At 44.9% G+C, this 72089-nt stretch overlaps 1 protein-coding gene across 1 annotated transcript; it reads left to right on the top strand.

Moving 5' to 3' along the window:
- Nucleotides 1–12998: 12998 nt before the first annotated feature.
- Nucleotides 12999–64696, top strand: GPR142 (G protein-coupled receptor 142). Its single transcript, XM_082272523.1, has 4 exons — nucleotides 12999–13325; nucleotides 41676–41726; nucleotides 44705–44866; nucleotides 63612–64696. The coding sequence occupies exons 3-4, from the start codon at nucleotides 44728–44730 to the stop codon at nucleotides 64484–64486; spliced, it is 1014 nt and encodes a 337-aa protein (XP_082128649.1). The 5' UTR covers nucleotides 12999–13325; nucleotides 41676–41726; nucleotides 44705–44727; the 3' UTR covers nucleotides 64487–64696.
- The last annotated feature ends 7393 nt before the right edge of the window (nucleotides 64697–72089 follow it).

Genomic DNA, 72089 nt, shown 5'->3' with positions numbered 1-72089 from the left:
AGCACCCCACCCACAGGTGTAACTAGAACCTTCAGAGCCCCAGTGCAAGAAACCATGAAGTGCCCCCCATTCAAAAAAGCATGATTTTGTTACATTTTTTTTTCAATATATTTTTTTTTCAAAGCTCATCATCCCCCCGCACTGAGATGGATCATGCTTGAACATGCATATGCTGTACTCCACCCCGGAGTGACCCATAGAACACGGAGCGGCGTGGGAGAGGGTGTTGCAGTGTGATTAGTCCAGAGCAATTTATTGGTAATAAGCACCTGCGGGGGGGCAGAGACAGGATTTTATTAACATTACGATAAGCGATATTTGTTCCTCTGTCCCTGTACTAAAGGAGCTTATAAATTAATTATAAATACAAATGTCCTCCTGCTATCCGTCCCTCTTATAAGGACACTAAAATCACATGTCTGCTACAGAGCACACCTGGAAACATGTGACAGGCAAAACTAACAGATCCGGCTCTCCTGATAAGCAGAACGAGCCACTTAATACGTTTTCCCAGGGCTTTTTTTCTCAGAGAAAAGGTGCAGGAACTCCTCCTTTCTGAGTCCCCCCTTGTCTCTGCCCCCTATCTCTGAAAACGATCCGTTGGTTCCATACCCTACCCACCTCCCTCTACCACCCCTTTAAGAGAATACAGAACCAAGTATCATTTAGTGCTACTAAATAATTTGTATGGAATTTGATAGACCCCACCCCAGCAACCATAGACCCCCCCAACACAACAACAGAACCCCCCCAGCAACAATAGCCCCCCAGCAGCAACAACAGTTCTCTCAACAGCCAGCATCAATAGACCCTTCATCAACCAGAGACAATATATACTATAATATACTATTTCCCTCAATAGTAGATTTCTCCCAGCAACAACTGACTCCCCAGCAACATCCACCCACTCCAGAAACAATAGATCCCCACACAAAAAATATATTCCCCACCAGCGAACAAAAGATCCTCCATCAGGCAGCATCAATAGACCCTCCAGTACACCCCAGCACTCCTTTCTGTAAAATACATTCAGTGCTGGAGGTGCTGGAACTGCGTTCCGGCACGTTCCCGCTGAAAAAAAGCCCTGCGTTTTCCTAGCACCTACCTAGGAGGGTGCTACACATAACTTATTATTTTTTTTTTTTAACTTTATTGCTATCACATAGGATGGATTGTTAGCCACCTTGTGATAGCAATAAAGTTAAAAAATAAGATAGCATGTGCAGGTGACAAGTTCTCTTTATGGAGACTTCAGAGGTCTGTTAGACCCCCCCCCCCCCCAATGTCTCCCCTGCCATCTACTGCAGCTAATCAAGGACAGATCATGCTTGAATAGCTGCATTCTTGGCTACACCAACCGAGGAACGACAGCTGTAACCCCAGAAGTGGCGTAATACACCTCACTGGGGTCATTAGTCACAGGGGGCATCGGGGCATTGTGTGGCAGCAAGGGGTTAAAGAGGAACAGCGTTTATTTACAAAAAAAAACATGTTTTTGTTTTCCAGAAGGACAATTCTTTGATTTGCGTGTAAGTACTGCCAAAAAAAATGCATGCTAACATGAATGAAGCCTGCAACTGCTATTTGCAGACTTTATTTACAAAGAAACCACTGCTGGGAAAGCCACTCTCCCTGTGTAACTGAGGCTAAGATGACAGCTATTCATCTATGTTTTGTGGCTTTGAGAGATCACATGACCTACCCCATTCCTTGATCAGCTACATCTTCCTTCTGCTGCAAAATGACAGTTTAAAAAAAAAAACAAAGCAGCCCGCCCACACCTGCAGCTTGCTAATAATAGTACGGTTTACTCCACTGTAAAATCCGCCTCCAAACATCTGTTTGCCATAACGTGCTTACATGGCCGACTGCCTCCAGAAAGCCAGCTAATGGAAGCCCAGAGTGGGGAAAGCAGCGATGTGTTTTTTGTGCAGATGGCGAAAGATAATGCTAAGTGCTGGACTTCAGCCATGATCAGACCCAGATATCGCCTCCCAGAGGTCGCTCTACCCTGATCAGCTTCTCCTAATGGTCCTGACCTCACGGCTGACACTGACATGTGACTGTGACTAGTATGTGGTGACAAAGACCGCTGATCATGTGGGGCAATTATTAAAAAAAATAAAACCTCCATTTAATATACACTGCTCAAAAAAATTAAAGGAACGCATTAATCAGAGTACAGCATCAAGTCAATGAAACTCCTGGGATATTAATCTGGTCAGTTAAGTAGCGGAGGTGGTTGTTAATGCTTTAGTGTTAATGAAATTAACAACAGGTGCACTAGATGGGCAACAGTGAGATAACTCCCAAAACAGGAATGGTTTTACAGGTGGAGGCCACTGATATTTTTTCCCCTACTTCTTTTTTGTGACTGTTTTTTACTAGTTTTGCATTTGGCTGGGGTCAGTGTCACTACTGGTAGCCAGAGTTGTATAAAGTACTCGAAACCCATACTTGAGTAAAAGTACAAGTGCTTGATCAAAAAGTGACTTAAGTAGAAGTACTAAAGTATTCAACATTTTTTGTACTTAAGTATTGCAAGTAGTTTTTTTAAAAAATTTTGCTACTCAAGTACTGAAAGTAAAAGTACAAGTACTGTGTTATGTAGTTATTAAAGAAAGAAGTCAAAAGTTTGAACATCATATTGTTTTTTATTATTTCAAATGCAGCTTTTATTTATGCATACAGTACCATTTATTTTCGTATTCGCTGATAATACACATGTTTTGAGCTTCATGAAACCTGCCATCTACTGTTCTGGCAGTGGTAATTTTTATAATAGTAACGAGTAACTATGCAGCACAAAAAAAAAATATCGGAGTAGAAGTATTGAAATCACTGAAAAAATGTAGTGAAGTAAAAGTGGAAGTGGGAGAAAAAAATTCTACTCTAGGAAAGTACAGATACCGCCTTTCCGTACTTAAGTACAGTAGTGAAGTAGTTCTACTTAGTTACTATACATCTCTGCTGGTAGCATAAGGTGATACCTGGACCCTATAGAGCAGGGATAGGCAAACTGTGGCCCTCCAGATGTTGCAGAACTACAACTCCCATGAGGCATAGCAAGACTCTGACAGCCACAAGCATGACACCCAGAGGCAGAGGCATGATGGGATTTGTAGTTCTGCAACAGCTGGAGGGTCACCGTTTGCATATCCCTGTTATAGAGGTTGCACAGGCGGTCCAACTCCTCCAGGATGGCACATCAATACGTGTCACTGCCAGAAGGTGTCAAGAGCATGGAGGAGATTCCAGGAGGCAGGCAGTTACTCTAGGAGAGCTGGACAGGGCTGTAGAAGGTCCTTAACCCATCAGCAGGACCGGTATCTGCTTCTTTGTGCAAGGAGGAACAGGATGAGCACTGCCAGAGCCCTACAAAATGACCTCCAGCAGGACACTGGTGTGAATATCTCTGACCAAACAATCAGAAACAGACTTCATGATGGTGGCCTGAGGGTCCAACGTCCTCTAGTGGGCCCTGTGCTCCCTGCCCGGCACCTTGGAGCTTGATTGGCATTTGCCATTGAACACCAGAATTGGCAGATCCACCACTGGCACCCTGTGCTTCTCACAGATGAGGGCAGATTCACCCTGAGCACATGTGACAGACGTGAAAGGGTCTGGAGAAGCCGTGGAGAACGTTATGCTGCCTGTAACATCGTCCAGCATGACCGGTTTGGTGGTGGGTCAGTGATGGTCTGGGGATGCAAATCCATGGAGGGGCACACAGACCTCTACAGGCTAGACAATGGCACCCTGACTGCCATTAGGTATTGGGATGAAATCCTTGGACCCATTGTCAGACCCTACACTGGTGCAGTGGGTCCTGGGTTCCTCCTGGTGCACAATAATGCTCAGCCCCATGTGGTGAGAGTATGCAGCCAGTTCCTGGAGGATGAAGGAATTGATACCATTGAATGGCCCCCACACTCGTCTGACCTAAATCCAATAGAACACCTCTGGGACATTCCCGCAGGATCCATGGCTGTGTATTAATCCTAGGACAGTCCTGCAGGAACTGGGACTGTATATTAATCCTGTGACTGTCCCAGAACCGGTGCTGTGTATCAATCCTGGGACAGTCCCGCAGAAACTGGGACTGCGTATCAATCCTGGGACAGTCCCGCAGGAACGGGGACTGTGTATCAATTCTGTGACTGTCTTGGAACCAGGGCTGTGTATCAATCCTAGGACAGTCCCGCAGGAACTGGGACTGTGTATCAATCCTGGGACAGTCCCACAGTAACCAGGGCTGTTTATCAATCCTGGGACAGTCCTGCAAGAACTGGGAATGTGTATTAATCTTGCGACTGTCCTGCAGTACACAGGGCTGTGTATCAATCCTGGGACAGTCCAGCAGGAGCTAGGACTGTGTATCAATCCTGGGACAGTCCTGCAGTACACGGGGCTGTGTATAAATCCTGGGACAGTCCTGCAGGAACTGGGACTGTGTATCAATCCTGGGACCGTCCCGCAGGAACTAAGACTGTGTATCTATCCTCGGTCAGTCCCGCAGGAACTGACACTGTGTATCAATCCTGGGACAGTCCCGCAGGAACTGACACTGTGTATCAATCCTGGGACAGTCCCGCAGGAACTGACACTGTATATCAATCCTGGGACAGTCCCGCAGGAACTGACACTGTGTATCAATCCTGGGACAGTCCCGCAGGAACTGACACTGTGTATCAATCCCGGGACAGTCCTGCAGGAACTGGGACTGTGTATCAATCCTGGGACAGTCCCGCAGGAACTGGGACTGTGTATCAATCCCGGGACAGTTCTGCAGGAACTGGGACTGTGTACCATTCCCGGGACAGTCCTGCAGGAACCGGGGCTGTGTACCAATCCCGGGACAGTCCCGCAGGAACTGGGACTGTGTATCAATCCCGGGACAGTCCTGCAGGAACTGGGACTGTGTATCAATCCCAGGACAGTCCTGCAGGAACTGGGACTGTGTATCAATCCTGGGACAGTCCTGCAGGAACTGGGACTGTGTATCAATCCTGGGACAGTACCGCAGGAACTGGGACTGTGTATCAATCCTGGGACAGTACCGCAGGAACCGGGACTGTGTATCAATCATCCAGTGGAGACACCTGTTCCGGTGACAACTGTCTGACTGTTACACTTACAGGAAATCTCCGCAGAACACACAGAATAACTTGAAACTCCAGCCAAAAATAAGATTAAAAATGAATTTTCTGTTAAAACAAAAACAAATAAAACCAGCATTTGCTGCAATATTCATCTTCAAAGAAAGGATTTCCCCACACAACAATTTTTTTTATGCCACTAGATGTCTTCAGTGTGATGACCAACATAGTTCAACCCACTTCTTCTGAGCCCAGGTCCTCCTGGACCGGCCCCCAGCCTCTGACTGGAGAAGCAGCACTGCGATGAGCTCAACTCTCTGTCACTCTGCTTTATCCTAAAAAAGGCTAAAAAGATTATTTTTACTTATTGAATGCACGCTGCCATCGCAGAGTAACCATCAGTGGGAAAAAAATCCGCTGACTGTGTGCCTTTTTATCAGTATTGAATTCTATTTCAGAGAGCAGCATGGATTTTGACCCTGACACATGGGGACTATTTATAAAAGAATATTTGCTGTGCGAATGTCTGAGCATCCACACAGCCATCGCTGTCTAATATGTCTGTAAAGGTCAGCTCCATCTAGTGGCCATAATTGCACTATTTTCCTGAAAAAACACAATAATCCCCATAGTGTGTCTAATATGTATATTTCTATGATCATCAGCTCCATCTAGTGGCCATAATGCAGTATTTTCCTAAAACACCACAATATTCCCCATAGTGTGTCTAATATGTATATTCCCATGATCATCAGCTCCACCTAGTGGCCATAGGGCAGCATTTCCCTTAAACACCACAATAATCCCCATAGTGGGTTTATTATGTATATCTCTATGATCATCAGCTCCATCTAGTGGCCATAATTCAGTATTTTCCTGAAACACAACAATAATCCCCATAGTGTGTCTAATATTTATATTCCTATGATCATAATCTCCATCTAGTGGCAATAATGCTGTATTCTCCTGAAACAGCACAATAATCCCCATAGTTTGTCTAATATGTATATTCCTATGATCATCAGCTCCATCTAGTGGCAAAAATGCAATATTTTTATAAAACACTGCAATACCCGTAATACCCATAGTGTGTCTAATATGTATATTTCCATGATCGTCAGCTCCATCTAGTGGCCATAATGCAATATTTTCCTGAAACACTGCAATAATCCCCATAGTGTGTCTAATATGTATATTCCTATAATCATCACCGCCATCTAGTGGCCATAATGCAATATTTTTCTAAAACACTGCAATACCGGTAATACCCATAGCGTGTCTAATACGTATATTCCTATGATCATCAGCTCCATCTAGTGGCCATAATTGCACTATTTTCCTGAAAAAACACAATAATCCCCATAGTGTGTCTAATATGTATATTTCTATGATCATCAGCTCCACCTAGTGGCCATAGGGCAGCATTTTCCTTAAACACAACAATAATCCCCATAGTGTGTTTAATATGTGTATTTCTATGATCGTCAGCTCCATCTAGTGGCCATAAGGCAGTATTTTCCTTAAACACCACAATAATCCCCATAGTGTGTTTAACTGCTTCCGGACCGCCCGCCGCAGTTTTACTGCGGCAGGCAGCCCCTCCTGCGCGAAACAACGTAGGTCTATGTCGGTCGCACGTCTGCAGCAAGGGTGTTCCCACCCCCATTCGTCAGCGGGGACTCCGATGCACAGGGCAGGTGGCTCCGATTGCTGCCTGACACCCGCGATCGCTCCCCGCTGAGAGAGAAGGACGGTCGGTTGTTGTAAACACAGCTGATCGTTCTTCTCTCTGGAATGATCACAGAGCGCCTGTGATCCTTCTATATAGGATCACAGGTCTCTGTGATCATTTCAAAAGCCCCGCCCCCATACAGTTAGAAACACGCCCCTAGGTACACATTTAACCCCTTGATCACCCACAGTGTTAACCCCTTTCCTGCCAGTGTCATTATTACAGTAACAGAGCATATTTTTAGCACTGATTACTGTAGTAATGTCACTGGTCCCCCCAAAAGTGTCAAAAATGTCAGTTAGGGGTCCGATCTGTCCGCCGCAATGTCGCAGTCCCGCTAAAAATCTCAGATCGCCGCCATTACTAGTACAAAAAATAAAAAATGACACAAATCTTTCCCCGTAGTTAGTAGACGCGATAACTTTTGCGCAATCAAAATACGCTTATAGCGATTTTTTTTTTTTTTTTTTACCAAAAATATGTAGCAGAAAACAAATTAGCCTAAAATGTTAAAAAAATTTAGATTTTTACTTTTTTTTTTTTTTTTTGAGAATGTTATATAGCAGAATGTGAAAAATATTGTTTTTTTTTTTTTCAGAATTGTCGCTCTTTTTTGTTTATAGCGCAAAAAATAAAAATCGCACAGGTGATCAAATACCACCAAAAGAAAGCTCTGTTTGTGGGAAAAAAAGAACATTAATTTTATTTGAGTACAGTGTCTGTTAAAGTATCGCAGTGTCAAATCACAAAAAATGGCCTGGTCATTAAGGGGGAAAATCCTTCCGGTCCAGAAGTGGTTAATATGTATATCTCTATGATCATCAGCTCCATCTAGTGGTCATAATGCAGTATTTTCCTGCAATACCTAAACTAGGAAAATACCACATTATGGTCCCTAGATGGCACCAATGATCATAGGAAATACACACATTACAGGGATTATTCATGACAGCTGTGCGGATAATTGAGACATTCACAGAGCAATTTTTTTTATGAATAAACCCCATGCTTTTTCATGCCTCATTTTTAAGAGTATGGTCGCTTGTTCCCCAAAGGTGGGTGACATAAATCATATTAAAATACATCACATTAATTGTGTTTTTTTAATGGGGAAGTATTACAATTAAAATTAATTAAATGTAAATAATAAATTAAAATAAAATTGTGTTTTTTTTAATGGGGAAGTATTACAATTGAAATTAATTAAATGTAAATAATACATTAAAATAAAATTGTTTTTTTTTTTTAATGGGGAAGTATTACAATTAAAATTAATTAAATGTAAATAATAAATTAAAATAAAATTGTGTTTTTTTTTAATGGGGAAGTATTACAATTAAAATTAATTAAATGTAAATAATAAATTAAAATAAAATTGTGTTTTTTTTAATGGGGAAGTATTACAATTAAAATTAATTAAATGTAAATAATAAATTAAAATAAAATTGTGTTTTTTTAATGGGGAAGTATTACAATTAAAATTAATTAAATGTAAATAATAAATTAAAATAAAATTGTGTTTTTTTTAATGGGGAAGTATTACAATTAAAATTAATTAAATGTAAATAATAAATTAAAATAAAATTGTGTTTTTTTTTTTAATGGGGAAGTATTACAATTAAAATTAATTAAATGTAAATAATAAATTAAAATAAAATTGTGTTTTTTTTAATGGGGAAGTATTACAATTAAAATTAATTAAATGTAAATAATAAATTAAAATAAAATTGTGTTTTTTTTTAATGGGGAAGTATTACAATTAAAATGAATTAAATGTAAATAATAAATTGAAATAAAATTGTGTTTTTTTAATGGGGAAGTATTACAATTAAAATTAATTAAATGTAAATAATAAATTAAAATAAAATTGTGTTTTTTTAATGGGGAAGTATTACAATTAAAATTAATTAAATGTAAATAATAAATTAAAATAAAATTGTGTTTTTTTAATGGGGAAGTATTACAATTAAAATTAATTAAATGTAAATAATAAATTAAAATAAAATTGTGTTTTTTTAATGGGGAAGTATTACAATTAAAATAAATTAAATGTAAATAATAAATTAAAATAAAATTGTGTTTTTTTAATGGGGAAGTATTACAATTAAAATTAATTAAATGTAAATAATAAATTAAAATAAAATTGTGTTTTTTTTAATGGGGAAGTATTACAATTAAAATTAATTAAATGTAAATAATAAATTAAAATAAAATTGTGTTTTTTTAATGGGGAAGTATTACAATTAAAATTAATTAAATGTAAATAATAAATTAAAATAAAATTGTGTTTTTTTAATGGGGAAGAATTACAATTAAAATTAATTAAATGTAAATAATAAATTAAAATAAAATTGTGTTTTTTTAATGGGGAAGTATTACAATTAAAATTAATTAAATGTAAATAATAAATTAAAATAAAATTGTGTTTTTTTAATGGGGAAGTATTACAATTAAAATTAATTAAATGTAAATAATAAATTAAAATAAAATTGTGTTTTTTTAATGGGGAAGTATTACAATTAAAATTAATTAAATGTAAATAATAAATTAAAATAAAAAAATAAAAATGAAAAATTCACAATTACACAATACAGAAAAATTAAGAACAAAATAGAAACAAAACAAAAAAAATCACATTTACACTAAATTGACAAAAAGAAAAAAAAATAAATTCCCCAGTTCACAACGCCTGGAGGAGCCATGATGGAAATCACCAAGGAAATACGCACCATTAATCTGCATCAGGATTATCCTGGTACTTTAAATCACCAGCAACCAGTGGGTGTTAAAAAAAAGATTTTTATTAATTGACTTCCTGTACATCATCAGCAACTGTTACATTGTTACTCCAAGAGGAAGCCATAAAGAGGTATTAAACCCAAAAGCAAACATATTAAATTCATATTAACATATTATATTGCTGCGTTCCAATTCTTAGATGTGATGGCCGCATTTGTTTTCTTTTTTTAGCCCTCGTTCACATTGGAGTGACTTGTCATGCGATCTGCTAGGTCCAAATCGGCAATGGCGCTGTTCAAATTGGTTTTGCAGTGCCGCATCAATCTGAAAAAGTAGTTCCTGTGCTACTTTTTGAGATTTCAGGTGCGACTTGCATAGATATCTGTGCATGTAGCCACACAGATGTCTTCCAAGCTGCACCTGAAGTCGCACTGACATGCGGCTTTGAAATCCTGCGATTTCAGATGAAGTTGCACAATTTCAAAGCCGCATTCGATGTGAACGAGGGCTTAGGCTTTCTTTCTTCTATATTTATCTGATGATCCAGCCAGTAAGTCTGTTGTTTATCAAAAGAATTGCAATAAGAGAAGGGTTTGGGACTCTAAATGAGGCACCTCCTACACTGAGGCTCGGTGCCTCCATCTCTATACATAATAGAAGAGAAGATGGGGGTTGGGACTTTAGATGAGATGTGTAGCAACCGGTGGGTATTTGAATGAGTACCTCGAAATAATTCAAATAGTGTTACTAATTAATATATAGATGGATGAGATGCTGACATAATCCAGTATGAAAGATGATAATGAGAGAAGCTTTATTAACCACTTCTGGACCAGAAGATTACTTTTTTTTACTAGTAATAGATCTGCGATCTGCGATTTTTTGCGGGACTGCGACATTGCGCTGGACAGATCGGAACTGACATTTTTGACACTTTTGGGGGTACCAGTGACATTACTTCAGTAATCAGTGCTAAAAATATGCACTGTCACTGTAATAATGACACTGGCAGGGAAGGGGTTAACACTGTGGATGATCAAGGGGTTAAATGTGAGCCTAGGGGAGTGATTCTAACTGTATGGGGGGCGTGGCTTGTGAAATGATCATAGAGACATGTGTTCCTATATAGGGGCTCTGTGATCATTCCAGAGAGAAGAACGGTCAGCTGTGTTTACAACAGCCGACCGTCCTTCTCTCTCGGCAGGGAACGATCGCGGGTGTCAATCGGAGCCGCCTGCTCCATGCATCAGAGTCCCCACTGCCGAGTGGGGGTGGGAGCACGCCGGCAGCGGCGCTCGCTCGCCCCCTAGCTGCAGGCATGTGACCAACGTAGGTCTATGTCGGTTTGCGCAGGAGGGCCACCCTGCCGCAGTAAATAGGCGGCGGGCGGTTTGGAACAGGTTAAAAAAATCTTCATCCCAGATAAAGTTGTATACATAGAGTGCGACTGGATCCTAGCATACTTAACCTATGTATGCCAATAAACAATAATTACATGACAAACAAAATTACATAAATGCAATAAGATATAGAAACACATAATGATGTAGTAAGTTAGCATAAACAGTCTCGACGCATTTCGTAATGATTGGTCCCTCTCCATTTTTCTCCTTGCTGGGCTACTCTGTACTTTGGACTATGGCTATCCACTTGCTGACCGCCTACTGCAGATATACTGCGGCAGGCTGGCCCGGCCATACGTCGGTTCGTGGGAGCGCTCCTGGGGGCACGCGCATGCTGCTGGAGGCGCGCGCCCGCCCCCAATAGGAAGCAGGGAAACCGATCCACGGGACCGGCGACCGCAATTGCCGCCGGCCACCCGCGATCGCTCCCCGCTGAGAGAGAACGGCGGTCTGCTGTTGTTAACACAGCTGACCGTTCTTCTCCTTGGAATGAACACAAAGCCCCTGTGATCCTTCTATATAGGATCACAGGTCTCTGTGTTCATTTCGCAAGTCCCTCCCCCATACAGTTAGAAAACACCCCCTAGGCTCACACTTAACCCTTTGATCACCCCTGAGTTAACCCCTTCCCTGCCAGTGTCATTATTACAGTAACAGTGCATATTTTTAGCACTGATTACTGTAGTAATGTCACTGGTCCCCCCAAAAGTGTCAAAAATGTCAGTCAGGGGTCCGATCTGTCCACAGCAAAAAATCGCAGATCGCTGCTATTACTAGTAAAAAAAAAAAAAAAAAATACATAAATCTTTCCCGTAGTTAGTAGATGCGATAACTTTTGCGCAAATCAATCAAAATACACTTATTGCAATTTTTACCAAAAATATGTAGCAGAACTGATTACTGTAGTAACGTCACTGGTCCCCCCCAAAAGTGTCAAAAATGTCAGTTAAGGGTCAGATCTGTCCGCCGCAATTTTACAGTCCCACTAAAAATCGCAGATCGCCACCATTACTAGTAAAAAATAAATAATTAAATAAATAAAAATGACATAAATCTTTCCTCTAGTTAGTAGACGTGATAACGTTTGCACAAACCAATCAGAATACGCTTATTGCAATTATTTTTTTTACCAAAAATATGTAGCAGAAAACAAATTGGCCTAAAAGGATGAAAAATTCAGAATTTTAATTGTTTTTTTTGTTGGGAATGTTATATAACAGAATGTGAAAAATACTGTTTTGTTATTTTTTCAGAATTGTCGCCCTTTTTCTGTTTATAGCGCAAAAAATAAAAATCGCACAGGTGATCAAATACCACCAAAAGAAAGCGCTATTTGTGGGGAAAAAAAAAGACATCGATTTTATTTGGGTACAGCGTCGCACGATCGCGCAATTGTCCATTAAAGTAACGCAGTGCCGAATCGCAAAAAATGGCCTGGTCATTAATGCTGGCCATACACTAGCCAAAAGATCGTTCGAAAATCTGTCATTTGGTGCGATCGTTCGTTTCTTGTCCAGGTAATGGGCACAAATAGAAAATAGTTTTTAACTTTTCAGAGCCGAAAAATCCAAGAAACAGTTTTGAAAATCGGCCGAACAATAAACGAACGATAAATTGGAAGGTTAATGGGTTTCTCGGCCGACCTGTTTGCACTGCGCATATGTGACAAACTGAACGAAAAACTGAATAATTTATGTCCATTGAACGATTTATCATTCGAAATTCGGTCATTACATGATGCCACGATCGTCTGCTCTCACGGCCGATTTTTCGTTTTTCGAAAATGAGTTTGCCCGATATTTCGGCTAGTGTATGGCCAGCTTAAGGGGGCAAATCCTTCCGGTCCAGAAGTGGGTAATGTAGATCCCAGAGTTGGACTTTAAAGCTTCCATGAGATTTAAGTGATCGGGTTTACATCTACTTCATTAGACTTCTCTGAGAAATGATTGTGATTTTAGGGCTCCCGTTGGGGTATTAGATTGTAAGCTCTTGTGCTCAGGGGCCAATAAAAAGTGCTGACTATGTAGTACTGTTTTCTGGATGCTGTGCTGCTTTACTGAGCCTCCTTGTCATCAATAAAGATCAGAATAAAGATTGGGATTTCCTACTATCCTGACTATGGATCCCTCTCCCCGGTGAGAGGATTATCAGATCTCTATGGAGTGTGCACTGCGCCCATACATATGCAGAGAGATAAGCGGCACACCTCCCTCGTCAGGCTCTCCGTCCCCTCCTGCTCCTGGCTCTCCTTCACATCTCGCCTGCTCTGCCAGTATCCTTGGAAATGCTCGGCTCGCAGTCCTCCTCCAGGACTGGCACTCACCGATGTGACGCTAGGCAGGACTCGAAGAGGTAAGCTCCTTCTTCCCCTACAATTTTCCTTCCATCTACGCAGAATCACCCAAAAAAACAGCGCCAAAATGCTGCGCCAAGGTCAGCAACCCATCGCTGGCGACGACGGGATAACCGATTTACAAATCAGCCAAACCGACCAATTTTTTTCATAATTCACTGGCAGATCTGTGTAATGGTCTGGGATCCGGATTAGCGCCATCTTCGCAGTGATGGGTTGCTGCGCTTTGCCTTGGCGAATAAGCGCTCAGTTTGGTTTTTGCCGTCTGCCTGCTTTATTCTTGGTCTAAGGCTGGTTTGCAATTTGCAATCGATGAGAATGTCTTAAGGGTTATTCCCGATCGGCCGTTGGACCCAACGATTGGGAGATAGCAAGAGATCGACTGACGCGCTGTTTGCAACATTTTGACGCACGTTTTAAGCTATTAGACCAAAACATATGGGCATGACTCATTACTGAGCTAGAGATTTCCCAGTGTGTTGGGTAATTTGAAGGATTGTTCCCTTTCTGCCATAAGCATGGCAGCTGGAAGACCGCAGCAGTCTTCGGTGGTGCCGCAATCGTCAGGTTGGCAGAAGGGTCCCCATCTGATAATAATAGGCATGCTTAAAGTGTACCGGTCATTGCACGCGACCATGATCTCCTTCTGAAACTGCCATCGGCCCCAAAAAAATGCAGACCCCCTTCAAGTATCGAAGCCAATGGATCAGCATGACAGTCGGGCAGCCAGCAGTATTCGGAGATATCGGCAACCGTTTAGGTTTAGTGTAAGTTTTTAAACCATTTAAAACTGATATTTCAGATTTCGGTGGAGGCTGATGAGTTGGGTCACCCCCACTGGACCACAGGGGGTGATGAGTTCTCAGCTCCGTCCACCTTCAACAGCCATAACCAGGAAGGGGTTGTAGGGTTTACATTGGATTTGTCTTTAAATATGTCTTTTATGGAGAATACAGCAGGAGGAGTGAGGCTCCAAGACATCTAGAGATATGGTGGTAGGTCTCTCCAACAGAGTCCATGGGAGAAATAGAAGAAGACTGTGCTTAGAAGTGTCTTAAATTGAAATATCAGTTAGGTGGGGAGTGACCCATCACAGTCATCGACTATTGACTTTCCTGCACTGTGGTTGGGTTCGTACATCGACGTCCTGACATTAAATTTCCACCAGTAAACGTGATCTCATTCCATCCAGATACAACTATATCTAACACGTACCATGAAGAGTAACAATGGGAGCCACAGCTCAGAGCTCGGGTACAAGGATGGCATCAAGGTTCAGGCTCATAGAATAGATAGATAGATAGATAGATAGATAGATAGATAGATAGATAGATAGATAGATAGATAGATAGATAGATAGATAGATAGATAGATAGATAGATAGATAGATAGATAGATAGATAGATAGATAGATAGATAGATAGATAGATAGAATGATAGATAGATAGATAGATAGATAGATAGATAGATAGATAGATAGATAGATAGATAGATAGATAGATAGATAGATAGATAGATAGATAGATAGATAGATAGATAGATAGATAGATAGATAGATAGATAGAATGAGATAGATAGATAGATAGATAGATAGATAGATAGATAGATAGATAGATAGATAGATAGATAGATAGATAGATAGATAGATAGATAGAATGATATACTGTACATAGATAGATAGATAGATAGATAGATAGATAGATAGATAGATAGATAGATAGATAGATAGATAGATAGATAGATAGATAGATAGATAGATAGATAGATAGATAGAATGGGATAGAATGAGATAGATAGATAGATAGATAGATAGATAGATAGATAGATAGATAGATAGATAGATAGATAGATAGATAGATAGATAGATAGATAGATATATAGATAGATAGAATGGGATAGATAGATAGATAGATAGATAGATAGATAGATAGATAGATAGATAGATAGATAGATAGATAGATAGATAGATAGATAGATAGATAGAATGGGATAAAATGAGATAGATAGATAGATAGATAGATAGATAGATAGATAGATAGATAGATAGATAGATAGATAGATAGATAGATAGATAGATAGATAGATAGATAGATAGATAGATAGATAGATAGATAGATAGATAGATAGATAGATAGAATGGGATAGAATGAGATAGATAGATAGATAGATAGATAGATAGATAGATAGATAGATAGATAGATAGATAGATAGATAGATAGATAGATAGATAGATAGATAGATAGAATGATATACTGTACATAGATAGATAGATAGATAGATAGATAGATAGATAGATAGATAGATAGATAGATAGATAGATAGATAGAATGGGATAAAATGAGATAGATAGATAGATAGATAGATAGATAGATAGATAGATAGATAGATAGATAGATAGATAGATAGATAGATAGATAGATAGATAGATAGATAGATAGATAGATAGATAGATAGATAGATAGATAGATAGAATGATATACTGTACATAGATAGATAGATAGATAGATAGATAGATAGATAGATAGATAGATAGATAGATAGAATGGGATAGAATGAGATAGATAGATAGATAGATAGATAGATAGATAGATAGATAGATAGATAGATAGATAGATAGATAGATAGATAGATAGATAGATAGATAGATAGATAGATAGATAGATAGATAGATAGATAGATAGATAGACTTATCTATATATTTTTTTCATCTGTCTTCATAAATCTGTCTCCTGTCTCTCATTTCCCTTCTCTCTCTCCCATTCTCCTCTCATCCCCTCCTTTACTTATTCACTATCCTATTTTCTCCTCTCTATTTCTTTCTCTCTCTTTTTCTCCTTCACTCTTTCCTCTCTTTCCCTGTTTTGTCTCCCTCTCCCTCTATCACTTTCACTCTCCTTTACTTTCCCTATTTCTCTCCTGCTTTCTTTCTTTTCTCTCTTTTTCTCTTATTTCTCACTTTCCCTCTATTTCTCTTCCTTCTCTCTCACCTTCTTTCACTTCCTTTCTACCTCTTTTTTCTTTTCTCTCTCTCATTCTTCTTTTCCTACATTTTTCTCTCCCACACTCACTTTCTCTCTTTCTCCCACGATGCTTCTCTCTCTTTTACTCTCTTCTCCTTCACTCTTTCTCTCCTTAAGTGCCAGATAACACTATGCAGTGCGGGAACCACATGCGATCCTGTTCAAAATCGCATGTGGATCCCGTGTGATTTCAGACATTATTCTGTATGGTTTAAATCGTGCCGAACCAGCACCAAAATCAGGCAGGACCCTTTTTTGGCCGCACCAAGATCGGCTTGCATGGGTATTCACTTGATTCTGCCAATCGCACTGCGTCTTGTGAACCGATTTATGGGTGTCGTTAACTTAACCTTGACACCTGCAGGCGGTGCATATAGCCAGGGTGCGATTTGGATGCAAAATCTCTTTCTCTCTGCCTCTGTTTTTCCTCTCTCTCTCTCTTTTTTCTTTTTCTCTTTCTCTCTCCTTCCTTTGCTTTTTTCTCTCACACTGACTTTCTCTCTTTTTCTCACCCTCTCTTTTTTCCTTTCTCTTTCCTTCTCTCTCTCTCTCTCTCTCTCTCCCTCTCCCTCTCTCTCTTTCTCTCTCTCTCTCTCCTTAAAGTGGTAGTAAATGCTGGAATAAAAAAAAAAAAGCCTGTCCTCCTGCGAGATAATATCATAATGTGTCTAACTGTGGCCAAAAGTTTTGAGAATGACACAAATAATAATTATTTAAAGTCTGCTGCTTCTGTGTTTTTCGATCTTTTTTTGGGTCCATGGCCAAGAAACTCCCCAAACCTTAATCCCATTGAGAATTTGTGGTCAATCCTCGAGAGGCCATAATCTCTCCATTTTCAGATGATGGATTGAACAGCTCCTCCAGAGTTCCCATGGGCCTCTTGGCTGCTTCTCTGATGAATGCTCTCCTTGCCCGGCCTGTCAGTTTAGGTCATGAGTGGGGAACCTTTTTTCTGCCAAGGGCCATTTGGGTATTTATAAAATCCTTAGGGGGCCGTACAAAATTATCAATTTAAAAATGTGCCTGTTATATTTGGTCAAACATTTAATTAACTCACCCCTAAAGTGATGACTGCAACTGCTTCTGTTTGGTGAGGTGTGTGATGTTAGCTGGTATTGATGATGTTGCTACTTGCAACTGGTTTTCCAGGTTTGCGTCCGTCAGTCGACCCTTTGTGGTGGTAAGTTTTGAAAAGAACTGCTGATGGGTACTGCTGGTTGGTACTGCTGGTGGGTATAGCTGGCTGGTACTGCTGGTGGGTACAGCTGGCTGGCACTGCTGGCTGGTACTGCTGGCTTGTACTGTGCTGTGGGTACTGCTGGCTGGTACTGCTCTGGTTACTGCTGGCTGATACTGCTGTGGGTACTGCTGGCTCAGGCTGGTACTGCTGTGGGTACTACTGACTCAGGCTTGTATTGTGCTGTGGGTACTGCTGGCTGGTACTGCTGGCTCAGGCTTGTACTACTGGCTAGTACTGCTGGCTGGTACTGCTGGCTAAGGCAGGTACTGCTGTGGGTACTGCTGGCTCAGGCTGTTACTGCTGGCTGGTATTGCTGTGGGTACTGCTGGCTCAGGCTGGTACTGCTGGCTTGTACTGTGCTGTGGGTACTGCTGGCTGGTACTGCTCTGGTTACTGCTGGCTGATACTGCTGTGGGTACTGCTGGCTCAGGCTGGTACTGCTGTGGGTACTGCTGACTCAGGCTTGTACTGTGCTGTGGGTACTGCTGGCTGGTACTGCTGGCTCAGGCTGGTACTACTGGCTAGTACTGCTGGCTGGTAAAGCTGTCTCAGGCAGGTACTGCTGTGGGTACTGCTGGCTCAGGCTGGTACTGCTGGCTGGTATTGCTGTGGGTACTGCTGGCTCAGGCTTGTACTGTGCTGTGGGTACTTCTGGCTGGTACTGCTGGCTCAGGCTGGTACTATTGGCTAGTACTGCTGGCTGGTACTGCTGGCTCAGGCAGGTACTGCTGTGGGTACTGCTGGCTCAGGCTGGTATTGCTCTGGGTACTGCTGGCTCAGGCTGGTTCTGTGCTGTGGGTACTGCTGGCTGGTACTGCTGGCTCAGGCTGGTACTACTGGCTAGTACTGCTGACTGGTACTGCTGGCTCAGGCAGGTACTGCTGCGGGTACTGCTGGCTCAGGCTGGTACTGCTGGCTGGTACTGCTGTGTGTACTGCTGGTTCTGCTTTTGATATCACTCCGCCTGTGACTCACTCAGACTGTCAGAATGGAGCCGGAACTATACAGGAAGCATCAGGCTCCGTTCTGACAGATCAGCTGAGACACAGACTCAGCTGCACGGGGGGGGGGGGGGGGGGGGGCGGACCAGATGACTTTGCGGGCCGCATACGGCCCTCGGGCTGTAGGTTCCCCACCCCTGGTTTAGGTGGACGGCTATGTCTTGGTAGGTTTGCAGTTGTGCCATACTCTTTCCATTTTCCGATGATGGATTGAACAGCGCTCCATGAGATGTTCAAAGCTTGGGATATTTTTTTTATGACCTAACCCTGCTTTACACTTCTCCATAACTTTATCCCTGACCTGTCCGGTGTGTTCCTTGGCCTTCATGATGCTGTTTGTTCACTGAGGTTGCCTAAAAAACCTCAGAGGTCTTCACAGAACAGCTTTATTTATACAGAGATTAAATTACACAAAGGTGGATTCTATTTAGTAATCAGGTGACTTCTGAAGGCAATTGGTTCCGCTAGATTTTAGTTAGAGGTATCAGAGTAAAGGTGGGGGGGGGGGGGGTCCCAATCCCAATAAAATACATTTACGTTTTTGGTTGTAACGTGACAAAATGTGGAAAATTTCAAGGGGTGTGAATACTTTTTCAAGGCACTGTAATTACAAGCATTTCAAAAGTGTGAAAGGCTTTTATTGACAATTACATGAAGTTTATGGATAGAGTCAATATTTGCAGTGCTGACCCTTCTTTTTCAAGACCTCTGCAGTTCTCCCTGGCATGCTGTCCATCAACTTCTGGGCCACATCCTTACTGATGGCCACCCATTCTTGCATAATCAATGCTTGGGAGTTTGTCAGAATTTGTGGGGTTTTTTTGTTCACCCGCCTCTTGAGGATTGACCACAAGTTCTCAATGGGATTAAGGTCTGGGGAGTTTCCTGGCCATGGACCCAAAATTTCCATGTTTTGTTCCCCAAGCCACTTAGTTATCTTTTTTGCCTTATGGCAAGGTGGTCCACCATGCTGGAAAAGGCATTTTTCCTCACCAAACTGTTCTTGGATGGTGGGGAGAAGTTGCTCTCGGAGGATGTTTTTGTACCATTCTTTATTCATGGCGGTGTTCTTAGGCAAAATCGTGAGTGAGCCGACTCCCTTGGCTGAGAAGCAACCCCACACATGAACGGTCTCAGGATGCATGACACAGGACTGATGGTAGCACCTCTTCTTCTCCGGGCAAGGTTTTTTCTGGATGCCCCAAACAATCGGAAAGGGGATTCATAACTTTACCCCAGTCCTCAGCAGTCCAATTCCTGTACCTTTTGCAGAATATCAGTCTGTCCAGGGGCATAACAACAGGGGTTGCAATTGCAACCAGGCCCCATGCTCCAGTTGGCCTGTGCGGCTCCCCTGTACACCTGGATAGGAGGGGCGGCGGGGGCAGAATGTCCTCACTGTCCTCCTTTTTCCTCCTGTAGCTGCAGGAGGAAAATGGAGGCGATTGGTTCCTCTGTTTGCTGCCCCCGCCACTCCCCCTATCCAGTTCACTTGTGTTCTGCTGTCTTATGACCCCTGTGTGCTCCCCCGGTCCCGCCCCCCCCCCACTATGCTGCCCCCCCGCACTGTGCTCCCTCCCCTCTCCTGCCGGCTGCTGCAGGTGATGTTTCGCAATAGAGAACCAGGAAGGGGTCGGTAAATATGTAATTTACCAGCTCCTTCCTTTTCTGAATGGACAGAGTCATAGTCAGTGACATTGTACAAAAGTAAAATTAAAATAACAAAAAAATACAATTAAAATACCAAAAAATAAAAACGACTGACACCAGTGGGTGATCTTCCAGGATTGCAAAGGTCACACTTGCGACCGGGCCCTGGCATTCCACCACCATGGGGAGGCCCCAATATGGAAGAAAGGGGGCCCACAGCAGAACTTGTGACATGGTCCATAATAAAGGGCCCCACAATGAGAGTAAAGGGCCCCAGGATCAGTGGGGAAGAGCCTCAGGCTTGAAGGGAAGGGCCCTGACCAGGGGTCCGGGGGGCCCTTCATGGTTTCTTGCACCGGGGGCCTGAAGGTTCTAGTTACGCTCTTTTTTATCAATATCGCAAAAAATGAAATGCGCAGAGGTGATCAAATACCACCAAAAGAAAGCTCTGTTTGTGGGAAAAAAAGGATGTAAATTTAGTTTGGGTACGGCGTTGCATGACCACGCAATTGTCAGTTAAAGTCGCGCAGTGCCAAGTTGCAAAAAGTGGCCTGGACATAAAGCAGGAAAATCCTCAAAGTGGTAAAGTGGTTAAGGGGGAAAATCTTCCGGTACAGAAGTGGTTAATTCTCTTAAGGTGGCACTGCCGCAGATTGCCGTAGAGGTGCGGAGATTCGCGCAGCCAAGCCAGCCTGCCGCAGTATATATGCAGCAGGGGCGATCAGCAAATGGTTAATTACCACTTTAACTCCTTCTCTCTCCCCTTTTCTCTCTATCTCTCTGCTTCTCTCTCTCCCCCAAAAAATACAGAAACGCCATTAATAATAGACCGAAATTCTGGCTCTAATGCCCAATTCCAGAATGTTCCCTACAATTTCTCCCAGCCCTTCAGTCCGCACTCCTCCTGCTACCCTGTGTAGACAGAGGTGTATATATACCCCCCCCCCCCCCCAATGGTTCTGATGATGAATGTTCTATAGATCGCACCCAGCGCATACACCGCCATTAAGATGCAATCACCCCTAAAATAAAACAAGAACTATCCAGCTCTGACTTCCTATAAGGATTCATCAGCACTAAGTCTGTATATTGCGCTGGGCTCCTCGTGGCGGTGATCGCCGTGTCAGCAATATCGTCTGCGAGTATAAAATTTCACGGAACGTCAATTCTCTGAGATACGCGATCCAACATTATCACCCTGTGCTAGGAATTTAATGAGGCCGTATATAACGGAGCTCTGTCACTGGAGGACTATCTGCTTTCCCATCCATGTTCACCAAACACGCTGCGGCACATTTGGGAAGACGAGATTTCCTCCGAAGGGAGAGATCGCTGTATTCCTGACCGGTGTGGCTGAAATATGTCCTGAAAGGCAAGAATACAATTTTTTTTTTTTTTTTTCCCAAAAACATTTTATTGAAATGAAACAGAATACACAGAAAGCATAACAGGTATACAAAGAGAGACCGTGAAATGTACAGACGTGAATCATATCGTACAATTAGAGAATACAATTTTTATTTAAACTATGAGTATTCAGATCACGCAGAGAGTGAACAAGCTGCATGTCATAGGACCCCCATGCAGCTCACCCGCTCTTAGGGCCTTTTAACACCAAAGAAACGCAGTCCGGATGCGTTCCAGATGCTTTTCTGCATGCATGTTTTTGGCGCATTTTTGATGCGTTCCAGTGCATTTTTCCCCCTCTTTTTTCTTAACCCTAATTAAGGACATGTGTGTTCCAGTGCGTTTTAGGTGTGTTCTGGTGCATTCCAGTGCAGTGGCGGCTGGTGCTCCATGGGCCGGGGGGGCGGCAGAGGGACCACACCATACCCCCTCCTCCTCCCGGACCACACCAGCCCGCACACCATACCCCTCCCCCCCCTCCCGGACCACACCAGCCCACACACCATACCTCCCCCTCTCGGACCACACCAGCCCACACACCATACCCCCCCCCCCTCCCGGACCACACCAGCCCGCACACCATACCCCCCCTCCCGGACCACACCAGCCGCCCACACACCATACCCCTCCCGGACCACACTAGCCCACACACCATACCCCCCCCTCCATCCCGGACCACACCAGCCCACACACCATACCCCCCCCCCCCTCCCGGACCACACCAGCCCGCACACCATACCCCTTCCCCCCCTCCCGGACCACACCAGCCCGCACACCATACCCCTCCCGGACCACACCAGCCCACACACCATACCCCTCCCGGACCACACTAGCCCACACACCATACCCCCCCCCCTCCATCCCGGACCACACCAGCCCACACACCATACCCCCCCCCCCTCCCGGACCACACCAGCCCGCACACCATACCCCTTCCCCCCCTCCCGGACCACACCAGCCCGCACACCATACCCCTCCCGGACCACACCAGCCCACACACCATACCCCCCCCCCTCCCGGACCACACCAGCCCACACACCATACCCCCCCCCCGGTCGCCGGCTCACTCACTCTGACTGGACATGTGGAGGGAGGGAGGGAAGGCAGCAGCAGCGGCGGCGGCTTCCTTCCCCTTCAGTCTCCTGCATCTCCTCCCTCCTCCTCCTCCATAGTTGCCAACATTTAAAAAAAAATTTCCAGGGACACTTTGCAGCACAGCTATCACTTACCACACCCACTTCCCTGATGCCCCGCCCACTCTGCATAATTAATCACACCTACTTATGAGATTATAGATTCTACTCAATATAAAGAGAATTACAGGAAATTAAAAAGGGAATTTCAAATTTAAGGCCAAAGTAGCAGAGTTGGAATAAGTCTCCCATTCAGCTGCACTACTTCTGCTTAACATTTATGGGCAGACGGATTAACGGACAATTGCGCGGTCGTGCGACGCTGTACCTAAACGAATTTGGCGTCCTTTTTTTCCCACAAACAGAGCTTTCTTTTGGCGGTATTTGATCACCTGTGCGATTTTTTAATCACGCGCTATAAACAAAAAAAGAGCGTCAATTTTGCAAAAATAGCAATATTTTTCCCTTTTTTTATATGAAATTCCCCCCAAAAAAAATGTAAAAATCAAAATTTTTTAACATTTTCGGCCAATTTGTTTTATGCTACCTATGTTTGGTAAAAAAAATCGCAAAAAGCGTATTTTGATTGGTTTGCGCAAAAGTTATTGCGTTTACTGACTAAGAGAAAGATTTTTGTCATTTTTGTTGTTTTTTTTTTTAACGCTTATTGGCGGCGATCTGCGATTTTTTTTGCGGTACTGCGACATTGGGGCGGACAGATCGGACCCTTGACTGACATTTTTGACACTTTTGGGGTTACCAGTGACATTTCTACAGTAATCAGTGCTATATATATGCACTGTTACTGTAAAAATACACTGGTAGTGAAGGGGTTAACTTTATTTGAGAGGGAGGGGCTGTGTGTGTCCCTAGGGGCGTGATTCTTACTGTGATTGGCTGTGGCTTCAGCTGTATGCAGAGTGATCAACGGATCTACATAGTAGATCCATATGATCAGCTCTCATACAGAGGGGAGAATGACAGGCGGCTTGTTTACACAAGCTGCCTGACTTTCTTCCTCTCCCCCGCCGATCGCAGAGTGGCCGGCGGACATCGGGTCCGCCGGTCACACGCGCGGGGGGGGTCCGTGACCACGCGGGAGCGGGAGCGCGCCTCCGGCGGCGCGCGCTCGCTCCCTAGACCCTCACAAGCTAGTGACGTAGCCCTACGTCACTTTGCCTCTGAGGGGCTGACCGCCGACGTAGATCGGCGTGCGGCGGTCGGCAAGTGGTTAACAGGCTTTTCCAGGGACAATGTAAACTACCCGGGACAGGCTCCTTTTTGCAGGGACTGTCCCAGGAAAAAAGGGACAGTTGTCAAGTATGTCCTCCTCAATGGACAATGGCATGGCTTCTCCTTTAGGCCAATCTGGAAACGGGTCTCCGGACCTGCTTCCTGATTGGCCAGGAGGAGATTCCGTGTGACAATAGGCAATATTCATTCGCCATTGTAACACAACTGGGTGGGCTCGGGGCGCAGTGCCCTGCGCCCCGAGCCCACCCTTTTTTGAAGCCTATTAGAGCCTCTTCAAAAAAAAAAAAAAACCCATTGGAATCCATGCGTCCGACGCCCTGCACGTAGATTAGGGGGCTGGACGCATGGATGGGGGGGCGGCCCCTCGGCGCCCCCAATGGATGGGCCGCCACTGTTCCAGTACAGTTCAGTGCAGGAAAAATGCAGCATGTTCTACTTTTTTTTCTGGAACTGGAACGCAGTGGACTGGTGTGAACTATGCCACTGAAAACCATATAACCTACTTTCCATGTGTGTTTGATACAGAATATAAACGCACTGAACTGCATGTGGTGTGAACTGGCCCTTAGTCGTACAGATAGTAGTAGTTGGTCACATTAAACTGGACTTGTTCTGCAATGCTGAAGACGTTCTGTCGCCTCTCTCCAAGCCACTTCAGTTCATATGAGAGTCTGGAAGATACCCCAATACTTATGATTATTAGCCCCAGTATTATAATGAATATTACCAGTAATTATTGCTGATGTCTTTATTTACTTCAAGTCATCGATAATAATTTGTGTTTAGTTTTAATGAAATCAGCCAAGTGCAGTTCCCTGCGTGCCGCAGTTAACTTCTTCCTCCCCGCTGCCTGGCACACATCGTTTAACCACTTTACCACCGGAGGATTTTGCTGTCTTACGTCCAGGCCACTTTTTGCGATTCGGCGCTGTGCAACTTTAACTGACAATTGCGCGGTCGTGCAAAGCCGTACCCAAACGAAATTTACTTCCTTTTTTCCCCACAAACGGAGCTTTCTTTTGGTGGTATTTGATCACCTGTGCGATTTTTACTTTTTGCGCTATAATCAAAAAAAGCGTTTATTTTGAAAAAATAACAATATTTTTCAAATTTTTTTATATGAAATTCCCCCCCAAAAAAATGTAAAAATCTAATTTTTTTTTACATTTTTGGCCAATTTGTTTTCTGCTACCTATGTTTGGTAAAAAAAAAATCACAATAAGCTTATTTTGATTGGTTTGCGCAAAAGTTATTGCGTTTACTAACTAAGGGAAAGATTTCTGTCATTTTTGGTGTTTTTTTTAACCACTTGCCTTCTGTGACCCTTCCCATCCAGGCCAATTTTCAGCTTTCAGCGCTCTCACACTTTAAATGACAATTGCGCGGTCATGCTACACTGTACCCATATGAAATTTTTATCATTTTTTTCACACAAATAGAGATTTCTTTTGGTGGTATTTAATCATCTCTGGGTTTTTTATTTTTTACAAAAAAAAAAGAAAAAAGACAGAAAATTTTGAAAAAAAAAAAAAAAAGTTTTTCTTATTTTCTGCGAGTAAATTTTGAAAATAAATTTTTCTCCCTCACTGATGTGCGCTGATGAGGCGGCACTGATGGGCACTGATATGCTGCACTTATGGGCACTGATAGGCTGCACTTATGGGCACTGATGAGGTGGCACTTATGGGCACTGATGAGAAGGTACTAATATGCCGCACTGATGAGCACTGATAGGCGGCACTGATAGGCGGCACTGATAGGCGGCACTGCTGGGCACTGAGAGGTGGTACTGCTGGGTACTGAGAGGTGGCACTGCTGGGCACTGAGAGGTGGCACTGACGGGTGGCACTGATGGGCACTGATAGGCGGCACTGATGGACACTAACGGGTGGCACTGATGGACACTGACGGGTGGCACTGATGAGCACTGATGGGCGGCACTGATGAGCACTGATGGGCAGCACCATCAGTGCCCACACTCAGTGCCCATAGTGCTGCCAGTCAGTGCTCATCAGTGCCTAGATGAGCAGGCACTGATGGGCACTGACTGGCAGCACTATGGGCACTGATTATGGGCATTGATGGGGGCACTGATGGCGGGCACTGTGGGCACTAATGGGGGGGCAATGTTTTTTTTTTTTTACCTTCAGTAATCAGGGCACTGGTGATCAGTGCCCTGATTACATGTCTCTGTGTCCCCAGCGGCTGTCGGCTCCCCCTCCTTCCTCACACTGCAGTGTTTACATATGAGATCATCTCTCATTGGACGGCTTGATCACGTGGTGAATGGCCGCTGTGATTGGCCATTCACCACGATCTGTGATCGGCCGTGTCCAAGGGACACGGCCGACACAGATTCTCCCCGCTGCGCGCTCGCAGGAGCGCGCGGGGGGGCGTGTCACTGGAGGCCGTTTAAAAACGGCCTCCCGAAAATTCGAGTCCGCGCTGCAGCCGTATATAGGCTGTAGCGCGGATGTGAGGAGGTTAATGAGTAAATGTGGCGATCTGCGATTTTTTTTTTTGCGGGACTGCGACATTGCGGCAGACAGATCGGACCCTTGACTGACATTTTTGACACTTTTGGGGGTACCAGTGACATTACTGCAGTAATCAGTGCTATATATATGCACTGTTACTGTAATAATGACACTGGCAGGGAAGGGGTTAATTTTATTGGAGAGGGAGGGGTTAATGTATGCCTGGTGCTTACTGACATGTGTGGGGGGAGGTGACTGAGTGACACAGGGACAGATCGCAGGTTCAGCTATGCTGAACCCTGCAATCTGTCACTGCCTGTCAGTTAGGAGATCCGCCCGATCTGTTTACACAAGCAGGCGGATCTCCACACTCGATTCCCCGACGATCGGGGAAGAGCAGCGGCGATCGCCGCCGCTCCTCCCCTGGACCGAGTCCCGCTGTGACTGAAAACAGCGGGAGCGAGCCTCCGGGGGAGGAGTCCAGCGACGTAGTACGTCGCTGGACGATAACGAGCCACATTGCCGCAGTAGCAGCAATGTGAGCAGACGTCAAGTGGTTAATACAAGAACATCATTCACCCAACAGAAGACCTATTTATAACACAATCTGTACACCTGCTGTGTCCATTATTAGAAGTTCCCACCATCCCTGTGCTGAGTTCCCGGGTCTGTATGGCTGTTGTGCCCATTATGAGGGGTTCCCACCATCCCTGTGCTGAGTTCCCGGGTCTGTACACCTGCTGTGCCCATTATGAGGGATTCCCACCATCCCTGTGCTGAGTTCCTGGGTCTGTACACCTGCTGTGCCCATTATGAAGGGTTCCCACCATCCCTGTGCTGAGTTCCCGGGTCTGTACACCTGCTGTGCCCATTATGAGGGGTTCCCACCATCCCTGTGCTGAGTTCCTGGGTCTGTACACCCGCTGTGCCCATTATGAGAGGTTCCCACCATCCCTGTGCTGAGTTCCCGGGTCTGTACACCTGCTGTGCCCATTATGAGGGGTTCCCACCATCCCTGTGCTGAGTTCCTGGGTCTGTACACCCGCTGTGCCCATTATGAGAGGTTCCCACCATCCCTGTGCTGAGTTCCCGGGTCTGTACACCTGCTGTGCCCATTATGAGGGGTTCCCACCATCCCTGTGCTGAGTTCCTGGGTCTGTACACCTGCTGTGCCCATTACGAGGTGCCAATTGTGAGGTATTTTTTTGTGCTTAAAAACAAAAAAGGACCGAAGGTTTGGCCAGAGTTTTCTGTAAGGGGAAGCAGGTGTTGGCGCATTTTGTAGACGGGCCTATCCCCAGGGTCGGGCCAAGGTGTAGGAAGAAGAGGCGGCCAGCTTGGGCGCTTCAGCAGGAAGGGATTGCAAAAAAGCAGAACCTACAACAAATTTGGCTGATAATCCACAGCTCTAGGGGAGAGGGGCTCACTTTAGATTTTCTTTTTTTTTTTGGGTTCTAATTTACCTTGTGCCGGCACTGCCTGACCCCCTTAGTGGTTTACGGCAGTGTTTCCCAACCAGGGTGCCATCTGTGTTTCTTTGGGGTGCCATAAGCACCAGATCCACTTTACCCTGGTTCAACAACATGAGTTGCCATGGTGCTGGCAGGCTGCTAGCACCTTAACAACCAATGATGATTTAGGGCTAGGACGCATAGGGTCGATGGTTGTTGTGGTGAAGGTGGCTGTCTTGCCTGCCCCATGGGGATACATGACTCTGATTAGGGACAGGCATGCAGGCCCACCCCCACAGCATTCAGGAGCAGACAGAAGTCCGCCTATGCCTACTGAAGCAAAAGGGTAGAACTCCGATGTGAAGAGAGGATTTTGTCATTGGGGGCTCTGTGATGGGGGGGGACTTCTGATGTGATGGGGAACCTCTAATGTGATGGGGGGGGGGTGTCTTCGAGGTGATGGGGGACCTCTGATGTGATGGGGGACCTCTGATGTGATGGGGGGGGGGTCTTTGAGGTGATGGGGGACCTCTGATGTGATGGGAGGACCTCTGATGTGATAGGGAGACCTCTAATGTGATGGGGGGGGGGTCTTTGAGGTGATGGAAGGACCTCTGATGTGAGTGGGGGGTCTTTGGGGTGATGGGGGACCTCTGATGTGATGGGGGGGGGTCTTTGAGGTGATGGGGGACCTCTGATGTGATGGGAGGACCTCTGATGTGATGGGGAACCTCTAATGTGATGGGGGGGGGGTCTTTGAGGTGATGGGGGACCTCTGATGTGATGGGAGGACCTTTGAGGTGATGGGGGACCTCTGATGTGATGGGGGGGGGGGTCTTTGAGGTGATGGGGGACCTCTGATGTGATGGGGGGGGGGGTCTTTGAGGTGATGGGGGACCTCTGATTTGATGGGGGAATGGGGGACCTCTAATGTGATGGGGGGGGGGTCTTTGAGGTGATGGGGGACCTCTGATGTGATAGGGGACCTCTGATGTGATGGGGGGGGGGTCTTTGAGGGGACGGGGGACCTCTGATGTGATGGGGGGGGGCATCTGATGTGATGAGGGACCTTTGATGTGATGGGGACCTTTGATGTGATGGGAGGACCTTTGATGTGATGGGGGGGGGGGGACCTTTGATGTGATTAGAAGTCCTTTGATTTGATGGAGGAACTTCTTATGTAATGGGTGGACATCTAATGTGATGGGGGACTCTGATGTGATGGGGGGGGGGGCATCTGATGTGATGGGGACCTCTGATGTGATGATGGACCTTTGATGTGATGAGAGGTACTTTGATTTGATGGAGGAACTTCTTATGTAATGGGTGGACCTCTAACGTGATGGGGGACTCTGATGTGATGTGGGGGGGGGGGTCTTTGAGGTGATGGGGGACCTCTGATGTGATGGGGGGACCTCTGATGTGATGGGGGGGGGGGGTCTTTGAGGGGACGGGGGACCTCTGATGTGATGGGGGGGGGGCATCTGATGTGATGAGGGACCTTTGATGTGATGGGGACCTTTGATGTGATGGGAGGACCTTTGATGTGATGGGGGGGGGACCTTTGATGTGATTAGAAGTCCTTTGATTTGATGGAGGAACTTCTTATGTAATGGGTGGACATCTAATGTGATGGGGGACTCTGATGTGATGGGGGGGGGGCATCTGATGTGATGGGGACCTCTGATGTGATGATGGACCTTTGATGTGATGAGAGGTACTTTGATTTGATGAAGGAACTTCTTATGTAATGGGTGGACCTCTAACGTGATGGGGGACTCTGATGTGATGTGGGGGGGGGGGTCTTTGAGGTGATGGGGGACCTCTGATGTGATGGGGGGACCTCTGATGTGATGGAAGGACCTCTAATTTGATGGGGGGACTTCTGATGTTATGGGTGGACTTCTAATGTGATGGGGGACTGTGATGTCATGGGGGGGCCTCTGATGTGATGGAGGAACCTCTGATGTGATGGGACGACCTTTGATGTGATAGGGGACCTCAGATGTGATAGGGGACCTCTGATGTAATTGGAGGACCTCTGATGTGATATGAGGACCTCTGATGTGATGGAGGGACCTCTGATGTGATATGAGGACCTCTGATGTGATGGGAGCACCTTCGAATATGAAGGGGGGGGGGCTCTGATATGGAGGGGGGCTCTGATGTGATGGGGAGAGGTTCTGATATGAAGTTAATTTCCTCAAGGCAGTTGTGTGCATTTTTCCAGGCTCAGGTTTCCCATTGATATTAGTAACATTTACATTTTAGACCAGGGGGCTGCAACTAAACAAAAAAGGTAAAGAAAGACTACTTTACAGCTTTTTTGATCTCATTATTAGCCTACTCACCAGAGGCGTAACTAGAACCTTCAGGGCCCCGGTGCAAGAAACCATGAAGGGCCCCCCCCCGGACCCCTGGCCGGGGCCCTTCCCTTCAAACCCCGGGCTCTTCCCACTGATCCTGGGGCCCTTTACTCCGCTTGCGGGGCCCTTTATTGCGGTCCCACAGCGGGTCCCTTTCACAAGTTTTGCAATGGGCCCCTTCCTGCCATCTTGGGGCCTCCCCACGGTGGTGGAATGCCAGGGCCCGGTTGCAAGTGTGACCTTTGTGATCCTGAAAGTTCACCCACTGGTGTCAGTAGTTTTTATTTTTTGGTATTTTAATTGTATTATTTTTTATCATTTTATTTTATTTTTTTACAATGTCACTGACAATGACTCTGTCCATTTAGAGAAGCAAGGAGCTGGTAAATTACATATTTACTGACCGCTTCCTGGTTCTCTATTGTTACACATCCCCTGCAGCAGCCGGCAGGAAAGGGGAGGGATCACAGTGGGGGGACCAGGGGAGCACACAGGGGCCCAGAGACAGCAGAACACAAGTCAACTGGATAGGAGGAGTGGCGGGGGTAGCATACAGAGGAACCAATCTCCTCCATTTTCTTTCTGCAGCTACAGGAGGAAAAAGGAGGACAGTGATTTCTCTACATGCTGACCCCGCCTCCCCTCCTATCCAATTCTGGGCCCCCTGGAGCATTGGGCCCGGTTGCAATCGCAACCCCTGCAACCCCTGTAGTTACGCCCCTGCTACTCACTGAGCTCTATCTATAGCCTTTCAATAAAATCTCTCTGAGTGATTTACCCTGTAATTCATTTTTTTGTAACTGCCAGCAAGAATGCTGAGCAGGGTCTACAAAATATGGGCAGAAAAACACAGGCGTTGTAAAGATGTGAAAACCTCATTGAGACAATGTAACACTTTCCCTTTAACAAGATCACAAAGCTGCCGAAAGCTCTTCGCCGTGCAGTAGCTGCGCTCGGCGGCCGAGGGGTTAATGCTTCCCCGAGCTCTGATCACACTTGAAAACATGAAATATATTTAATTTATTTGTCCCCGTGGGCTGCTTCTGGAAGCGGAGAGCCAGAATGCGCACATATTAACAACGTCAATTATTGCTAATGTCTTTATTTACTTCAAGCGATCGATAATAATTTGTGTTTAGTTTTAATGAAATCAGCCAAGTGCAGCTCCCTGCGTGCCGCGGTTAATTGCTTCCTCCCCGCTGCCTGGCACACATCGCTCAGTGCAAGAACATCACTCACCCAACAGAAGACCTTCATAGAACACAATCTGTACACCTGCTGTGCCCAATATGAGGGGTCCCCACCATTCCTGTGCTGAGTTCCCAGGTCTGTACACCTGCTGTGCCCAATATGAGGGGTCCCCACCATTCCTGTGCTGAGTTCCCAGGTCTGTACACCTGCTGTGCCCATTATGAGGGGTTCCCACCATCCCTGTGTTGAGTTTCCGGGTCTGTACACCTGCTGTGCCCATTATGAGGGGTTCCCACCATTCCTGTGTTGAGTTTCCGGGTCTGTACACCTGCTGTGCCCATTATGAGGGGTTCCCACCATCCCTGTGTTGAGTTTCCGGGTCTGTACACCTGCTGTGCCCATTATGAGGGGTTCCCCCCATCCCTGTGCTGAGTTCCCATGTCTGTACACCTGCTGTGCCCATTATGAGGGGTCCCCACCATCCCTGTGCTGAATTCCCAGGTCTGTACACCTTCTGTGCCCATTATGAGGGGTCCCCACCATCCCTGTGCTGAGTTCCCAGGTCTGTACACCTTCTGTGCCCATTATGAGGGGTCTCCACCATCCCTGTGCTGAGTGCCTGGGTCTGTACCCCTGCTGTGCCCATTAGGATGGGTTCCCACAATCCCTGTGCTGAGTTCCTGGGCTTGTACACCTGCTGTGCCCATTATGAGGGGTCCCCACCATTCCTGTGTTGAGTTCCCGGGTCTGTACACCTACTGTGCCCATTATGAGGGGTCCCCACCATCCCTGTGCTGAGTTCCTGGGTCTGTACATCTGCTGTGCCCATTATGAGGATAAGGATGACAGGTCCTCTTTATGGAGAGATCTGGGGTCAAAAAGACCCCAAATGTCTTTTTTACCTTTAAAAGCAAAACATAAAAAAAAAAAAAATGTTTTTGGAGCTTTCGCTTTATTATAAAAAAAAAAAAAAAAACATTTTTAGTTTCAGCCTGGTCTGGAAGTTATGTCATGACGTCGCTCTGGTCCTCCAAGGCCATAGAGGTGATCAAAGAGTATCTACCAGTGCCCATCATTATTCAATATGTGTCTGTTATGGCACTTTAATGGTAATTAATTACTTGCTGATGCTGACTAGGCCTTTTCTGAAACTTTTTGTTTAAAAGATTAGGTCAGTATTGTTTGCTAGAAAATTACTTAGAACCCTCAAACATTATATATATTTTTTTGTTTTAGCAGAGACCCTAGAGAATAAAATGGAGATCGTTGCAATATTTTATGTCACACAGTATTTGCTCAGCGATCTTTCAAATGCAATTTTTTGGGGAAAAAATACACTTTAATGAATTTTAATGCGAAAAAACACCATAGATAACCTAATTTCTTTTGCAAAATATAAAAGATAATTCTACACCGAGTAGGGAGTAATAGGCGCTTTACATTTAATTTTTATTTTTTATTTTATTTTATTTTTTTTTACTTTTTATTTTTACACTGTCCCTTTATTTTTTTATCACTTTTTTTTATGTAAACATCCCTTGTTATAGAAATAAGGATGACAGGTCCATTTTTTTTAGAGATCTGGGATCAAAAAGATCCCAAATCTTTCATTTTCCTTTAAAAGCACAAGATTAAAAGAAATGTTTTTTGAACTTTTGCTTAAAAAAAAAAAAAAAAAAAGATTTACTATGTTCTGGGAACCGGAATTGACGTCATGACGCCATCTGGGCCTCACTCTTCTCCATACCCAGCTACCGCCAGCACCCGGGCTTCACCGATTGGTCAGGTAGGCCCGGGAAGGACTGAGAAGGGGGCACCCCTCCCGCTGCTTCTTAAGGTGATCCTGCGACGAATCTGCCCACTGGACCACTTTTATCTGAAAGAGAATCACCTATAGTAAAGGCACATCAATACGTGTCATTGCCAGAAGGTCTGAAGAGCATGGAGGAGATTCCAGGAGACAGGCAGTTACTCTAGGAGAGCTGGACAGGTCCATAGAAGGTCCTTCACCCATCAGCAGGACCGGTATCTGCTCCTTTGTGCAAGGAGGAACAGGATGAGCACTGCCAGAGCCCTACAAAATGACCTCCAGCAGGGAACTGGTGTGAATGTCTCTGACCAATCAATCAGAAACAGAATTTACGAGAGTGGCCTGAGGGCCCGACATCCTCTAGTGGGCGCTGTGCTCCCTGCCCAGCACTGTGGAGCTCAATTGGCATTTGCCATTGAACACAGAATTGGCAGGTCCACCCCTGGCACCCTGTGCTTTTCACAGATGAGAGCAGGTTCACCCTGAGCACATGTGACAGACGTGAAAGGGTCTGGAGAAGCCGTGGAGAACGTTATGCTGCCTGTAACATCATTTAACATGACCGGTTTGGTGGTGGTCAGTGATGGTCTGGGGAGGAATATCCATGGAGGGAGGCACAGACCTCTACATCCTAGATGATGGCACCCTGACTGCCATTAGGTATCGGTATGAAATCCTTGGACCCATTGTCAGACCCTACGCTGGTGTAGTAGGTCCCGAGTTCCTCCTGGTGCACGACAATGCCCGGCCTCATGTGGTGAGAGTATGCAGCCAGTTCCTGGAGGATGAAGGAATTGATACCATTGAATGGCCTCGCTCTCGCCTGACCTAAATCCAATAGAACATCTCTAGGACATAATGTTTCGGTCCATCCGACGTCGCCAGGTTTCACCTCAGTCTGTTCAGGAGCTCAGTGATGCCCTGGTCCAGATCTGGGAGGAAATACCCCAGGACACCATCCATTATCTCACTAGGAGCATGCCCCAACGTTGTCAGGCATGCATACAAGCATGTGAGGGGACATACAAACTACTGAGTACCATTTTGAGTTGGCCCAATGAAATTTCAGCAGAATGGACTAGCCTGCTGCATCATTTTTTCACTTTGATTTTTGGGGTGTCGTTGAATTCAGCCCTCTGTAGGGTGATAATTTTCATTTCCATCAAATGATGTGGCATCCTTTCCTTCCTAACACATTACCCAGCCCATACCAGTATGAATCCTAACACATTACCCAGTCCATATCAGTATAGATCCTAACACATTACCCAGTCCATACCAGTATAGATCCTAACACATTACCCAGTCCATACCAGTATATATTCTAACACATTACCCAGTCCATACTAGTATAGATCCTAACACATTACCCAGTCCATACCAGTATAGATCCTAACACATTACCCAGTCCATACCAGTATAGATCCTAACACATTACCCAGTCCATACCAGTATAGATTCTAACACATTACCCAGTCCATACCAGTATAGATCCTAACACATTACCCAGTCCACACCAGTATAGATCCTAACACATTACCCAGTCCACACCAGTATAGATCCTAACACATTACCCAGTCCATATTAGTATAGATCCTAACACATTACCCAGTCCATACCAGTATAGATCCTAACACATTACCCAGTCCATACCAGTATAGATCCTAACACATTACCCAGTCCATATCAGTATAGATCCTAACACATTACCCAGTCCATACCAGTATAGATCCTAACACATTACCCAGTCCTTACCAGTATAGATCCTAACACATTACCCAGTCCATACCAGTATAGATCCTAACACATTACCCAGTCCATACCAGTATATATTCTAACACATTACCCAGTCCATACCAGTATAGATCCTAACACATTACCCAGTCCATACCAGTATAGATCCTAACACATTACCCAGTCCATACCAGTATAGATCCTAACACATTACCCAGTCCATACCAGTATAGATTCTAACACATTACCCAGTCCATACCAGTATAGATCCTAACACATTACCCAGTCCACACCAGTATAGATCCTAACACATTACCCAGTCCACACCAGTATAGATCCTAACACATTACCCAGTCCATATCAGTATAGATCCTAACACATTACCCAGTATATACCAGTATAGATCCTAACACATTACCCAGTCCATACCAGTATAGATCCTAACACATTACCCAGTCCATACCAGTATAGATCCTAACACATTACCCAGTCCATACCAGTATAGATCCTAACACATTACCCAGTCCATACCAGTATAGATCCTAACACATTACCCAGTCCATACCAGTATAGATCCTAACACATTACCCAGTCCATACCAGTATAGATCCTAACACTTTACCCAGTCCATACCAGTATAGATCCTAACACATTACCCAGTCCATACCAGTATAGATCCTAACACATTACCCAGTCCATACCAGTTTAGATCCTAGCACATTACCCAGTCCATACCAGTATAGATCCTAACACATTACCCAGTCCATACCAGTATAGATCCTAACACATTACCCAGTCCATACCAGTATAGATCCTAACACATTACCCAGTCCATACCAGTATAGATCCTAACACATTACCCAGTCCATACCAGTATAGCTATCCAGCATGAGATTTTTACCTTTTGAGATCTGATGTGTTTTCAAAGTGTTTCTTTCATTTTTTTGAGCAGTACATTTCCATAAAAAGGCCCACAGAAATCCTCAGCACCAGGCCCATTATGCTCTTAATCTGGCCCTGTGTAGGACAGTCCTAGGATTTGGGACCCGGCTATACCACAGTGTCCACGTCCCACGGAACTCAGGACACTTGGAGTTTGTAGAGTAGTAGAGGGTTGTTGGCTGGGTGCTAAAATGCTATTCGCCTCCACAACATTAACATACTGGTACTGTCAGGAGGAGTGATTCCGGCTCGACAGTATGACTGAAGTCCCTCTGGAGAGAGGCGGCAACGTTACAGAGGGTGTTCAGGTAGGTAAACAATGAACACCAATGCAGAGGGCACTGCCAATGACCATCAGTGCTAGATGGGGGTACATTTCCCTGCCACTGACCACCAATGACGGCAGTTTTTATTGTAGCTGCTGACACCAATGCTGGGGGTAATTACTGCTCTCACTGACAAAATTGTTTGGAGTAATTACTGCTTCCACTGAGACCAATGCTGGGGGTAATTACGGCTTCCACTAACATCAATGCTGGGGGTAATTACTGCTCCCACTAACACCAATGCTGGGGGTAATTACTGCTCCCACTAACACCAATGCTGGGGGTAATTACTGCTCCCACTAACACCAATGCTGGGGTTAATTACTTCTCCCACTGAGACCAATGCTGGGGGTAATTACTGCTTCCACTAACACCAATGCTGGAGGTAATTACTGCTTCCACTAACACCAATGCTGGGGGTAATTACTGCTCCCACTAACACCAATGCTGGGGGTAATTACTGCTTCCACTAACATCAATGCCGGGTGTAATTACTGCTCCCACTGAGACTAATGCTGGGGGTAATTACTGCTTCCACTAACACCAATGCTGGGGGTAATTACTGCTCCCACTAACACCAATGCTGGGGGTAATTACTGCTTCCACTAACACCAATGCTGGGGGTAATTACTGCTTCCACTAACATCAATGCTGGGGGTAATTACTGCTCCCACTGAGACCAATGCTGGAGGTAATTATTGCTCCCACTAATACCAATGCTGGGGGTAATTACTGTTTCCACTAATACCAATGCTGGGGGTAATTATTGCTCCCACTAACACCAATGCTGGAGGTAACTACTGCTTCCACTAACACTGATGCTGGGGGGGGGGGGGGTAATTACTGCACCCACTGAGACCAATGCCGTAGGTAATTACTGCTCCCACTAAATCAATTGCTGGGGATAATTACTGCTCCCACTAACACCAATGCTGGGGGATAATTACTGCTCCCACTATTAACAATGCTGGGGGGTAATTTCTGCTCCCATTAAAACAATTGCTGGGGATAATTACTGCTCCCATTTACACCAATGCTGGGGGATAATTACTGCTCCCACTAACACCAGTGCTGGAGGTAATTACTATTCCTACTCACACCAATGCTGGAGATAATTACTGCTCCCACTGACACCAATGCTGGGGGATAATTACTGGTCCCATTGTCTATTACCAATGCTGGGGGGTAATTTCTGCTCTCATTAAAACAATTGCTGGGGATAATTACTGCTCCCATTAACACCAATCCTGGGGGATAATTACTGCTCCTACTCACACCAATTCTGGAGATAATTACTGCTCCCACTGACACCAATTCTGAGGGTCATTGTTGCTCCCACTGAGACAAATGCTGGGGGTAATTGCTGCTCCCACTGACACAATGATGGGGGGTAATTACTGCTCTCACTAACACCAAAGTTTGGAGTAAATAATGCTTCCACTGAGACAAATTCTGGAGGTAGTTACTGCACCTAGTAACACCAATGCTGGGGGATAATTACTGCTCCCACTGACACCAATGCTGAGGGTAATTTACACTCCAACTGACAACAATGATGGAGGGTAATTAGTCCTCCCACTAACACCAATGCTGGAGGTAATTATTGCTCCAACTGATACCAGTCTTAGAGGTAATTACTGCTCCCACTAACACCAGTGCTGGAGGTAATTAGTGCTCCCACTGACAGCAATGCCTGGGGTAATTAGTGCTCCCACTGACACCAATGCTGGGGGGTAGTTTTACTCCCCCTGAGACCAACAATGGGGCCTATTTAACTCTCACTCCCTCTTCAGTGTACCCCCAGGACCTATTTTGTCTAAAACATAGCAAGGCAAAGGGGGAAAGTTGCATGCATCACTACAAGCCATATGCACTGAAGTGACATGGCGTGCCACATATGTTTCACAAACCCTTTAAGATGTCCATTATTATTTACAAATGTTGGCATCTAACAATTGAGATCCTAATGTGTTCTTGCCTGTCCCCTCTATTGCATCGTTATGATTGACACATTCTGTTTTTTGCCAAAATTTTAGTTAAAGGAAATTTTGCTGATCCTTGGAGTCCATCCAAACCTGCCTGGCCCTCTGCAGTGCAATAACGTGTGTGCAATGTGCAATAATGTGCGTTGTGCCAAAAGTTGATGTGCGCTGTGTGGGGGCTGCCGGTTCATTTGAAGGGCTGCAGTGCCCAGCAAACTACAACAGACCAAAAATTGGGAATGTGGCATTTTCAGCAGCGTAGCGCATTGCGTATCCTCTAGCAAGGCGAATTGCAATGCATGTCGTGTGACGCTGCGTGTTACCCCAATGTGACAGTGTGATCGGATCATTATCACTGGATATATGTTCTGGATTCCCTACAATTTCCAATTTTGTTGCTACAATCACCTCGAGCTACAATTTCCTCTAATATGCACCCCAACCAGTCACACAGCCAGGGACCATCGCAGGGCAGAAGCGTAATGCAATCTATGTAGAAGATAATTGAAAGTCATGTGACAGGAGCCCCAGCGCGTCGTTCTGATCGCTTCCCGCGGGGATGTGTCACATGGTGCAGGATCATGACTCATCAGTGGGGACCCGCTGCTGCTTAATGGTTAATTAGAACCTGGACCTCAGCATAAAGCCTCTTATAGGATGGACACATTCCTCATAACAAGCCATTCTGGCGTGCACAGAAAAGGAATTTTAAGCTTCGGGGGGGCTTATTGTGAGAGGAAGCTAATGACTTGGTGGAATTCTCTAATGATAAGGGTGACAGGGGAAAGTATGTTCATCATTAGGACAAATACTGGGGGTACCGTGTGTGGGCAGGTTGCCTACGGTGTTAATTCTAGTTAGATAACCGAGGTTGCCCAGGTTTGGGAGATGAAGGGTTAACTCTTTAGGTGTGCGCAGCCTATTGCATTACCCCAAAAGCTCAAGCACACATGTGTGTGTGTGTGTGTGTATATATATATACTGTATATATGAGTACACCCCTCACATTTTTGTAAATGTTTTATTCTATCTTTTCATGTGACAACACTGAAGAAATGACACTTTGCTACAATGTAAAGTAGTGAGTGTACAGCTTGTATAACAGTGTAAATTTGCTGTCCCCTCAAAATAACTCAACACACAGCCATTAATGTTTAAACCGCTGGCAACAAAAGTGAGTACACCTATAAGTGAAAATTTCCAAATTGGGCCCAATTAGCCATTTTTCCTCCCCGGTGTCATGTGATTCGTTAGTGTTACAAGGTCTCAGATGTAAATCGGGAGCAGGTGTGTTACATTTGGTGTTATCGCTCTCACTCTCTCATACTGGTCACTGGAAGTTCAACATGGCTCCTCATGGTAAAGAACTCTCTGAGGATCTGAAAAAAAGAATTGTTGCTCTACATAAAGATGGCCTAGGCTATAAGAAGATTGCAAAGACCCTGAAACTGAGCTGCAGCATGATGGCCAAGACCATACAACAGTTTAACAGGACAGGTTCCACTCAGAACAGGCCTTGCCATGGTCGAGCAAACAAGTTGAGTGCACGTGCTCAGCGTCATATCCAGAGGTTGTCTTTGGTAAATAGATGTATGAGTGCAGCCAGCATTGCTGCAGAGATTGAAGGGGTGGGGGGGTCAGCCTGTCAGTGCTCAGACCATGCACCGCACACTGCATCAAATTGGTCTGCATGGCTGTCGTCCCAGAAGGAAACCTCTTCTAAAGATGATGCACAAGAAAGCCCACAAACAGTTTGCTGAAGACAAGCAGACTAAGGACATGGATTACTGGAACCATCTCCTGTGGTCTGATGAGACCAAGATAAACTTATTTGGTTCAGATGGTGGCAAGCGTGTGTGGCGGCAACCAGGTGAGGAGTACAAAGACAAGTGTGTCTTGCCTACAGACAAGCATGGTGGTGGGAGTGTCATGGTCTGGGGCTGCATGAGTGCTGCCGGCACTGGGGAGCTACAGTTCATTGAGGGAACCATGAATGCCAACATGTACTGTGACATACTGAAGCAGAGCATGATCCCCTCCCTTCAGAGACTGGGCCACAGGGCATTATTCCAACATGATAACTACCCCAAGCACACCTCCAAGATGACCACTGCCTTTCTAAAGAAGCCGAGGGTAAAGGAGATGGCCTGGCCAAGCATGTCTCCAGACCTAAACCCTATTGAGCATCTGTGGAGCATCCTCAAACAGAAGGTGGAAGAGAGCAAGGTCTCTAACATCCACCAGCTGTCGTCATGGAGGAGTGGAAGAGGACTCCAGTGGCAACCTGTGAAGCTCTGGTGACCTCCATGCCCAAGAGGGTTAAGGCAGTGCTGGAAAATAATGGTGGCCACACAAAATATTGACACTTTAGGCCCAATTTGGACATTTTCACTTAGGGGTGTACTCACTTTTGTTGCCAGCGGTTTAGGCATTAATGGCTGTGTGTTGAGTTATTTTGAGGGGACAGCAAATTTACACTGTTATACAAGCTGTACACTCACTACTTTACATTGTAGCAAAGTGTCATTTCTTCAGTGTTGTCACATGAAAAGATAGAATAAAATATTTACAAAAATGAGGGGTGTACTCAGTTTTGTGAGATACTGTGTATGTATATATATATATATATATATATATATATATATATATAGATAGATAGATAGATAGATAGATAGATAGATAGATAGATAGATAGATAGATAGATAGATAGATAGATAGATAGATTGTATATAATGTTTGGGGGTTCTAGTAATTTTGTAGCAAAAAATACTGATGTAAACTTTTAAACTAAAAGTTTCAGGAAAGGCCTGGTCAGCAAGTGGTTAAAGAGGGGAACAGGGGGTGGGTTAATCACCACTGACCACCAATGAAAATGGGCACTGTAATATTACTGCCAATGATGGGAGTTACTCTTACTGCTCCTGACACCAGCGGTGGGGCTCATTTTACTCTCACTTTCTCCACCTGGCATTATTTTGCCTAAAAAAGTTGTAAAATAAAAGAGAAAAAGGGCCATAGTACAAGCTATACATTATTAAACGGCAACCACTTTTTGGCCACTCCCACTAGTGGTGGATGTGCAGCGTTCCCTCCGAGGTTTCCCTCGCTAATTATTTTCAAAGGTTGGTCACCAGTCCCCATTAATGGAAGTGTGCCAGTGACCCACTTACTTTCACATAGACTCATCCACGTCTGATGGTTCAACCATTAAGCAATAGAACAGATGGTACGAATAGGAAGAGCAAACACTCCCAGTGCCCTGGTGGAGGGTTTCATCTCAAACGCATTTGGAGAAGCATGAAGAATGGAATACGTATTACGGTAAACCTAAAAACAAATTATTATTATTATTTTTTTTTTTTAGGAAATTTATACCGATCAAGATGTGATTCCATCTTCAAATTTGTTCGCAAAGGTAATGTGAAGTGGAAATTTCAGTTTCTTTACATGAATAAATAAGTATGTGGCAGAGCTGCATAAATTTCAGGTTTGGATGGACAAATTACAAATCTTTTGGCAGGTAAAACAGTTCCCATATATTCCATCTGTGCATTTAGCTTCTTGCCTGGAGTTTAACTTTTGTATCTCAGAGGGTTTCCTCAGTCTCCTCACCCCCAGTCATCACATAGAATCCAACATTGTAACAAATCCCCATTAAATTGGCGGTCAATAGGAAAGGTATCTTCTTTTAATGGTGGAGAAGGATCCTCTTATGTTGGTGATCACTGGGCCCATTTGATTGGTGGTCAGTGGACAGGTGCCCCTTACACTTGTGGTAGTGGCAGAAAGACCCTCTTTTTTTGGTAGTGGGTGGAAAAGGACCCTCTTATATTGGTGGTAGGTGGAGAAGGGTCCTCTTATATTGGTGGTGGGTGGAGAAGGGCCCTCTTATATTGGTAGTAGATGAAGAAGGGCCCTCCTATATTGGTGGTGGGTGGAGAATGACCCTCCTATATTGGTGGTGGATGGAGAAGGGTCCTCTTATATTGGTGGTGGGTGGAAAAAGACCCTCTTATATTGGTGGTGGGTGGAGAAGGGTTCTCTTATATTGGTGGTGGGTGGAGAAGGGCCCTCTTATATTAGTGGTGGTTGAAGAAGGACCCTCTTATATTGGTGGCGGGTGGAGAAGGACCCTCCTATATTGGTGGTAGGTGGAGAAGGGTCCTCTTATATTGATAGTGGGTGGAGATGGGCCCTCTTATATTAGTGGTGGGTGGAGAAGGGTCCTCTTATGTTGGTGGTGGATGGAGAAGGGCCCTCCTATATTGGTGGTGGGTGGAGAAGGGTCCACTTATATTGGTGGCGGGTGGAGAAGGGTCCTCTTATATTGGTGGTGGGTGGAGAAGGACCCTCCTATATTGGTGGTAGGTGGAGAAGGGTCCTCTTATATTGATGGTGGGTGGAGATGGGCCCTCTTATATTAGTGGTGGGTGGGGAATGAACCGCTTATATTGCTGGTGGGTGGAGATGGGCCCTCTTATATTAGTGGTGGGTGGGGAATGAACCGCTTATATTGATGGTGGGAGGAGAAGGACCCTCTTATATTGGTGGCGGGTGGAGAAGGGCCCTCCTATATTGGTGGTGGGGTGGTGGATGGAGAAGGACCCTCTTATATTGGTGGTGGGAGAAGAAGGACCCTCTTATATTGGTGGTGGGAGAAAAAGCACCCACTTATATTGGCGGTGGGTGAAGAAGGGCCATCTTATATTGGTGGTGGGTGTAAAGGATCCTCTTTTATTGGTGGTGGGTGGTGAAGGACCCACTTATATTGATAGTAGGTGGAGAAGGACACTTTTAAATTGGTGGTGGGTACAAAAGGACCATCTTATATTTGTGGTGGTAGAAGGGCCCTTTTATATTGGTGGTGGTAGAAGGGCCCTTTTATATTGGTGGTGGTAGAAGAATGACCATCTTATATTGGTGGTGGATGGAGAAGGACCCTCTTATATTGGTAGTGACTGGAGAAGGATCCTCTTGTATTGGTGGTGAGTGGGAGAAGGGCCCCATTCTACTGTTGATCACTAGGACAACATTTCCTTACTTGTGTAGTCATTGGGAGGAATATCTCCCTTACAGATAGCTAAAAAAAACTCATTGGTGTCAGTGGTTACTTATCTGAGAGGCAGAAATTGCTTATTGCTCCAGGAACCCCTAGCAAACTTTGGAGGAGCCCTAGGGTTCAGAAAGGCTGCCCCAGAACCAGGGAACACATCGTAGTGTTCTCTCACATGGCAGTCAGTGGATCAATGCCTGGTTACATTGATGGTCAGTCGGAATGTGCCCTCCTACACTGTTGGTCAGTGGATTTGACTGGCAGTCAGTGGGAGAGGTCCCCCCATACACTTGTGATCAGTGCAGAAGGACCCTCTTATATTGGCGGTGGGTGGAGAAGGACTCCCTTATTTTGATGATGGGTGAAGATAGACTCTCCTATATTGATTGTCAGAAGGAGAGAAGTCCGTGGTCAATGGAGAAGACTTCCCTCACGTTGGTGGTCAACGGGAGAAGAGCCTAATTTCACTGTGGTCCAGCAAGAAAAATTCTCCTTAAGCAGGTCTGTCTCCCTTACAGATAACTAAGATAAGTAATTGGTGTCAGTGGGTAACTTATCTGAGAGGCAAAAAGAGAAATTTCCCCAATGGGACACAACATGGGTTTTAACTAGGGATCGACCGATTATCGGCAAAGCCAATATATCGAGGGCCGATATGGTCTTTCCCCGATATATCGGAATCGGCTTTTGATTTACTTATATTGCCGATATTTAGGGAAGGTGCATGTATTGGGGTGATGCCTGCAGCTAGAGGCATCACCCCGGTACCAGTGTCCATAACCGATGGTCAGCTGTCTTGTAATGACAACCGATGTGACTGAGAAGCCGCTCGGCTGTCATTCTAAGGAGCGGGAGGGGACGTCCGCTCCGGCTCGCTCCGGCCCTACCTTCACCACCGCCGTCTGACCATGTCTCCATCTGCACTGCCGCCGTCTGACCGAGTCTCCATTTCTTTGAATTCGGCGCCGCCGAGTACCCGGAAGTGATGTCATGTCATGACATCACTTCCGGGTACTGGCGGCGCTGAATTAAAAATCTTACAGCATTCAAAACAGCCAAACTTGGCATTTTGAATGCTTTAAGTGCAGAGGAGGGGTTTGGAGTCCCCAGATCCCTCCACCACAGTACCTGTAGACATAAAAAAAAAAAAAATAATAATTTTAATGTCCGAAAATATCGGCAGATTTCGGCCGATACCGATATCCGATGACCAAAATATCGGTATCGGCGGTAAAAAAACTATATCAGTCGATCACTAATCTTAACCATATCCAAAACTGAAAATATTAATTTTTCTTCTTGCTTTAGATAAACTTCAAGCTCCTCTTTTCTCTTCCCAGCGCTGCACTGATGTCGGCTGACAATGATTCCTCTACAGAACGCCAGCGACACTTCCCCCTTGGGGGCCGAGTGGGATGGAGGACACACGGACCCCTCTCCATGTATGCTGGGCTACATCCCTGTGGTTTATTACAGCATCCTTCTCGGGCTTGGTTTACCAGGTAAGTCTTGGAATAAAGTAACATAACAAAAAAAGAAAAAGAAATTGACAAAAAAATGGATTGACAAAAAAATATTATTATCAAGCACTCCTTATATCACGATTTGAGATACACTCAGATTATTTTTTAAGTATTTCACTTTAGAATGTTTTTGATTGTGTGGTAAAACACTTATTATATATAAAAAATCTTATTTTCTTTTTTTTTTATTATTGGGGGTGAAAATCGTAGAAAGGTTTATGATGTTTAGGTTATCTGAGAGGGATTTATGTTTGTACATGACTTGTAATGTCTTGAAAAATAACAAAAAATATTTTAATTAAAAAAAATAAATAAATCTTCCAGCGCTAAGCTGACAGGAGTAATGATTCCTCTGTCACTACTCCTGTCAGCTTGTAGCAGCAATAACTCTCCTTGTGGCACCTCACCTCACATGATACCAGCGCCCTGGGCAGCCTCCCCACCTCCCCCCCCCCCCTGCACCGGCCCGCCCCTCATTCATACCTGTGCGATGATATTACTCTCTATGGAACCCATTCACACCAACGGTATACAAAAAGCTTCCATGTTGTAGGTGCATCTTTTGGTGGGACATTTTTGGTCCCATAGACTTTAATGGGAATGCATGGAAACCGCAGACCAGTCTGAACCTAGCCTAAAGGTTTGGGATCTTAAACCTTTCACAGTGTTCTCCAAACTGTGGCCATGGGGCCAGATGCAGCCCTTTGCTTGCTTTTCTTCAGCCCTTGGGGCACTGTAACTCTCACTGATTCTTCCTACTAACACCAATGATGGGGTACTATTCTTCCTACCATCACAACGATGGGATACTTTTCCTTCCACTACCAATGATGGGATACTATTCCCCCCACTGATACCAACATCCAGCCCCCCAAAAGTCTGAAGGACAGTAAACTGGCCCTTTGTTTAGAAAGTTCGTAGACCCCTGACCTATCGGATCGATTTGCTCATCTCTCGCTGTCTTCATTCCTCTTTATATTTTCAAACATAGAACCATAGCCTTTAATGGGAATACAAGGAAAACGCAGACCAGTGTAAACCTAGCCTAAAGGTTTGGGATCTTAAACCTATCACAGTGTTCTCCAAACTGTGGCCCGGGGGTCAGATGCAGCCCTTTGGTTGCCTTTATTCTGCCCTTGGGGCACTGTTCCTCTCACTAATATGAGACAATATTCCTCCCCCTAATACCAACTATGGGGCACCATTCTTCCTACTGACACCAATGATTGGGTACTTTATTTCCTACTTAAACCAATGATGGGGTACTCTTCTTCCTACTGACACCAATAATGGGGTACTCTTCTTCCTACTGACACCAATGATGGGGTACTATTCTTCCTACTGACACCAATGATGGGGTACTCTTCTTCCTACTGACACCAATGATGGGATACTCTTCTTCCTACTGACACCAATGATGGGATACTCTTCTTCCTACTGACACCAATGATGGGATACTCTTCTTCCTACTGACACCAATGATGGGGTACTCTTCTTCCTACTGACACCAATGATGAGATACTATTCCTTCTACTACCAATGATGGTACACTATTCCCCCCACTGATACCAACATCCAGCCCCCCAAAAGTCTGAAGGACAGTAAACTGGCCCTTTGTTTAGAAAGTTCGTAGACCCCTGACCTATCTGATCGATTTGCTCATCTCTCGCTGTCTTCATTTCTCTTTATATTTTCAAACATAGAACCATAGCCTTTAATGGGAATACAAGGAAAACGCAGACCAGTGTAAACCTAGCCTAAAGGTTTGGGATCTTAAACCTATCACAGTGTTCTCCAAACTGTGGCCCGGGGGTCAGATGCAGCCCTTTGGTTGCCTTTATTCTGCCCTTGGGGCACTGTTCCTCTCACTAATATGAGACAATATTCCTCCCCCTAATACCAACTATGGGGCACCATTCTTCCTACTGACACCAATGATTGGGTACTTTATTTCCTACTTAAACCAATGATGGGGTACTCTTCTTCCTACTGACACCAATAATGGGGTACTCTTCTTCCTACTGACACCAATGATGGGGTACTATTCTTCCTACTGACACCAATGATGGGGTACTATTCTTCCTACTGACACCAATGATGGGGTACTCTTCTTCCTACTGACACCAATGATGGGATACTCTTCTTCCTACTGACACCAATGATGGGATACTCTTCTTCCTACTGACACCAATGATGGGATACTCTTCTTCCTACTGACACCAATGATGGGGTACTCTTCTTCCTACTGACACCAATGATGAGATACTATTCCTTCCACTACCAATGATGGTACACTATTCCCCCCACTGACACCAACATCCGGACCCCTAAAAGTCTGAAGGACAGTAAACTGGTCCTTTGTTTAAAAAGTTTAAGACCCCTGACCTATCGGATCGATTCGCTCATCTTCTGCTGTCTTTATTTCTCTTTATATTTTCAAACATAGAACCATAGCCTTTAATGGGAATGCGAAGAAAATGCAGACCAGTGTGAACCTAGCCTAAAGGTTTAGGATCTTAAACCTATCACAGTGTTCTCTAAACTGTGGCCCGGGGGCCAGATGCAGCCCTTTGGTTGCCTTTATTCGGCCCTTGGGGCACTGTTCCTCTCACTGATGAGAAAATATTCCTCCCCCTGACACCAACTATGGGGCACCATTCTTCCTACTTACACCAATGATTGGGTACTCTTCTTCTTATTGACACCAATAATGGGGTACTCTTCTTCCTACAGACACCAATGATGGGATACTCTTCTTCCTACTGACACCCATGATGGGGTATTCTTCTTCCTACTGACACCAATAATGGGGTACTCTTCTTCCTACAGACACCAATGATGGGGGTACTATTCTTCCTACTGACACCAATGATGGGAGTACTATTCTTCCTACTGACACCAATGATGGGGGTACTATTCTTTCTTCTGACACCAATAATGGGATACTATTCTTCCTACGGACACCAATGATGGGGGTACTATTCTTCCTTCTGACACCAATGATGGGGGTACTCTTCTTCCTACTGACACCAATGATGGGGTACTATTCTTCCTACTGACAACAATGATGGGGTACTATTCTTCCTACTGACACCAATAATGGGGTACTCTTCTTCCTACTGACACCAATGATGGGGTACTATTCTTCCTACTGACACCAATAATGGGGTACTCTTCTTCCTACTGACACCAACAATGGGGTACTCTTCTTCCTACTGACACCAATGATGGGGGTACTATTCTTCCTACTGACACCAATGATGGGGTACTATTCTTCCTACTGACACCAATGATGGGGTACTCTTCTTCCTATTGACACCAATGATGGGGTACTATTCTTCCTACTGACACCAATGATGGGATACTATTCCTTCCACTACCAATGATGGTACACTATTCCCCCCACTGACACCAACATCCGCACCCCTAAAAGTCTGAAGGACAGTAAACTGGCCCTTTGTTTAAAAAGTTTAAGACCCCTGACCTATCTGATCGATTCGCTCATCTTTTGCTGTCTTTATTTCTCTTTATATTTTCAAACATAGAACCATAGCCTTTAATGGGAATGTGAAGAAAATGCAGACCAGTGTGAACCTAGCCTAAAGGTTTGGGATCGTAAACCTATTACAGTGTTCTCTAAACTGTGGCCCAGGGGTCAGATGCAGCCCTTTGGTTGCCTTTATTCTGCCCTTGGGGCACTGTTCCTCTCACTGATATGAGACAATATTCCTCCCCCTGACACCAACTATGGGGCACCATTCTTCCTACTGACACCAATGATGGGATACTTTTCCTTACACTACCAGTGATTGGGTACTATTCCTCACATTGACACCAATGATGGGGTACTATTCCTCCCACTGACACCACTGATGGGGTACTATTCTTCCTACTGACACCAATGATGGGGTACTATTCTTCCTACTGACACCAATGATGGGGCACTATTCCTCCCACTGACACCAATAATGGGGTACTATTCTTCCTACTGACACAATGATGGGATACTATTCCATACCTCCCAACTGTTCCTGATTTCGAGGGACTGTTCCTCATTCAGAACAAAGTCCCTCTGTCCCTCTTTCCTTCTCATTTGTCCCCCATTTTGGTCTGATCTATATAGTTGTATATAAAATGCACTATTTATCTACCAAAAAGTGTTTCCCAGCGCTAAACCTTTCATCCAATTTCTAAATTACTGAATTTGTAAATTCCAAAAGGCAATATACTGTAAAGGAATAGTAGTTTTAAAATAGGCACTTGTGAGTTTAACCAATCATCACTATCCCTCCCACTGACACCAATGATGGGGCACTATCCCTCCCACTGACACCAATTATGGGGCACTATTCCTCCCACTGACACCAATTATGGGGCACTATTCCTCCCACTGACACCAATGATGGGGCACTATTCCTCCCACTGACAACAATGATGGGGCACTATTCCTCCCACTGACAACAATGATGGGGCACTATCCCTCCCACTGACACCAATTATGGGGCACTATTCCTCCCACTGACACCAATGATTATTTCTCCCACTGACACCAATGATGGGGCACTATTCCTCCCACTGACACCAATGATGGGGCACTATTCCTCCCACTGACACCAATGATGGAGCACTATTACTGCCACTGACACCAATGAGGGGACACTATTCTTCCCACTGACACCAATGATGGGGTACTATTCCTCACACTGACAACAATGATGGGGTACTATTCTTCCCACTGACACCAAGATCCGGCCCCCTAAAGTCTTAAGGACAGTAAACTGGCCCTTTCTTTAAAAAGTTTGGGACCTAACCTAACCTATCGGATCGATTTGCTCATCTCTCGCTGTCTTCAGTTCTCTTTATATTTTCGAATACAGAAAAGTCTGGTGCGGTTAGTCATTAAGTACCCGGAGGGCTCATTACCCCGGCAACCTGGGTTGACACGGCCGCGAGGCTGATTACGCGGGGAAGGCTGCTAATTATCACATTACTCCTAATTCTGTTATTGAATGCTTGTAAAACGTTTCAGGAGCAGAGCGGGCATAAAATGAGGAGGATTATCTGTCACTTTGCTCAGGAAGCACGGATCAACGGCCGGAGCATTGTTAACCCTCATAAAAGGGGCAATAGGGGACATTTAACCTTCCATCAGAGCTTAATGAGCCCGAGGGTCATGCATGAAATATTGAGGAACTGCAAAACGTTACCGCGCATGAGTAATGACAATTCAAGGAAGCGCAAAAAAAAAAAATGGTAGTTCTTAAAGGGGAAGTATACCAGAATTACAGCCATCCCAGATTTTGTTAATTTTAGTGCATACCCTAAAATAATTTTTCAGATTGGTTTTAGATTTTTTTTGTTTTTTTTTAAGCATTGGATAGGTCAAAGAAGGATTAAAACCCATATTGGGAGTTCAAGAGGCCCTGTCACCAGATCAATGATTTCATTAACCACTTAAGCCCCGGAAGATTTTACCCCCTTCCTGACCAGGGCCTATTTTGCGATTTGGCACTGCGTGACTTTAACGGACAATTGCGTGGTCGTGCGACGCTGTACCTATCTGTCCTTTTTTTTCCCACAAACAGAGCTTTCTTTTGTGGTATTTGATCACCTGTGCGATTTTTTGATCATGCGCTATAAACAAAAAAAGAGCGTCAATTTTGCAAAAATAACAATGTTTTTCACATTTTTTTATATGAAATTCCCCAAAAAAAATGTAAAAATCAAAATTTTTTAACATTTTCGGCCAATTTGTTTTCTGCTACATATGTTTGTTTAAAAAAAATCGCAAAAAGCGTATTTTGATTGGTTTGCGCAAAAGTTATCGCGTTTACTAACAAAGGGAAAGATTTTTGTCATTTTTGTTGTTTTTTTTTAACACGTAATGGCGGCGATCTGCGATTTTTTTGTGGTACTGCGACATTGGGGCGGACAGATCGGACCCTTGACTGACATTTTTGACATTTTTGGGGTTACCAGTGACATTTCTACAGTAATCAGTGCTATACATATGCACTGTTACTGTAAAATGACACTGGCAGTGAAGGGGTTAACTTTTTTTTAGAGGGAGGGGTTATGTGTGTCCCTAGGGGCGTGATTCTAACTGTGATTGGCTGTGGCTTGAGGTGTAGGAACAGTGATCAACGGTTCTACATAGTAGAACCGTATGATCACTATTTCTACACAGGGGAGAATGACAGGCGGCTTGTTTACATCAGCCGCCTGCCTTTCTCCCTCTGCACCGACGATCGCCGAGTGATCGGCCGACATCGGGTCCGTCGGTCACACGCGCGGGGGGTCCGTGACCGCGCGGGAGCGCGCCTCCGGGGGCGCTCGCTCGCTCCCTAGACCCTCACAGGCTAGCGACGTAGTACTACATCGCTCTGCCTGTGTGGGGCTGACCGCCGCAGTAGATAGTCGTGCGGCGGTCGGCAAGTGGTTAAAACCTTCCCATGAAATGATACGCACATTAAATATATATATAATGCATGTTATTTACCTTTAAAAGCCTCCCTTGAGTAGACTTTTGAAAGCTCTGAGACTGCTGCTGGGTGCCGCCATCTTGGATGGGATGTAGTCAGCCACAGCAAACTCAAATGACACTCTATAGCAGCGGTTGTCAACTTTCAGGGTAATAGGGGCCTCAAATGTGGCCCCCAATGTCCCCAAAGGGCCGCATATACAATTTATTACATGCAATGCTACAGAAAACTGACACAGATGGAAGACTTGTTGGAGGAAATGGCCAAAGATCATTCTACAGGAGTGCTTGGAGACTTAAGTCATGCTATTGGAGACAGTCAGAGACCAGGGACATGTTGCATGAAATCACTAGACCAGTGGTCTCCAAACTGTGGCCCGGGGGGTTTTGTTTTAGTTACTGACACCAATGAAGGACACAATTCCTCCCAATTACGCCAATGATTGGCACATTTCCTACCAGTGACATCAACAATGGGGCACAGTTCCTCCCAATGACACCAACAATAGGGCCCAATGACACCAATGATGGAGCAGAATCCCTACCAATGACACCAATGATGGAGCAGAATCCCTACCAATGACACCAGTGATGGGGTACAATTCCTCCTACTGACACAAATGATGGGGGATTGTATACTCCCAGTGACAATGGGACATTTTGTACTCCTGATGGCCACAGTCCTCGCCCCCCTAAAGTCTAAAGGACAGTTGTAGTGAAGTTTTGGTCTACAAACTGCGGCCCGGGGCCGGATGCGGCCCATTGCTTGCTTTTTTGGGGCCTTGGGGGTGGTCTCCAAACTGTGGCCCGGGGGCCGGTATCAGCCCCTTGCTTGCTTTTATCCGACCCTTGGGGGTTCTATTTTATTTTATTCACTGACACCAATGAAGGGCACAGTTCCTCCCAATTACACCAATGATGGGCACATTTCCTACCAGTGACATCAACAATGGGGCACAGTTCCTTCCAATGAAACCAACAATAGGGCCCAATGACACCAATGATGGAGCAGAATCCCTACCAATGACACCAGTGATGGGGTACAATTCCTCCTACTGACACAAATGATGGGGGACTGTATACTCCCAGTGACAATGGGACATTTTGTACTCCCGATGGCCACAGTCCTGGCCCCCCTAAAGTCTAAAGGACAGTTGTAGTGGAGTTTTGGTCTACAAACTGCGGCCTGGGGCCGGATGCAGCCCATTGCTTGCTTTTTTGGGGCCTTGGGGTTCTATTTTATTCACTGACACCAATGAAGGGCACAATTCCTCCCAATGACACCAACGATGGGGCACAATCCCTACCAATGACATCAACGATGGGGCACTATTCCTCCCAATGACAACAACAATGGGGCCCAATGACACCAATGATGGGTCACAATTCCTACCATTGACAACAACGATGGGGCACAGTTCCTCCCAATGACAACCACAATGGGGCCCAATGGCACCAATGATGGGTCACAAATCCTACCATTGACACCAATGATGGGGTTCAATTCCTCCCACTGACACAAATAATGGGGGATTGTATACTCCCAGTTACAATAGGACATTTTGTACTCCCAATGGCCACAGTCCGGCCCCCCTAAAGTCTGAAGGGAAATAAGCCGGTCCTTTGTTTAGAAAGCTTGGAGACCCCCTCACTAGACTTTACTACTATTAAGGGTCCTTTACAAAACAATGCTCCCTCTACTGGTGGCTGGGGCTCAAGGGCTGCCCTTCAAACATCAATGGGCTGCATGTGACCCTCAGGCTGCAGGTTGGTCACCAGGGCTCTATAGTATTCCCCCTCACACTCCTTCCCACCTCCAGCAGCTGCATAAAAGGAAGAGGAGGAGAGGGGCAGAGTAGCTGGGCCAGCACAGACAGTAACTAGAGACTCCCAGAAGAGAAGAGGGCTGTGACTTTGAGTGAGCTGGGGTGGGGGCTCTTCTTTGAGTAGTCCCATTTGCTAGCATGATCAGAAACTCTTTGCAAGTGATCGAAAATGCATTGATGGAAATTAAAAACGCTGCAAGTAAGATTTTGAAGAACTGGATTTCTCTGTGCATTTTGTTAAAAATTGGTGACAGGGTCTCTTTAACGTACACAGGTTTATTTATTAAATGTATTAACATTTATTCATTTATTGTTTGTGGAACCAATGGAAGCTATGCCTCTCCAAACTTGCCCCTTTCCCCATCCCTCCAGTTCTACTCAGGTGCGGGGGGCTCAGCTGTTCTGCTTGTCAAGTAGAAATGAACCGGTTGCACACTGATGCCATCACCAAAAACCAACTTTAATATAATAGGTAGAGGATTCCCAACATATCGTCTTACTGGTTCACCTTCAGCACCAAGGCGTATCACCTTATCACTTTTGTGGGGTGAAACGCGTTGGAGGTTGACAGATGAGACTAAATGTTGGGAGTCCTCTTACTTATTATATTAAAGCTGTTTTTTTGTTGAAGGCATCAGTGTACAGCCCGTTCATTTCTGTTGGCAAGCGTTATTATTTGGCAGTTTATTATTTTTTGAAATTATAATTAGATGATTGATTAAACATGAATTAAATAGTTGTGTTTAATGTATTAATAATTAAACAGTATTAATGTATTAAACTGACCACAAATGCCACCTGCCATGTAACCCTCCCTTATGTATATACTTTGTACCATTTGTATAGGGATGGGCGCAAAAATCAAGAAAAAGAAAAATCGCGAGGTTGTCCAAAAATCCACATTAGATCCTTATCTGAGAATGAAACCTAGCAGGCCAGGAGAGGAAGGGGGGGGGGGCGAGCATGTGCCCCCCTCCTCCTGAACTATACCAGGCCCAATGCATCAACATGAGAGGTAATTTGGGGAACCCCCTAGAAAATCACCTTGTTCCTATATTGATGAAGACAAGGGCCTCTTTCCCACAACCCTGGCCTGGTGGTTGTGGGGGTCTGCCGATGAAGGGGCTTTTTAGAATCTAGAAGATTCCTTAACAATAAGGAGTCCCCTAGATATAGGCTCGCCTGTACACCTGGATAGGAGGGGCGGCGGGGGCAGCATGTAGAGAAATCACTGTCCTCCTTTTTCCTCCTGTAGCTGCAGGAGGAAAATAGAGGAGATTGGTTCCTCTGTCACACTTGCCTGCCATTCCACCGCCGTGGGGAGGCCCCAAGATGGCAGGAAGGGGGCCCACTGCAGAACTTGTGAAAGAGTCCCGCTGTGGGACAGTAATCAAGGGCCCCAAAACAAAAGTAAAGGGCCCCAGGATCAGTGGTAAGAGCCCCAGGGGGGAAGGGAAGGGCCCCGGCCAGGGGTATGGGGGGCCCTTCATGGTTTCTTGCACCAGGGCCCTGAAGGTTCTAGTTATGCCTCTGGCGTGAAGGGATGATTCCCCTTATTGCCTGGGCTTCTCCCCGTCTTTTGTCAGTGTGGGGGATGTTTCAGAATGAAGAGTGGGGAAAGTAACTAAATATGTCATTTATCGGCCCCTTTCTTTTCTAAATGGACACAGTGAACACACTCACTCACTGTCTTCATTCATAACTGAAGCATTGTAAACTGTAAATGGCTTCAAACATGTTTGGAATAAACACAGATCTATAGTCGCCAGGCACCCGCCAGGCACCCGCGATCGCTCCCCGGTGAGAGAGAAGGACGGTCAGCTGTTGTAAGCACATCAGACCATTCTTCTCCCTGGAATGATCATAGAGCGCCTGTGATCCTTCTATTTAAGAACACAGGTCTCTATGATCATTTCACAAGTCCCTCCCGCATACAGTTGGAAAACACTCCCCTAGGTTCACACTTAACCCTTTGATCACCCCCTAGGTTAACCCCTTCCCTGGCAGTGTCATTATTACAGTAACAGTGCATATTTTTAGTAACTGATTACTGTAGTAATGTCACTGGTCCCCCCAAAAGTGTCAAAAATGGCAGTTAGGGGTCCGATCTGTTCGTCGTAATGTCGCAGTCCCGCTAAAAATCGCTGATCGCCGCCATTACTAGTTAAAAAAATAAATAAATAAGTGAAAATGACATTAATCTTCCCCTAGTTTTTAGACGCGATAACTTTTTGCGCAAACCAATCAAAATACGCTTATTGGGATTTTTTTTTTTTTTTACCAAAAATATGTAGCAGAATACAAATTGGTCTAAAAGGATGAAAAAAAAAATAGATTTTTAATTTTTTTTTTGGGGGGGAATGTTATATAGCAGAAAGTGAAAAATATTGTTTTTTTTTTTTTTTTTTTTTCAGAATTGACGCTCTTTTTTTGTTAGTTTTTTGGTTAAAACGCAAAAAATAAAAAAATCGCACAGGTAATCAAATGCCACCAAAAGAAAGCTCTATTTGTGGGAAAAAAGGACATAATTTTTTTTTTGGGTACAGTGTCGCACGACAGCGCTATTAGCTCACTAGATTTCTGGCGGGATCAATAAGTATTTCTTTTCTCTTATTGATTTGAGCCAATAAAACGAAACTCTTTCAATGGTAAATTTACCCGGCCAAATATGGAGCAAATAATAGAATTTTATAGTTGGGGTTGACATACACTATGACTCTTTTTCTCAAAAGGATTTAAGGGATTTATATACATTTCCAATAATGACGTCTTGAAATTGGTAGAAGCTTGCCGATTGGCGGAGCAAATCCACTTAGCTGAGCTGGAAGAGGTATAAGAACAGCACAGGCCTGGGGCAGCGGCAGACGAAGGCAAAGCTTTATTGTCTTCTGACGACACAAGTAGGAAGCCGCATGTCTTCCGCTGATGCCATTTCCTCACCTAATTCAGTTACAGGAGGCTGAGATGGACGTTATCTTATATTATTTAGGTACCGTGATCAAAGGGGTCACTACAGCCACCTGAATGAGGAACTGAAGGTAGATCATAGCAACATATAATAAAAAATGGAAATACAGCAATCCTGCTCATAGCAAAAGATCAGTTTTTTTTTTTGTTTTTTTTTTTATTATTTCATATTGATAAAGCCATGCTAAAAATTATGGAAGAGCCCTGGGGCCATCATAAAAAAAAAATAAAAAAATTCAAAGATATGATGGCCCCCAGGGCTATTCCATAAAAAATGATACAATGTTTGCTAATTTTTTTTTTTTTTAACTAACCCCCTCCATTGCGGGGGTTACATTCCGTACCCACCCGCGAAAAGTGAAAATTCGCAAAATAGAAATACCCTATTTAAATGCACCGTTGGCATGTTTTTATAACTTTCACTGTACTTTTAAAAGCATTTTAAGGTCTTTAAACACACTTTTAAAACAATAGAAACTCATTTAAACACATAAAGGATACTGAGAGACAGAGCAAGAGCTACGGAAAACACAAAAATATTTAATTATCAATGATTTAATTAGTAAAGTAACATTACAGAAAATATACCGGGACCGCAAAAACTGAACTGCGATATAAGGGGGGTTTACTGTATAATTTCTAATTATATATGTATATGGGAGCAGCTGAGAAAGAAAGAGGGAGAATAATATTGCATGGAGCCACTGAGAGCTCCCTCTAGTGGCAAATCTCCATCATATATATATATATATATATATATATATATATTATTATTATTATTATTATATAGGATTTATATAGCGCCGACAGTTTGCTTTACAATATGAGGGAAGACGATACAGTTACAATACAATTCAATACAGGAGGATTTAGAGGGCATATATAATATATATATATATATATATATATATATATATATATATTTTTTTTTTTTTTTTTGCCATTCTTTATTTATTTATTTATTTATTTTTTTTTTTTGTGTTTTTCCCAACAACATTAGGCACACAGTCTGTATACAAACATACAACAATGAGAATTGTAAAAAAGAAAAGTGACCATAATGGATTAAGGCTGGTCATACATTATACAATTTTCTTATTTAATTTTCCTTTAGATTTACCAAAATTATATAATATGAGGTCCAACCTAAACACTTTCAATATGTATGCAATCAGTCAGGCCCTTGTACTGTACAGTTGAAAGTAAATCTAAAGGAAATTGAATAAGAAATTTGTATAGTGTATGGCCAGCCTTAAAGCGGAGTTCCGGCCACAGAATTCTTTTTTTTTTTTTAATGTCCCCCAAACAGTGACCCTTCGACCTCTATACATCCGCTAATCCTGTTTCATACATTGTAATAATATGTTTGCACCGCCATCTTTGTCCTGGATCGCCGAGTCCGTTGTGGGGAAATGTCTGCCCTGCTTCCTGGTTGTAGTGGGCAGAGGCCGGTGAATCCAGCGCGAAATCTCGCGCATGCCCAGTACTATGCGATCGGCATAGTGTTTGTTTCCATGGGGACGGCAGCGTCCGCACTGGGCTCCGCCTAACATTGCGTAATTTCCTGTTTGGAAATTATGCGATGAGAGGAGCGGCCGGCCGCCTTCGTCACTGCCCATTGCATCCTGGGAGCCACGAGTAAGAGCTCCTAGGACACATTGCGGGACAGGAAGTGACGGCGCGGGCCACGCGGCCGAGGAGGAGGAAGTGGATGGTAAGGTGAGTATATTATGCTCTCTAATAAGGTAAGTAAAAAAAAAAAAAAGGCCGGGAATATCCAATTATTGCTCAGGTAAGGATAAGGAAGCGGATGCCATAAAATCTACAGGCTTGATTTTGTGTCCGGAACTCCGCTTTAAGCATAACCGTTTACATATGTGGACGCGACTTGCATATGCGCTCGCTTCTGCACGTGAGCTCGAACGGACGGAGAGCTTTAAACTTTTTTTATTTTATTTTTTTTTATTTTACCTTTTATTTTTTATTTTTACACTGTCGCTTTAAAAAAAAAAATTTTTTTTTGATCACTTTTATTCCTATTACAAGGAATGTAAAAACATCCCTTGTAATAGAAATAAGCAGGACAGGTCCTCTCTATTGTATTTCACATCTACCCTTAAAAGTTAAAAAAAAAAAAAAAGAGTATTTTTTTCAGCAAGAAAAAAAAAATTTCATTTTTTTTCAGCAAGAAAAAAATTTCATTTTTTTTTTAAGCAAGAAAAAAAAATTTCATTTTTTTTTCAGCAAGAAAAAAAATGGACCCTTTAAGGCCGTTAGGAGGAAGCGACGTATGACGTAAGTGGTGCTTCCTTTTAGATTTTTTTAGATTATATTAAAATATTCGATTTTAGATCATACTTTGTGTTGTGGTGGCGGTGGGGCCAAGAGGTTTCTTCATTGCGTAAAAAATTTCCAAACACAACACAGATTGCGCTGGTGTGAAAGCACCATGTAGCGCTGCGTAAACTGTCGGCGCTATATAAATACTATATAATAATAATATGTACTCTTATTTTCTCCATCAGCCCATCCCCCACAGTTATTACCTCTTGTATCTCTTGACCGTCCCTCTTAGATTGTAAGCTCTAATGAGCATGGTCCTCTGATTCCTACTGTATCAAAGTGTATTGTATTTGCACTGTCTACCCTCAAGTTGTAAAGCGCTGCGTAATCTGTCGGCACTATATAAATCCTATATAATAATAATAATAATAATAATAATAATAAAAGCACCTTCAAAACACTGAGGCTCCAGTACAGGAATTTCTTTTGGACGACAGGCATCCCACAATTCTGTTTTGTGCGATTTTACCGCAATTCGTTGGGCGACAATTGAGGCAAAATCGCGCCGCATTTGGGGTGCCATTGGAAGTGCCGGGATTGCACGGGTGTCCCGTGATTTGCGGTGATTCAGAATGCCTAGATGACAACTGAGCCTAAGATAGCCATTGCGCATTTTTGCGTTCTTTTAGAGAATTCAGGTACATGTGGCGGCAGACGTCAGCTGGCCTGCGGCCATACATTGCTTACTATTTTCTATCGGGCACCTAGCGTTGTGCATTGGGTTATCAGTGTGTGTATTTGCTTTAGGGAACATTGAGATTGTGCCATAGCTGCATCTCCATAGTGAATGTTGGAAGACGTGACTTTGAGCACTGAGCAGGGAATTGGTCTATGTCAGAGCACCGTAAATAATTTTTCATTCTGCGGACGCGGTGGTAGACAGCTGGAGAGGAGTCGTTGATGTTACTGCTTGGACACACACATACATCTTACACTAATTGGCTGCGTGTCATTTTCAGCTGTTATAAAGGTCGTTGCCTGCTGCAAACATCTTTTCTTTTTCCAACGCAGCCAATGCCAGTGTCCCCTGTGCTGTGTAGTTGCTGTACTCTAAAAAGCACACAACCATTTTCTAAGACTATAATTATGTCTTTATGTCCTTATCAGAGCCCCCCTTACATCAATTGCCTCATCAGATTGCCCCCTTACGTCAACTGCCCCCATCAGGGTGACCGCTTTCATCAATTGCCTCCATTACAGAGCCCCCTACATCAATTGCCCTCATCAGAATGCCCCCTTAAATCAACTACCCCCATCAGAATGCCGTCTTACATCAATTTTCCAATCAGAGTGCCCACTTACATCAAATGCCCCCATCAAAGTACCTCCTTTCATTAATAGCCTCCATCAGAATGCCACCTACATCAATTGCCCTCATCGGAATGCCCCTTTAAACCAACTACCCCTATTAGGGTGCCGCCTTTCATCAATAGCCTCCATCAGAGTACCGCCTACATCAGGATGCCCCCTTAAATCAACTACCCCCATCAGAGTGCCCTCTTACATTGATTCCCCATCAGAATGCCAGCTTACATCAACTGCCCCCGAACTAGCCTCCATCAGAGTGCATCAATTGCCTTTATCAGAGTGCCCCATTACGTCATTTGCCTCCACCAGGGAGCCCCCTTACATCAATTGCCCCATCAGAGTGGCCCTTACATCAATTGCACTCATCAAAATGCCCTTGTACATCAACTACCCCCATCAGAGTGCCCCCTTAAACCATTTTCTCCATCAGAGTGCCCCCGCTACATCAACTGCCCCCATCAGAGTACCCCCTTTCATTAATAGCCCCCATAAGAGTGCCCCCTACATCAATTGCCTTTGTCAGAGTGCCCCATTGCATCAGTTGCTTCTATCAGAGTGCCCCCTTTCATCAATTGCCCCCATCAGAGTTTCCCCTTTCTTCAATTGCCCCCATCGGAGTGCCCTCTTTCTTCAATTGCACATATCAGAGTGTCCCTCATCTTCAATTACCCCTATCAGAGGGTCCCCTTTATTTAAGTGCCCCATTACACAAATTGCCTCCACCAGGGAGCCCCCTTACATCAGTTGCCCCATCAGAGTGCCCCCTTACATCAATTGCCCCTTCAGAGTGGCCCTTACATCAATTACACTCATTAAAATGCTCTCTTACATCAACTACCCCCATCAGAGTGCCCCCTTAAACCATTTTCTCCATCAGAGTGCCCCCTACATCAATTGCCCCATCAGAGTGTCTCCTTTCATTAATAGCCCCCATCAGAGTGCCCCCTTACATCAATTGTCCCATCAGAGTGCCCCTTACATCAATTGCACTCATCAAAATGCCCTCTTACATCAACTACACCCATCAGAGTGCCCCCTTAAACCATTTTCTTCATCAGAGTGCCCCCTACATCAATTGCCCCATCAGAGTGCCCACTACATCAATTGCCCCCATCAGAGTGCCCCCTTTCATCAATTGCCCCCATCAGAGTGCCCCCTTTCATCAATTGCCCCCATCAGCATGCCCCCTTTCTTCAATTGTCCCTATAAGAGTGTCCCTCTTCTTCAATTTCCCCTATCACAGTGTCCCTTTTCTTCAATTGCCCCTATATCATATTATCCCTTTTCTTCAATTGCCCCCATCAGAGTACCCTCTTTCTTCAATTGCACATATCAGAGTGTCCCTCATCTTCAATTACCCCTATCAGAGGGTCCCCTTTATTTAAGTGCCCCATTACACGAATTGCCTCCACCAGGGAGCCCCCTTACATCAGTTGCCCCATCAGAGTGCCCCCTTACATCAATTGTCCCATCAGAGTGCCCCTTACATCAATTGCACTCATCAAAATGCCCTCTTACATCAACTACACCCATCAGAGTGCCCCCTTAAACCATTTTCTTCATCAGAGTGCCCCCTACATCAATTGCCCCATCAGAGTGCCCACTACATCAATTGCCCCCATCAGAGTGCCCCCTTTCATCAATTGCCCCCATCAGAGTGCCCCCTTTCATCAATTGCCCCCATCAGCATGCCCCCTTTCTTCAATTGTCCCTATAAGAGTGTCCCTCTTCTTCAATTTCCCCTATCACAGTGTCCCTTTTCTTCAATTGCCCCTATATCATATTATCCCTTTTCTTCAATTGCCCCCATCAGAGTACCCTCTTTCTTCAATTGCACATATCAGAGTGTCCCTCATCTTCAATTACCCCTATCAGAGGGTCCCCTTTATTTAAGTGCCCCATTACACGAATTGCCTCCACCAGGGAGCCCCCTTACATCAGTTGCCCCATCAGAGTGCCCCCTTACATCAATTGCCCCATCAGAGTGGCCCTTACATCAATTACACTCATTAAAATGCTCTCTTACATCAACTACCCCCATCAGAGTGCCCCCTTAAACCATTTTCTCCATCAGAGTGCCCCCTACATCAATTGCCCCATCAGAGTGTCTCCTTTCATTAATAGCCCCCATCAGAGTGCCCCCTTACATCAATTGTCCCATCAGAGTGCCCCTTACATCAATTGCACTCATCAAAATGCCCTCTTACATCAACTACACCCATCAGAGTGCCCCCTTAAACCATTTTCTTCATCAGAGTGCCCCCTACATCAATTGCCCCATCAGAGTGCCCACTACATCAATTGCCCACATCAGAGTGCCCCCTTTCATCAATTGCCCCCATCAGAGTGCCCCCTTTCATCAATTGCCCCCATCAGCATGCCCCCTTTCTTCAATTGCCCCTATAAGAGTGTCCCTCTTCTTCAATTTCCCCTATCACAGTGTCCCTTTTCTTCAATTGCCCCTATCATATTATCCCTTTTCTTCAATTGCCCCTAGCAGAGTGTCCCTTTACATCAATTGATCCCATCAGAGTGCCCCATTATATCAACTGCCCCCATGAGCATATCTCTTACATCAGTTAACCTTATGAGAGTGGCCCCTCAAAATCAAATGACTCCATCAAAGTGGCACCCTAGCCCTAGCCGGTGGTCCTAGCAACTTACCACTGCAGAGGAGGGGGGGAGGTGGAAAGGGATTGGGTGAAGGGATGCACTGGTCTCAGAGTCTTGGGGAGACGGAGACGTGTGAATGCATTGACACGCATTTGAAATGTGAACTTCCTAAAGTTGAAGTCTGGGTAAGAAAAATCTTTACCCTCGCATTGGGTCCACCAGCCCACTGCACAGGTTAACTAATCGTTTCGCCTAGGGGGTGATGAATAAGGTGATAGAAAAATGGAAGCAGTTAGTGCTGACTTTCATTTTGAGGGTGCATGTTTCTGGGCCATGGAATGCATTCTTTATTACTTGGTGGGTATGGGACACAGTGGCATAGCGTGGGGGGTGCAGGGGGGGCGGGCCGCACCGGGCGCAACATCTGGGGGGGGCGCATCCGCAGTGTCACTCTGTCTGTCTGACTATGACATAAAAGGGGGCACGCTGGTCTCTCTGCATTGAAAGGGGGCACTCTGGTCTCTCTGCATTGAATGGGGGCACGCTGTTCTCTCTGCATTGAAAGGGGGCACGCTGGTCATTCTGCATTGAATGGGGGCACGCTGGTCATTCTGCATTGAAAGGGGGCACGCTGGTCATTCTGCATTGAATGGGGGCACGCTGGTCATTCTGCATTGAAAGGAGGCACGCTGGTCATTCTGCATTGAAAGGGGGCACGCTGGTCATTCTGCATTGAAAGGGGGCACGCTGGTCTCTCTGCATTGAAAGGGGGCACGCTGGTCATTCAAACTTGTATTTAGATGCATTTTACTTTAATTACATCAGTATTTTCATAACAAACAATACATGTGCTTAGGGGGTAAGGGTTTCTTTAACTAATCTAGTGGAAGAGACTCGAGTGCTAAAATCCCGCGAGTTAGGGGGCGCAAATTACTTGCCTTGCCCCGGGAGCTGACAACCTACGCTACGCCACTGATGGGACAACTATCAGGTGGCTTTACACTACCCTAACTGTATATGCTCATTCCTGTATATGCTCATTTGTGCAACAAAGTTTAGGATATAAGCCCCTAATTTTCAAAGAATTTCAGTTCTCATATTTCTATGCTGACAGGTTCTCTTTAACATAAACAAAAGTCACAAGTATGTACAGTGAACCTATTTGTCTTTTGTTTCCTTCCAACAGTCAACATCTTGACAGCTGTGGCCCTCTCTAAGTTGGCATCCAGGACCAAGAAGTCGTCCTACTGCTACCTCCTGGCCCTTACTACCTCCGACATCCTGACCCAGATCTTCATCATCTTTGTAGGCTTCATTCTGCAGACGGCCATCCTCCATCGCAAGGTGCCTAATGCCTTCATCCACATGGTCAGCGTCCTTGAGTTTTCATCCAATCACGCCTCCATCTGGATCACAGTCATCCTCACAGTTGACCGATACGTGGCTCTTTGTCACCCGCTGCAGTATCGCTCCCTTTCCTACCCAGAACGCACCCGCAAAGTAATTATGACCGTGTTCCTCTCCTCTTTTGTGACCGGAATTCCATTCTACTGGTGGAGCGACGTTTGGAGGGACCCCCGAGCTCCGGGGTTGTTGGATCGATTGCTCAAGTGGGTCCACTGCTTTATAATTTATTTCATCCCATGTACCATTTTCCTCCTCACCAACACAGTAATCATTCTGAGGCTCAGGAGGAAGTCCGAATCCAAGAGGTACCGGGTCCGCATTGGCAAGACCACGGCCATCCTTATGGGCATCACCACCGTCTTTGCCGTTCTCTGGGCGCCCAGGACCATCGTCATCATCATTCACATGTACGTGTCTTCGGTCCACAAGGACTGGAGGGTCCACCTGGCCTTGGACATCGGGAATATGTTGGCCCTCCTGAACACAGCCGTCAATTTCTTCCTGTACTGTTTTGTGAGCCGCCGGTTTCGGGACATGGTGAGGGAAATCCTCGGTATGCAAAGGCCTTGCCGCATGGTGGAAGGGAAGAAGAGCCAAAGTGACTTCTCTGACTCTTTGAAGCCGGCGGAGATCCCACAGGCAACAGTTATTTGAGTCAAGAAAGAGACACCATCAAGAAAAATGTTCCTTCCATGTTTGATAATTCCACTGCTCCATTTTGATTGCATGTGAAGTTCTTGCATGCATGAAGTCTATACCAACTAAAGTCAAACGGCGACATTATCAGTCATTAAAAGGTTATCCAAAAATAACATGTCTTGCCGGGAATTTAATAAGACCCATATAAGCTAGAGAAAAGTAAAATCTGAATTGAAAACAAAATAAAGTATATTTAAAATCGAAATGTTTTTGCCTATATTTGATGGATCAGACCAGCCATTCTCAACCTTTTTACCCCAGAAGAACTCTTAAAATAATTTTCAGATATCTCCCCTGCTAGGGATGTAGGGAAAATATTCCAAAGTGGAAACGTGTTCCAGTTGCAGCTGACAGAACTTACCTCACTTTGGAGAGCTTTTCTCTCACTTTCTGCTGGAGGTGAAGGGACATCTCTAAAGTGGAACACTGATGGGATAGGGGTTTAGCCATTCTCAAATTCAGCCATTCTCAACCAGGGTTCCTCCAGAGGTTGCCAAAGGTTCCTTGAGCTGTGGCTGATTGACCTCCGATTTGATAATGCCACCATAGTCATCAGGGGTCATCACCAATTCATCAATCAACCAACCGTCAGGGTATCCACCAACGCTGGTTACCAACCAACAAGATGGCTGCCGCGTCCTCCGTCTGTGTATACGTCACAGGTTGTTGGCCCCTCCCTACGCGTTTCATCACTAGATGACATCGTCAGGGGTCACCCCGACGTTATCAGGGGCTGATTGACCTATGATTTGATAATGCCACCATAGTCGTCAGGGGTCATCACCAATTCATCAATCAACCAATCGTCAGGGTATCCATCAACGCTGGTTACCAACCAACAAGATAGCTGCCGCGTCCTCCGCCTGTGTATACGTCACACATCATTGGCTCCTCCCTATGCGTTTAATCACTAGATGATGTCGTCAGGGGTCACCCCTAACGACATCATCTAGTGATGAAACGCGTAGGAAGGAGCCAACGACGTGTGATGTATACACAGGCGAAGGATGCAGCGCCCATCTTGTTGGTTGGTAACCAACGTTTGTGGATAGAACACATCTGCTTGCAAGCTACTGATGTGCTGTTAATTACCATTTTAAATGTAAGTTGCTATACTTCTCTACAATAAATTATTTTGAATATACTGCACTATGAGAGGTGTTTTTCCCTAACTCGATGACACCACTTGGAGCATTATAGAGGACCTATTATTATTTATTATTTTCAGGTACTTATATAGCGCTGTCAATTTACGCAGCGCTTTACATATACATTACACATTGACATCAGTCCCTGCCCTCAAGGAGCTTACAATCTAAGGTCCCTAACTCACATTCATACATACATAGTAGGGCCAATTTTATACAGGATCCAATTAACCTACCAGCATGTCTTTGGAGTGTGGGAGGAAACCGGAGTACCCGGAGGAAACCCACGCAGGCACAGGGAGAACATGCAAACTTGATTCGAACCAGCGACCCTCTTGCTGCTAGGTGAAAGTGCTAACCACTACACCACTGTGCCGCCCTAACGGCCTCATTTGCTGTGCATAGGAGTTGCTGTCTATATTGACCTTTGTAATGAGGGTCAGTATGATCTTGTAAGAGGCTTTGTGATTGGGAGCTGGTGACTGTCCCATTTACCACTCATAGAGGATCTCCTTAATATATGGACATTCTCTCTGGTTTCACCCTTTTGGATATGAACACTGACTCTATACTCTTACTAAATACTTTGGACTGTCTACTTTCAAAAAAAGGGGTCATTTGGGGCGTATTTGTACTGTCCTGGTACTTTCGGGTCCTCAGGATTGATCAATTTTAGATATACTGTATATACCGTAGTTTGCAGACCTTCCTACAGACTAAATAATATTCACTGATTTGGCTTATTCTCCCCAAAGTAATATAGCAGTATAAATTTGGCCTAAATTTATGAAGAAAGGTTGTTGTTTTTTGTTTCGCAAATGTTATAACAGAAACTAACAAAAACTTTTTTTTTTCACAATTTTCGGTCTTTTTATATATATATATATATATGTGTGTGTGTGTGTATGTATATATATATATATATATATATATATATAGATAGATATTTGGTGATTAAATACCACCAAAAGAAAGCTGTATTTGTGTAAAAAAAAAAAAAAGATAAAAAATTTAATATGGATACAGTGTTGCATGACCGTGCAACTATCATTAAAAAATGTGACAGCGTTGAAAGCTGAAAATTGTCCTGGGCAGGAAGCTTTGCTGACTTCCATCATCCAATCACGTGCAAGCAAAAATGCTTAGCAGAGCTTCACCTCATTTACTAATCTATGGGGAAGCTGCCCTCGTAAAGTGCACAGTCTATTTGCCTTTAGTAAATCAACCCCAAAGCCTTTTTGAATGCTTAATAAATAGTTGAATAATGTTCACAATACCTGTGCGCACCAGATCCAAGGGGGTAACAGCAGCTGTTACGCACTCCATTGTCACTTCCCAAACAGCCACTAGGGGGAGCAGTAGGCAAAGGTTTGTATTGCATGCACTGCTGTTAAAAGGGTGATGGCGCTTGTCATGCATTCCAACCGCCTTGCTCTTATTGTTGTAAAAGGGTCTGTCATTATCAGTTCATCACTGGGAGACCCCTGTAAATCTCTCCATTTTATTGTGGCTAAATTAATTATTTTAAAGGGTCGTCCTCCAAAAACTGATACTTCAGTACTTGATCCTGTAAAGTTAAATCTCCTTACAACCTCTTCTATTTCTCAGAGACTCCATTGGTTTCCCACCATCCCTGTGCTGAGTTCCTGGGTCTGTACACCTGCTTTACCCATTATGAGGGGTTCCCACCATTCCTGTGCTAAGTTACCGGGTCTGTACACCTGCTGTGTCCATTATGAGGGGTTCCCTCCATCCCTATACTGAGTTCCCGGGTCTGTACACCTGCTGTGTCCATTATAAGGGGTTCCCACCATCCCTGTGCTGAGTTCTCAGGTCTGTACACCTGCTGTGCCCATTATGAGGGGTTCCCTCCATCCCTGTGCTGAGTTTCTGGGTCTGTACACCTGCTGTGCCCATTATGAGGGGTTCCCACCATCCCTATACTGAGTTCCCAGGTCTGTACACTTGCTGTGCTCATTATGAGGGGTTTCCACCATCGTACAAGAAGAGTGAGACTAGGACAGGAATCCTAACCTAGGCACACAAGTGGTTAATAAGCAGGATCTAAGACTTTCTGATGGTGTAGAAAAATATTTAATGTAATGGAAATGGTGCAATTACAAACAATACACTTAATGCCATAGAAATATAGTGATCGGTGTCTTCACCCAAACATTAAAAACACATGCAATGTGTGGCTCTGGATCAGCTGATGAATCAATGTCCTACAGTGCTGGAATAATAAGTACAATTGTGAACTAATAAGCTGAGTGAGAGAAAAAATCTCAGAAAGTACCAAGGATGTGTTTCCCATTAGGCTTCACACTGTACTATAGGTTATGAATAGAAATCTTCATCTGGAGATCAGATGCAGACTATAGGGACAAAAAAATATTGATGGGGATAACAGGTATTGGCTTTATCCAGTCAGGACTATTTGAAGTGCATATATAAATAGAATTCAAACTGAGCCTTGAGTTATTCCTGTTGCAACAAAGAGTCCTGTGCTGTTGCCTGTGCTGAGTTCCCAGGTCTGTACACCTGCTGTGCCCATTATGAGGGGTTCCCACCATCTCTGTGCTTAGTTCCCAGGTCTCTACACCTGCTGTGCCCATTATGAAGGTTTCCCACCATCCCTGTGCTGAGTTCCTTGGTCTGTACACCTGCTGTGCCCATTATGAGGGGTTCCCACCATCCCTGTGCTGAGTTCCTGGGTCTGTACACCCGCTGTGCCCATTATAAGGGGGTTCCAACCATCCTTGTGCTGAGTTTCTTGGTCTGTACACCTGCTGTGCCCATTATGAGGGGTTCCAACCATCCCTGTGCTGAGTTTCCGGGTCTGTACACCTACTGTGCCCATTATGAGGGGTTCCCACCATCCCTGTGCTGAGTTCCCGGGTCTGTACACCTGCTGTGCCCATTATGAGGGGTTCCCACCATCCCTGTGCTGAGTTCCCGGGTCTGTACACCTGCTGTGCCCATTATGAGGGGTTCCCACCATCCCTGTGCTGAGTTCCCGGGTCTGTACACCTGCTGTGCCCATTATGAGGGGTTCCCACCATCCCTGTGCTGAGTTTCCGGGTCCGTACACCTTCTGCGCCCATTATGAGGGGCTCCCACCAGGGGCATAACTACAGGGGTTGGAGGGGTTGCAATTGCAACCGGCCCCATGCTCCAGGGGCCTGTGCGGCTCCCCTGTACACCTGGATAGGAGGGGCGGCGGGGGCAGCATGTAGAGAAATCACTGTCCTCCTTTTTCTTTCTGTAGCTGCAGGAGGAAAATGGAGGAGATTGGTTCCTCTGTATGCTGCCCCCGCCACTCCTCCTATCCAGTTCACTTTTGTTCTGCTGTCTCTGGGACCCTGTGTGCAGTGATGTATTTTGGCCTAGGCCAACAAGGCCCAGGCCTAGGGCGGCACTTTGCAGGGGGGCAGCAAAATATTGGCTTCCCCCAGAGGCGTCACGAGCCGGGTGCGGGGGGGGCGGGCCGCACCCGGGTGTCCGCCGGGTGGAGGGTGACACCGCTCTCTGCCTCTCTATTCTCTTACTGTGCGGGCCGCCGCCGCCGCCGCCGGGCCGGCATCGCATCGCCGCTGCCTCATACTAGTACAGAGAGAGAGACGTACTGTGTCAGACAGTGAGTGTGTCACTCAGTCTGCTGCCAGCCAGTGCCTGGGCTGGACTTCTTTGCTCCGCCTCCTCTGGGCCGGGCCGCGCGCCCTGAGCCTCCCCTCCCTCCCTCACTCTCTGCCCTCACGTTCAGGCAGAGCGGGCGGGGGCGGAGCCAGTTGCGGTGACGTCAACGCTAGGAGAGGAGGTGAGTGTCATGTGCCGCGGGCGGCCAGGCCGGGTGATGTGAACTTAGTGCAATTTAATAATTGATCTGGTGGCACTGCCTGGTGCAATTAATTGTCAGTCAGTGTCTGTCCCTAATGCACAGGCAGGCTAGCACAGTGACAGACTCTGACTCAGTAACCACTCAGCAAAAAACTCTTCTATCTGCATTGCATGCAGGCTGCAGCCCTACTTTTGGCAATGGTCTCTCCACTCCCCAGAAGTCCAGCCTGGACTTGGCCCACCAAAGACAGATTTTCAGTGGGCTCTGCTGCTCTGCACACAGCTCTCTCCACTCCATCCAGCAATGTAGTCAAGTCCCATGTAGTGGTTGCAGCCTTTCACAGAGTACAGCTGCCAATGCAGCCAGTTGCAGTCCTCCTTCATCCCTGGTCTCCCCCAAAATGCTTGTTGCTCCTCCTCTGTTGGAGAAGCTTTCCAGTTCAGCACTGTCTCCACTGCAAAAATAGAGTAACAAACTGCAACAAGGGGGAAACAGAGCAGGCTAAATATATATATATATATATATATATATATATATATATATATCTACAGTCTATAAAGTAGTCCAAACAAAAAACACATCAACCAGTCTGGCAGGCTCTCAGGGCTCTTTCACACGGTCCGCCTCCGTAGGCGGATCCGTGCTGCTCAGCGAGGATCGATCCGCCGATCCCCGCTGAGCCGGCGGATGACGGCTCCGTCTCCGCTTGCAGTGCGGAGAGGGAGGTGTCACAGCTCCCGCTGCTCTCTATGGTGGATCGGATGAGAGTGGACCGCCTCTCTGCAATCTTCCGATCCGATCCCTGAACGGATGGAAAAATAGGGTTTCCATCCGTCCAGATTTCACGCACAGGATCAGACTTGTATAAAGTACTCGAAATTTCTACTTGAGTAAAAGTACAAGTGCTCGATCAAAAAATTACTTGAGTAGAAGTGGAAGTGCTCGCAGAAAAAGTTACTTAAGTAGAAGTACTAAAGTATTCAACATTTTTTTTACTTAAGTATTGCAAGTAGTTTTTTCAAAAAATTTGCTACTTAAGTACTAAAAGTAAAAAGTACCAGTAGTTTTGAAAAAAAAATTCTACTCAAGTACTGAAAGTAGAAGTACAAGTACTGTGTTATGTAGTTATTAAAGAAAGAAGTCAAAAGTTTGAACATCATATTGTTTTTTATTATTTCAAATGATTTATTCAAATGATTAACCTGTGTTTGTTAGTAGTTTCTTGATGCACTTTAAGCGCTGTAGCACCATTTATTTGTTTGTTTCATATTTTCTTTTTATTGGAAAGATTTGGTATAGCAGCTTTTATTATACAAAGCCTTTATTTTCGTATGCACTGATTTACAAATGACATTATACACATTTTTGTGAGCTTTATGCAACCTGCCATCTACTGTTCTGGCAGTGGTAATTTTTTTAAAAGTAACGAGTAACTATGCAGCACAAAAAAAAAAATACTTGAGTAGAAGTATCAAAATCATCGAAAAAATGTAGTGAAGTAAAAGTAGAAGTAGGAGAAAAAAATTCTACTCTAGGAAAGTACAGATACCGCATTTCGGTACTTAAGTACAGTACTTAAGTAGTTCTACTTCGTTACTATACATCTCTGCACAGGATCGGATGTGGATGGCAGTGGGTGTCAGCGGAGGTGTCTCCGCTGACACCTGCTGCCCCATAGAGATGCATGGAGGATCCGATCAGATCCGCCTAAAAAACTGACAGGCGGATCTGATCGGATCGCCCGTGTGAAAGAGCCCTCACTCTCTCAAGAGACAGTGTCAGTCATGTGAAGTAACTGTATTCCATTACATTTAGTGTTATATGGGAGCTATGATTTACGAGTTACATTAGTTAAAAAAAAACACATTATTAAAAGGGGTTGGGGTGACACCATGAGTTACCGCACCGGGTGACACCAACCCTAGTGACGCCACTGGCTTCCCCCTCCTTCTGAGACTCTATTAGCCACTGGTTTCTAGAGCCGCCTGACGTGTAGCAACCAGTGGTGTTACGACCGTGACTCCCTGGGCCTGCCCATAATTCAAAGTGGAGGAGGATTTACCTTCCTCCTCCTCCATGCCTAGCGCTCCCCAACCCCCCTCTCCCTCTCACTCCCTTCTTCCTTTCTCTCTCTCCCACCCACCCCCTCTCTCTCTCCTACTCTCCCTCTCTTTCTCTCATCCCCCCCCCCCTCTCTCTCTCTCTCCCCATTCCCCCCTCTCTCTCATCCACCCCCCTCTCTCTCACCCCCTTTCACTCTCTCATCCACCCTCTCTCTCTCCCATCACCCCCCTTTCTCTCTCCCATTGCCCCCCCTCTCTCTCCCCCATCCCCCCCCCTCTCTCTCCTACCACCCTCTCTCTCTCTCCCACCACCCTCTCTCTCTCTCTCTCTCTCTCTCTCTCTCTCTCTCCCACCACCCCCCCCCCCTCTCTCTCTCTCCCACCACCCTCTCTCTCCCACCATCCTCTCTCTCTCTCTCTCCCAACACCCTCTCTCTCTCTCTCTCTCCCACCATCCTCTCTCTCTCTCCCACCACCTTCCCTCTCTCCCACCATCCTCTCTCTCTCTC

Source organism: Pelophylax lessonae (assembly GCF_965119305.1).
Source record: "Pelophylax lessonae genome assembly, chromosome: 11".
NCBI lineage: Eukaryota > Metazoa > Chordata > Amphibia > Anura > Ranidae > Pelophylax > Pelophylax lessonae.
Note: the sequence above shows the minus strand (reverse complement) of the source record. Positions and strands in the feature narration are given on the sequence as shown.

Bases quoted from the DNA above. Each gene is read 5' to 3' on its own strand.
- GPR142 (XM_082272523.1), top strand. From the start codon at position 44,728: ATGATTCCTCTACAGAACGCCAGCGACACTTCCCCCTTGGGGGCCGAG. The intron at 44,867-63,611 runs GTAAGTCTTGGA...TCCTTCCAACAG, and splicing joins TCTCGGGCTTGGTTTACCAG to TCAACATCTTGACAGCTGTG.